At 42.2% G+C, this 69870-nt stretch overlaps 8 protein-coding genes across 10 annotated transcripts; 6 read left to right on the top strand and 2 right to left on the bottom strand.

Moving 5' to 3' along the window:
• Positions 1–958: 958 nt before the first annotated feature.
• Positions 959–2038, top strand: hoxa13b (homeobox A13b; the record flags this gene model as incomplete). Its single annotated transcript, XM_084356818.1, has 2 exons — positions 959–1592; positions 1785–2038. The coding sequence occupies 2 exons, from the start codon at positions 959–961 to the stop codon at positions 2021–2023; spliced, it is 873 nt and encodes a 290-aa protein (XP_084212944.1). The 3' UTR covers positions 2024–2038.
• A 6526-nt stretch (positions 2039–8564) lies between these two features.
• hoxa11b (homeobox A11b) lies at positions 8565–10853 on the top strand (the record flags this gene model as incomplete). The annotated part of the gene is given in 3 exon segments (XM_084356968.1): positions 8565–8577; positions 8580–9308; positions 10454–10853. Coding segments are annotated over 3 exon segments (975 nt in total). The 3' UTR covers positions 10687–10853.
• A 4086-nt stretch (positions 10854–14939) lies between these two features.
• hoxa10b (homeobox A10b) lies at positions 14940–17275 on the top strand (the record flags this gene model as incomplete). The annotated part of the gene is made up of 2 exons (XM_084357170.1): positions 14940–15717; positions 16583–17275. The coding sequence occupies 2 exons, from the start codon at positions 14940–14942 to the stop codon at positions 16855–16857; spliced, it is 1053 nt and encodes a 350-aa protein (XP_084213296.1). The 3' UTR covers positions 16858–17275.
• A 1024-nt stretch (positions 17276–18299) lies between these two features.
• Positions 18300–20412, top strand: hoxa9b (homeobox A9b). Its single transcript, XM_084357001.1, has 2 exons — positions 18300–19720; positions 20173–20412. Exons 1-2 carry the CDS (start codon positions 19198–19200, stop codon positions 20409–20411), a joined length of 762 nt encoding a protein of 253 aa, XP_084213127.1. The 5' UTR covers positions 18300–19197; the 3' UTR covers position 20412.
• A 6381-nt stretch (positions 20413–26793) lies between these two features.
• Positions 26794–28491, top strand: hoxa2b (homeobox A2b). The gene is made up of 2 exons (XM_084356975.1): positions 26794–27199; positions 27660–28491. Exons 1-2 carry the CDS (start codon positions 26797–26799, stop codon positions 28355–28357), a joined length of 1101 nt encoding a protein of 366 aa, XP_084213101.1. The 5' UTR covers positions 26794–26796; the 3' UTR covers positions 28358–28491.
• Positions 28492–32413: 3922 nt separating this feature from the next.
• skap2 (src kinase associated phosphoprotein 2) lies at positions 32414–43469 on the top strand. The gene is made up of 13 exons (XM_084356572.1): positions 32414–32583; positions 32989–33094; positions 33252–33277; positions 34150–34248; positions 35637–35717; positions 36557–36640; positions 36792–36916; positions 37267–37330; positions 37460–37570; positions 37767–37841; positions 39233–39345; positions 43030–43133; positions 43260–43469. The coding sequence occupies exons 1-12, from the start codon at positions 32544–32546 to the stop codon at positions 43120–43122; spliced, it is 1017 nt and encodes a 338-aa protein (XP_084212698.1). The 5' UTR covers positions 32414–32543; the 3' UTR covers positions 43123–43133; positions 43260–43469.
• Positions 43470–55609: 12140 nt separating this feature from the next.
• Positions 55610–57465, bottom strand: snx10b (sorting nexin 10b). Of its 2 annotated transcripts, none has more exons than XM_084357562.1 (6): positions 57411–57465; positions 57080–57166; positions 56897–56997; positions 56701–56802; positions 56315–56524; positions 55610–56087 (listed from the first exon to the last, which is right to left on the bottom strand). In XM_084357562.1, exons 1-6 carry the CDS (start codon positions 57441–57443, stop codon positions 55958–55960), a joined length of 663 nt encoding a protein of 220 aa, XP_084213688.1. In that variant the 5' UTR covers positions 57444–57465; the 3' UTR covers positions 55610–55957. The 2 variants fall into 2 exon arrangements, with proteins under 2 accessions (XP_084213688.1, XP_084213689.1); XM_084357563.1 differs by having other exon boundaries at positions 57420–57465.
• Positions 57466–57852: 387 nt separating this feature from the next.
• cbx3b (chromobox homolog 3b) lies at positions 57853–63587 on the bottom strand. 2 transcript variants are annotated; one of them, XM_084357039.1, is made up of 5 exons: positions 63357–63587; positions 62827–62967; positions 62542–62698; positions 61965–62134; positions 57853–60006 (listed from the first exon to the last, which is right to left on the bottom strand). In XM_084357039.1, the coding sequence occupies exons 1-5, from the start codon at positions 63464–63466 to the stop codon at positions 59886–59888; spliced, it is 699 nt and encodes a 232-aa protein (XP_084213165.1). In that variant the 5' UTR covers positions 63467–63587; the 3' UTR covers positions 57853–59885. The 2 variants fall into 2 exon arrangements, with proteins under 2 accessions (XP_084213165.1, XP_084213166.1); XM_084357040.1 differs by having other exon boundaries at positions 63342–63480.
• Between the last annotated feature and the right edge of the window lie 6283 nt (positions 63588–69870).

The following is a 69870-nucleotide window of genomic DNA, read 5'->3' as shown; positions in this document are numbered from 1 at the left end:
AAAAGAGTTCAAGTAACTAAAAAAAAAAAACGAGCCCAGTCTCTCGATGCCTCTTTCGGCATTCAGCGGTGTTTTCTCTTCGGGCTTCCTGGCTTGAAGTGGCTATTTGGCCAGACTGCAACTTTCAACTTGACCTTGGCCTCCAGCCGCGTCCAGCCCGTTTGAGGAAGAGTGCAGCCAAATGTGGCATGCTTTTGGTCTTTTTGTGGACACTGAAATTGTGTCTGGATTTGCACGTTGTAGCGCGAAAATGTGAGAACGACTGAATGTTATTGTTGCTATAATACGCGTTTTAAATGTTTCCATAAGACACCAGCCTGTTTCTTTTTAAATCGTCTGCTTTAAAAATCCTCATTCTGAGCCAAACAGTCAGTCAGATTATTCAGTGAAATTATTGTATATTTAGTAAAAGTCTGCACCTTTGACTGAAATCTTTAGATAAAAAGCCGAAATAATCATTTAAATCCACATATCTGAAAACAGTTTTGCTTCCTCTTACATGAGGAGCCCGTGCAGCCAAAATGGCACGCGTAATTACGCATCAAAAAAGCATAAATCATACAGTTTTCTCATGTCATGTGTTAAACAATTCATCATATACGCGTGTTGTGATGGCACAGAACTACAGACAAGCTTGCCTCACACAAAGTTTCTCTCAGCTCGGGACTCAAATATCACTTTAGTGTGGAAAAATAATCCCCCCGACGCTCCTTTAAATATCTAAAACATGGATCTACTGATGTGCAGCAGCTCGTCGCAGATATACAGCTCGATCTGCATTATCTGATGTCTAGACGTTTATCATCTCCTTTGCATATCACGTGCTTGGCCCTGGCCAATAACCTCGCGATCTTTATGTACTCAGGCGTGTTGGTATCGTTACTCTGCCCGAGTCCCTGTCTCTGCTCAGTCGAGGGGATTTTGAAAAAGAGTTGGTCGTCTCGATGTAGGGCATGCTATGACCGCTTCATTACTCCTCCACTCGCACTGGATTGACCCGGTGATGTTCCTCTACGACAACGGCTTGGATGAGAGAAGCAAGAACATGGAAGGATTTACTGGAGGCAATTTCGCTGCGAACCAGTGCAGGAATTTGTTAGCGCATCCAACCTCGCTGGCTCCCAGCACCACCTACACCGCTAGTGAGGTGCCAGTCTCTGGCATGGGGGAGCCTGGCAAACAATGCAGCCCCTGTTCTGCCACCCAAAGCTCGCCCAATGCGTCTTTGCCCTATGGATATTTTGGCAGCAGTTATTACCCATGTAGGATGTCACACGGCAGCGTCAAGGCGTGCGCGCAGCCCTCTGGTTATGGCGATAAATACATGGACTCGCCGGTGTCTGGTGAGGAGTTCTCGACCAGGGCGAAGGAATTTGCATTTTATCAGGGCTACTCTTCGGGTCCTTACCAGCCCAGCTACTTGGACGTCCCTGTCGTCCCTGCGCTCAGTGCTCCATCTGAGCCAAGGCACGAGTCTCTGCTGCCCATGGAGCCCTACCAGCCGTGGGCCATCACCAACGGGTGGAGCGGTCAAGTTTACTGCACCAAAGAGCAGCCACAGTCCAATCCTCTGTGGAAGTCCTCGTTACAAGGTATTTTATTGTTTTACTATCACAGAAATGAGCTGTTAAACTTTATGAAATATGTGCATGAAAAGGAAATTTTAAAGCGCCTGGAAGAGGAAAATTAAAAGAAAACTAGAGGAATAAATGTTGCCAAAAAAACAAAACATTTTCAGTCTGATGTCCAGCAGATTAAGATGTGATATTTCTCCCTCTCCACAGACACTATATCTGGAGGGGACAGCTCTATCCGCCGTGGGAGGAAGAAGCGTGTGCCTTACACCAAGGTGCAGCTCAAGGAACTGGAAAGGGAGTACGCCGCCAATAAATTCATCACCAAGGACAAAAGGAGGAGGATATCCGCGCAGACGAACCTGACAGAGAGACAAGTGACAATCTGGTTTCAGAACAGACGCGTGAAGGAGAAGAAAGTGGTGAATAAATTCAAGAGCTCCAGTTAGCTCCGGAGACACTGAGGCAGGGGGGACATGGATGCGCCTTCATCCAAGAAACTGTGCTATAATTTATTACGTTAGATGAGCGGGTTCTCTGTCGCCAGAGCGGCTCTGTTAGTCTGTTCTGACCTACACGTTTCCTTCCTCACGTCCTAATTGGAACCAGTCGATGCGGCCTGTTGACAGAAGATCGGAAATGGTTTGCAGCGAGTTGACCGAGGCGATTCTGTGAGAGGATGAATGATCTCCTGCAAATACTCACCAAACAATGAGACATTACCCCGAGTTATCCTGCGCTTTTATTTTATTTAATCCAGCCCAGAAATGAAGACTGAAGCCCCTGGATCATGTAGGCTGCGATGAGTGATGCAGTGGTGAACAAGCCGGTGGCTCAAGTGTCTTTTTCAGGCTGTTTATTTTATTTAATCCAGCCAAGAAAATTAAAGCTGAAAGCCACTGAGTCCTTTACAATAAGTGATGCAGTGGTGAACAGACTCACAGAGACTTTCAGGCTGCAAACAGGCACATTTAGACACATAATAATTAAATTATAGGAAAAAGAATCTCAGATAATATTCCCAGCATAATTAATTAATACATTATTAAATGCTGCAGGTTTTTTTTTTTCTCCACATCCGAAACATTTACGCTTTATTTAAAAACAATCCTCCATCTGTCAGCTGATGAGCCAGGATCTGATGAAACTAAACCTAAACGTTTCTAAACGTGTGTCCACTCTTTGTCCTTGTCACTGTCCTTTTTTTTCTTCTTTTCTTCTAAACACAGGGTTTGTTTTTTGTCGACCTATGTAATTTTCTTCCTGTCAGTCAAGAACGATTTCACAGAGGAGTCCTGAACATGTCGGCATATTTAACATGTAAATACTATCTGACTGCAACTATCTATTCTCCATTTTCTGACTGCAATAGCCAAAGTTTTTTTTTTTTTTTTGGACAATAAATGTTTGAGAGACGCTTGAGATGTGATCTTGTCATTTTCGTTCATGTTTTTCGGTCCGAGCTGGACGTGGATGTTTGACCAGCCAAGGACAGGCTTTAAAGATCCTTATGGTGAAGTTAGACAAGGCTACATAATATATAAAGAAGTGATGATGGTGTTTTTAGGCCCAAAGGCCTGTGAGAGAGGAGCCTCGTTGGGCTCAGAGCCTCTGTGGGTTTCTGCTATTAACAGTTTATGTCGCCATCTAGTGGCGAAGCTGTGTCAGCACAGCGTGTGTCCACAGGGTTGAACATCTGGCCTCTGCTCTCACAGAAATGTGTGTGTGTGTGTTTCTTTGAGAAGAATACGTTTTATTTATTTAATTAACCTTCATTTTTATTAATAACAACGTGTAATAAACCAACTTTGACAGTTGAGGTTTAACTCAAAACCTTATTTCTTAAATAATATCAACAACAACAACAACAACAACAACAACAACAACATTTCTTTTCAGGGTGTTTTAGCGCAAAAATGATCCTCATGACAGATTTAACGAAAGTAAGAGGACTATCAGAAGTCGTGGAACAGCGAGAAAAATGATGATAATGGCTTATAATTATTATTATATTATTTCTTGTATTTACACTAAGATATATTTTGGTTATGCATATTTGAACTATCTTTTTTAAATAATAAAATGTGTTTTAATTACAGTGAACATGCATTATTCCGTTTCCGTTCATGTTTCATCGGGTCTTCATTTCTTGCAAACTTTCGGCTCCTCTTGTCCTTTTTGTTCAGCGTAGTTCAGAATTGACTTTACGAAATGTGTGTTCAAATTTTGAATAACACTGTGCAGAGTGTGCTCATATTTATTGGTTAACGCTAAATCGGAAATCTAAATATATGAGGAGCGGTGGCTTTATTTGTGCAAAATCATCAGCTTTGCTCCAGGACCAGAGTTAGGGCTATATGTGTTTTTAATTTTTGTGTTGAAGTCCTAACGATGATTATGTACATCTCATTTCTGCAACAAAAAGCTCAAAGCGACACAGAAAATCATGTAAAATTCGAAGAGAAAACTTTTGATATGAAAAGTGTGTGAACTATTACGCACGAATCTTTTTCTCCAGCTGTTGGTTTTGATATCTGACCTTTTACCTGTAATGAAACACTATTTTAATTGTATTATGCTGTTTTGACATAATCCACAATATCATAATCCACTGCTGCTGGATCAGCTTCGTTCTGAGCCTAAAAAACACAATCAATGCAAAACCAAGTGCGCAAAAATCCTCCTTATGTGGGATTAAACTATTTAAAACTGAAGCCGGGTCACGACACTGACCTCCAGACTGTCCGAGCCACCATGACCGGCAGGATGCTGGTTCAATTACCCTGTCTGCTTGGATTTGTAGCTCTGTCTAGGAGCATTTGAGGCAGCAGCACCCTCGGGTGAGTGTCACCCTCTCAGCTCTGTCACACACGCACAAGCAGGGCGACTTAACTAATAGCAGGCACGTTTTGTCTTCTTGCTCAAGAGCACTTAGAGAGGCCGATGGGCCTCTTAACACAGGTAATAATCGTACAAAGGTTTCCTGTTTTCACAGATGGAGGTCATGTTGGTGTAAATATTCCTGCGCCTTGTACAGATGGAGTCCTCTTTGGAAACTTGTCCTGCAGCTCCTCTGCGTGTTTAAAGTGGCCTCCCCTCTGTTGCCCTGTGTCATTGCGCCCCCTAACAGCCACTGAGGTTAACGCACCTCACTCCAAAAAGTCCCGTATGCTGCTGTTTGAATCAGTCGCATGGACACTAACAGCCCAGGTAGCCTCTAAAGTACTGAGAGAAATCATAATCTAAGAGTGAAAACCCTGAGAGATGATTTGTGGAGTGGAACCAATTAAAAAAGTTAATTATTTACAGAGCTGATAGATGTGCGTAATGCTGAGTCTCCTTGTGTGTGTGTGTGTGTGTGTGTGTGTGTGTGTGTGTGTGTGTGTGTGTGTGTGTGTGTGTGGTGTTGGACGTTGTGCAATGAACTTCAGACAAAAACATAAAATCTTAATTTGTGAATCAAACACAGAGAAAGAAAAACTGTGAACAATTCATACAAATGGTGCCGAGTTGGCATTTCCGCACAATTACAATCAAATGTATGATGAACACATTTAACTTTTATATTCGACTGCTGAAACATTACATTTTAATTTCGCATCAAGGTGTTGCGGCCGTATTTGCGTCTTTAGAGAGACGAGGAGGATCGAAGCTGCATTTATAGATATTAAAACACAGCTGGACAACAGCAGGAAGAAAACACTATCACATGAAAGCTAAGACAGTCTCACAGGTAAAGTGTGTCTGATGTGTTCACTGACATCAAACCTGCTGTCTTCACTAATATCTTTCATTTTTCCCCACCATCACATCTGCCTGACAGCCAGCGGATATAATGCGAGGCTGAATTTGTGAATCCAGAAAGTTTTATTAGGTTTTTAAAGTTGTTGTTTTACAGCAGCTTCAGCTGTAAACCCCCCAACAGCGCACTGCTTCCGGAGAAGTACCCTCCTCCTCCCTTATATGTGTCCTCCATCTTATTCCACTCCACTTTGTCCACCTTGATCACATCAAACCTTCCATTAATGTAGATCTCTGCTGTGCGCTCAAATTGAATTACCCGTGTTGTCAAATCTTTAAGTCATTTGAATTCTGTCTTGTTTGTGTTGCGGAGCGGAAGATGACCTCGAGGATTACTTAGGTTGGCAGAAAGAAAATAGAAAATCCATGAAAAACAGTCACAAACAGTCCAGTATTAATTATACCTGGGATACTTTTCTTAATCTGATCTTGATCATGAGTTTCAGTCATTTTTGAAATAAACCTGTAATTTATTTCCGGGTCGTTTTTCATGCTAAACTCTTGTAAACAGACCGGATTTTCAGTGATAAATCAGTTTGCGTCCTTTTTATAAACACGTTTAAATCATCGTGACTATTAGAAAAGTGACGGGACTAATACATATTTTTGCTCCTCTCGAACAGTTTCCTTTGAAGGAATAATCCAAATGTAAACGCACGACTGCTCTCACTGTTTTAGTGATTTACATCTCCTTTAATTCACAATCTACATTTGAACGATGCGTAATAGCTCACTTTTTCTGTTTGCATCTGTAATACTATCAACAATTAATATGAATTAGGGATTTTTTCGATGGGTGAAGTGATATTGTTTCGCATATTGTTCAAAATCTTCAAATGTATAAATACGCGTGTATTGTTTTAGGTACGATCAGTACAGTTTGGGGCCCTGCACCCGCACATTTTACCTAAATATTTGCAAATGTCCCCTCGTGAAATGAAGTCAGGAGCCGAGTTAAAGGCAGGAGGCGCACACAGATTTTCAGGCACTCAAGTTAAACCACATTCCTCCTCAAGTGTCGAAGGAGAATTCAGACAAACCAAGAAAACTGATCTTATTTTTAAAAACCCTGTTTCAGCTGCCTCCGTCACTGACTGCTATGTATTTTCTACTTTTGCATTTTCTGCTGCACTGAATAAACCTCCTACATTTATTCTTCTGAGATCTTGAAGGCCGCAGGGTCTTTTTTATTCGCCCCCTCCAACTTTATTGCATGTGAACTCTTCAAGGCGACTCAGAAACGGAACCAGCCTTGACTTTCGTGCGATTGTCTTAAAAAAATGTGCAAAAAAGACGAAAACAAAATCAAGTTAAAGGATTTTTAAAAAGCATTTTTTATTTATGATATTAACCATTGAAGCTGAAACTATAATATTGTTATTTGTCTTTATAAATAATGTTGCACTAATAAAACAAGGTGAAAAAAATAAACTATCTTTTTATGGATATATATGTTTTGCGCATTTGTTGGTCTTCTCCGGCTGGACGTCCGGGTTCACCAGCTTTTTGTTTACACACACCTCCTTCTCTCTCGCTCATATCAGGTGGATTAATGCGCATTTACCGGCTCGGGTTGAACCGTGTAACCTAATATTGTTTGTGGTCGAAGCTGTGCTGTGAGCCGAAGAAGGAGAGGAGGTTTTAATGTGACAAACTGGGCCACTCCTGCAGCCTCGGCCTGGATGCTGACGCTGCGCACGTCTGGCGGAATAATTACCAAAATAATAACAATAATCAAAAAACAGTGAGTCTAAAGTATCATGTAAGACTAATTCTATCCCCGTTGCATGGAGCTGGATCCGCTGCGGTCCACCTGGGCAGGATGAAATATTACAGTCTCCTAATGCGTCCCTGCACATGACAAATTCACAGGCTTTGATGTATGAAAAGTGAATTTGGACTAAATTCCCAAAATGGGCTGCATAACAGGATTAGTGATATGTGACACATGTGCCCACTTACTCAGCAGCGATGACAAATGAAAATGGATTGGAGTGTGGGAAATAGCCCGTGTCCAAAGGTTTATACTGGGCGGTGCAGAGAGAGACCAGGCGATGCAAAGACTGGAGCCCCGTCAGCAAATGCCTTTTATTAGTAGTAGACAGCCTGTAAACATGTTTACATTAAACTTTAGCTGTACATGCCAGCCCTCTTATAATCACTCATTTCTGCACAAATGAATCCTCCCTCTCAACCTTAAAGAACAATATGAGCTTTTATGGTTCAGGTGGTAATTAAACATGCAGAAATGTTTAAAGAAGCAACTTTTACGCACACAAAACCAGCGTGCGATCCTTGCGCGATGGAGTCTGCAGCAGAGTCGAGCTGGCATGCTTTAATGATCCTGGTTCAAACTACACACTGCAGCCATGAGAGAGATAAGCGCTGACTATTGTGTCTCTGTCCACGGGTGCCAAACTGGACTGATGCCTGACATGAGTGCAGCATGACTCGCATTACTCCGACACTTGTGGACGAGATTGCTCTATATATAGCCGGAGGGGCTATATTAAAATGCCCATGGGGAGAGGGCGAAGTCCTGGCTGACATTAGCTCAATCATGAAATCATCTAAAATGGATTTAATTATTGCAAAAAAAATGGCTTCCAAAACAAATGACGCATGTTCCATAAAGGCCCTAATTTGCGTAAAGAAGACATAAAAGCTCTGGTTTAGGCGATTAAATGTTATTTGTTGCACAAGAATTAATCCTCACATGCATTAAAAAGCCTAAATTGTGTTTCATTGGGTACAAAACTATCATCTTCGTCTGTAAAATGTTTGAGGCGTCTCCCCAGAGGTTAAGGTGAGGGTTAAGGTGAGGGTTAGGTCTGAAAACTTAAAGGTAAAAGAAGAAACATGGCAGGTTAAGCATGCTTGGCGTGAAATTGGGTACAATTCTCAGTTTGGTTCTACCTTGTAATGTGGTAATTTAACGACGATAGTCTGCAGCCAGATAGAAGCAACCCCGCAGCAGCTCTACAATGAGAAGCAACCCGCGATTTCAAAAATGTTTGGCACTTTCCAAAAAAACAGCCCCAAATTGGTTCCTCTCAGTATTTTTCCCTCTCCCATACAGCCAGAGGTCTACTTTATAAACTCATTGACTCATACAGTATAGCCCTACACGTTGAGGCGTAGGCTATCTGTCATTTTGTGCCAGTGGTCACATGGCTTTGGCCCTCAGGAATGGATAGAGATGGATCCCCACGTCAGCTTGTACGTCTAAGGATTTCTGCTCCAGCAGTCTGCCTCAAAGTGACTGGAGCGCAGCGCCGCGGAGGAACTATGCGCGGATTATTATAGGACGTTTCCAACAGCAGAATATGGATTTTGATGAGCGCATCTCTGGCTCTAATATGTATTTACCGAGCTGCACTTACTACGTCTCCGGAGCCGACTTCTCGGGTCTCCCTCATTATTTAACCCAGGGCCAGTCCTCCTGCCCCATGACATACCCCTACCAGTCCTCAGCCCTGCCACAGGTCCCGTCCGTGAGAGATGTGGCGTTCAGAGACTATGGGATTGATACCTCCAGTAAGTGGCACCACAGCAGGGGGAGCCTATCGCACTGCTACGCCGAGGATATCGTGCACAGGGACGGCTGGACGAGCAGCCCGGGCTCCAGGGGGGCAGAGCTCCTGGTGAAAGGCGGCTCCGGCGCCGGCCACTCCGGCTCCTCCAACCCGACGCCCGGCTTCTACGGCAGCGTGGGCAGGAACGGCGTCCTGCCGCAGGCGTTCGACCAGTTCTTCGACACCGCCTACGGGAGCTCGGAGAGCAGCACAACACCCACAGCACAAGCGGCGGACGCGGACAGACACGCCGCCAAAACGAGCCCCGCTCCGGATCACCCGGGCTCGGACACGGCGGAGAGCTTCAGCCCCAAGTCGTCCTCCGGCCACAGCGAGGAGAAGCAGAGCAAAGGCAGCGGTGAGTGTGACTGAAGGAGAGAAATCTAACGCGTCGCTCTTAAAGCTTTTTATATGCTGTTTTATAAGCACGTAAGGTTTATGGAGGGCCTGCAGATTTACCCTATAACAAAACTATGTTATAAACGGCAAGATCACGTGCTTGGGATTGAAATTGGCCGTGAAGACTTTGGCTTTAAGCTTGTCTTCCATGATTTCAGACAAGATCTCCACTTCTGCCTCCATATGTGTGCTTACATACCCTCCAGTAATCAGCCTGGGAGCTTCATCTGTACGCCAAATCTTTTTTTATTATATTTTATAAAATGCTATTATAGTTTAAGTTTAGGTGCGTCTTTAAATCTTCCATTTTTGTGCACGTGTGATTATAATTCTTCATCTTAATTATTTTATTTTATTTGTGCAAAACAATACACAGTTTAAAACACTGCAGAACAAAACAAGAGAGGTGAAATGTGAATGAGACGTAAACAAAACACAACAAAACAAATAACAAATAGAAAACAAACCAACAAACAGAAAAAAAGGATCCTCCTCATGTTCCTTTTATTATTTTAGATTTATAATTAGTTTATTCCGGACTGACTGAGTGTGGTCAGCCTGGGGCCAGTTTAACTTTAAACCCTGCTCCTTATTTAAACATAAACATGTACAAATTCTCCGGATTTTCTCGGATTTAATCCAACAACACGCTCTCCACGACTTTCGCCTTCGCTAACCCTAAAACAACAGCTCTTTACGCGCAGTGAAATCAAAAGCGGACATCATACAAGCATATCAGACACATGATACTCTGCACTGTTTGGTTTAGGCCCACGCCCTCGCTCTTTAAACGCAGCCAGGATTGTTTTACAGATTTCAATAAGTTTTCACTACTTCCGACGTGCGATTCTTCATGCCCAACATGCTCCACTACCAAGTCCAGTCTTTGTTTACAGATCGGTGCTGTAGGCCTGAGAGGAGGGAAACACTTGAACTCCACAGCTCATGTTAGACCACCACTGCTGCTGCTGCTGCTGCTGCTGCTGCTGCTTCCAAGCAGGAAATACACACATGTGATAACATCTTGCTGCATTGTATGTGCTGACCTCCCCTTTTATTTATTTATGTATTTATTTATCCATGTATTCACGTTTTTTTTTCCAGGTGGCCAGAGGACGCGCAAGAAGAGATGTCCATACTCAAAGTATCAGATCAGGGAGCTGGAGAGGGAGTTCTTCTTCAGCGTTTACATCAACAAGGAGAAGCGCATGCAGCTCTCGCGGATGCTCAATCTGACAGATCGCCAGGTCAAAATCTGGTTTCAGAACAGGAGGATGAAGGAGAAGAAACTGAACAGAGACCGTTTACAGTACTACACCACAAACCCCCTGCTATAAAAAACTGAACAAAGACTGTCAGAGGCGTGCAGACTACACAACTCCATGTGATGTGGACAGGAGGACAGGAGTGGGTTTTTTTGGTTGTTTTTTTAAATGTGCCAGACTTCATAAAGAATTCTACTATTTATACACTATTTTGTCATTAAACACAGTTGGCTCCTCAATTATTATTATTATTATTATTATTATTATTATTATTATTATTATTATAGGCATGTTATTCTGCTTGCCCGACAAATAATCCACAATTTTCCAAATTTTAAATTTCTAAAGTTGCGTGTTTGTCCTACAAACACGTGCGTCTGAATTTCCTCTATGTTATTTAATAACACACATGGAGATTATTATACTGCAACTTTAAAAAAAAAAAATCTTAATTTTCCCTTGAAATATAAAACGTTTCCCCAGTTTTACGCACACACACGCAACTTTTTCAGGCCCAGACATCAGGCTGTGTTTCTCCTCTCTCTCTTTTAACTTCATTGTACAAATACAAAAAAACAAAACAAAAAAAACAAAACACTCCGCTGACTGGAAACCATCTTGTGTGTTTTGAAATCCCTATCAGACCTTATCATTTGACCCTCAACCACTTCCTAAAAAAAAATCAAGTCAATGTTAGCGCATGAGTCCAGTTATGATTCGTCCATTTCATGCGTTTTAAGTCTGATTTTCAGTGATATTCAAACATCTGCGCCTGACGCTCAGCACAAGCGCTTTGTTGAGCTCTTGGCCGTAAAGTTGGATTATTCTTGAAGGCGAACCCCGCTGATAAAAGAACCCAACCCCCCCACAAATGAAACATAATCCTGTATTTTGTTTTATCCGCCAGCACGTGGATCGTATCAGGTTCATTTGATATGTATGTCTGATGCTTTTTTTATTCCCTCATGGCTGGAAATGGGATCCGCTGCAGTTATTATCTGATATCCATTACAAAGAGTTCATTCACTTTTGTGAAGATGCGGAGAGTCTGATTTTGACCTAACATGCCTGTTAGGCTTACTGAAACAATCTTGACACTTGTTTGAATGAATTTAGATGTAACACGCGCCTCGTCGCAGACAGGGTGAATGTGTTTGTGTGATTACGCTCTTATTTTAGTGAGACAGTTTCCTTTACGCACACCTAAAAGGCGGCCTTCGTGACCCACCAGGCGGTGACACGGGGGTTAAATAAAGGTGGATGAACGCCAGATCGTCACAAGCACTATCTGGTCATTTATTTATTATTCTGTAAGATGCTGAATAAACAGGCGATGAATTTCGGATCATTTACGTCAAGCCCGCTCACATAAAAGGATGGGTTAAAAAAAAAAAAAAAAGTGGCTTCAGGTGGCTTTATATTCACCACCAGGCCCTTGAAAACAACTTGAATGGCCTGCCATAAGCTAATAAGGGCCCCGATGCCTTCCTTATTCCGTGCATCCTGTGAGGCTCCCAGGAATTCCGCTTTGATTGCTGCACATCCTCCCAGTTGCTCCAGTAACTTGGCCATAAAACGCGGATTCGTCTGGAGCATTTGGAGTGTAGTGCCATAAAGCGTCTGAGACCAAGGTTATTAACTGTGACTAAGGGGCTGAAAAACAACGGCTGGGAGCATTGAAAGCTTGTGTCCACGGAGCTTTCCGGCGTCATTTTGTTTCAGCATCTTGCCGTGGTCGGAATATTCCGCGTTTGGCGTCGTGCTGCGGTGAAGGCGCGCTGTCTTCGCCCACTGGGTGGCGCTCCTCAGATCAATGTCATTGCCGTGAATTGAGATATAAAAGAAGTTTGACTCAACGCGCTCGGCTGCTTTTAAAATATGTCACCACCTCAGGATTTCATTGTTAAGGTAGGCACAGAAATATTGCCTTGACTACAGGGGGTTTATTAACGCGATCGGAGGGAGTGGGTCTATTTTTTTTTTCCTCTCCTCTAGTTTTTCAGCTCATCTCCCTCTCTCGAAATGCTGTTTTTCATCTAAGGTGCAGATGTTATGATGTACTGAAAGCATTACAGGCTAAACTTAAGTTAATAGAGCACGGATCGATTCTCAGGTTTGCAGCTCTGCAGGCGTTACAGGCCTGGAGCGACTAATGCGCACAAAGAAATAAGATCACAAGGGCCTTTATTCCAAACAACGTGTGGCTCACTAACTTTTATAATCCCTCAAGAAAGTTTCCAACGTAAATTATACTTTGTTTGATAAATGCCAAACTTGATTTATGCTGTTTAGTCGTGATGTAAACAATGTAAACATGTGAAAATAACAACTTGGATTGTCCCAAAGATTTGTTTTCTTTGATATCAACACGCAGCTTGTTGCTACTTGTGTGTCCGTGTGTGTGTGTGTGTGTGTGTGTGTGTGTGTGTGATTGTGCGAACCATTTTTGACGCATTTTCACAAAATTCCAAGTATTTCTCTCAAGGAGTAATTGAATGAATTTTTTAAAAAACAAGTTTTATGTGAATAATAATGTGAGGAGAGCTCACCCACAGTGCGCGCTGAAACATCACAGGAAACATCTAATAGGATTAATGATTATTATCATTCATTGAGGGCCAGACTGCAGCAGGTTTGACGCCATATAAAATGGCTGTACATAAACTGTAGCTCTCATTTCTAGACTTTATGGCTCCAGACTTATAGGAACATGGAGGTGGCCGATGTTGTATTTCAGGGTAAACCCACCTTTGGAGACGTTTTTATGCTGACCTAAATCTGTAGGCCTGTGGTATAAACTCCTAACCCCATTGGCGGTCTGAGGAAACGAGGGTCGATGTGTTTTCTGACTTTTTAAATTTTTTTTATTTTATTTTACTTTACGTATTGTAGGAGTTTGACTTGTGTTTACTAGTTGTTCGCCTCATATGATGAGAATTTAAATCTTTTTTCTTTTTAAATCAGCTTGTGAGTCTGTTACGAAATGACACAAAGGCCATCAGATTGTTTTGTCTTGTTCATTTTAAATTAAGACTTTCTTTAAACAGTACACATCTGAAGTCAGGCTATTCTGTCATATGCTGCGTTACATGCTATGCAGGGAAAAAACGTATTTATTTCTCATGTTCATTGCATTTATTTTTTTGTTTTCCGGCTGCATCACGGTTACTAGTTTTGTTTTGTTTTCTCCATTACCTGCATCTCACATGCGCACATCTGTTAGCCCCCAAAATGTCATGAAAAGCACAAAGACTATAAACGCAAACACGTCAAGATCTTTAATATATCTAAAAAAAATTAAAATAAAATAAAAACAGCTTACACAGGCGCACTGGTCACTTTGTTGGTGCGTAGAGTGGATATCAGGAGATGCAATTTAAATTAAAACAATAAGGATTATGTGCACTTACTTAGGCCTTGGTATGTATGTGTGTGTGTTTTTGTACATAAACAGAGTAAAAGAAAGAGAAAAAAAGAACTCTTTCAAATCCTCAGTGTTTCTTTAAAGAGATAAAAACTATATTAAAATCTCTAATCCGTCCAGTAACGCACTACATTTCTGGCAGTCTTCTCTGTATTAAGTGACCATTAAGAAACATGTAGCTCCAGGGCATTGTTCAGCTGTGCCTGCCTGCGTGTCACCTTAATAAAAGCTCCAAACAGCCTTCAGCAGTAAAAAGGTGTCTGGACGCAATCCTGGCATTTTGCACCCACAACACTCCACACCACAGCCAGATAAGCTAATCCAGTGACTCTGCAGTGTTTTGTCCAGCAGTGTGTGCACTGCTTTGGGTGAGTCCTTGAGGAATTTAAAAAAAAAAAAAAAAAAAATAGTCCAATGATAATCATCAGAGCAGGACGAGAAGGGTTAAGAGTCCCTCGCCCAAAGGACCTTTTTGGGTATTTTGATGCACCCTGTGCTTCTCAGAGGCACCTCCAGAACCCTTCATTTTTACAGTGCTGTAAAAGTGGCCATAAAGCTATGCATTGTACATAATTGTTAGGGACAGCTTTCAACAGCTGAGTTGTCAAACAGGGCTTGTTGTTAAATCTGCATAGGCAGCTCCGTGTTTATGGGCCCTGATCGAGGCTCAAAAAATGTGAGATTCAGAAAGAGATTTAGGATTTTTACCTATAAACTCCTCTGATGCACCACTTTCCCCCCACAGTTTTCTCTTTACTTAGCCTAAAACAAAATATACGACACAGTGGAGCTGCCCGGCCGGACTGGGAGGAGTCTGTGGTCGCCTGGTGTTTTAATTGGCTGCAGGCTACAGTGAGAAGCGTGAGTATCAGTAATTATTCAGCAATGTTTTGCACAAGAAATGTCAGCCAGAAAGGGCTATCTTCATCCTCCGTCAAATTATACCACAACGATGACATGCCCCAACAACCAGACTGGAAATTCGTTTTTCGTGGACTCCTTGATCAACGTGAGAAGCGACAGTGGCTCGTATTACCAAAGTAACGGCGTGTATTTGCCACCGGCGTCGGAATATTCATATGGACTCTCCGGCGGCTCGTGTTTCCCGGGGATCGGTAAGCGCAACGAGCCGAGCACCCAGAGCGTGATCCCGTCTCCCGCTCCGTATGTTCAGGGGATGGAAACGTGGCTGGAGACGTCGAGATCCTGCCGGGTGGAGCAGCCCAGCGGCCAGCATATGGCTCAGTGTTCATTCTCACCGAGCATAAAGGAGGAGAGCGCTTATTGCCTTTACGAGTCTGACAAATGTCCTAAAGGAGCAACAGTAGATGACATTTCCTACTCGACCGCATCATGCCCGGTCACCGGCACCACCTTGCCGGTCCCGGGCTACTTCCGCCTGTCTCAGACATACACGTCCTCCAGGCTCTACCACGATGACCAGCCGAACATGAATCACTTCACCCAGCAGCGAGCCGCTCGCCTGGACAGCCAGCCAGCCTCCCAGCCACAGGCTGCCTCTGCGGAGCCGGAGCGGAGGGAGAGCCACGAGGAGGCGCCTGTCCCTGCGCCCTGCGCCCCGGCCAGGGAGGAGGACAGCCGCCTCTCCTCGGAGAGCTCGTCCTCCCCCGAGCCCGCTGAGACGTGCAGCGCCGAGTGTCCAGAAAAGCCCGTCAAAGGTGAAGAGGCGACACACAAACAGCAGCATAAAGCGCATGCACAAATCATTTTTAGGCTTCTATTGTTTGTTGAGCATGAACGCTGATTTCCGTTTACTATTAGGGAATTATTATTTTAGTTCAGCCACTCACAGGTGCGTTTATTTGATATTAATCTGGCCAATCAGAGCCGAGGATCAGAGCTATTGTGCTTTATTAGCTGTTTTTTTTAAACATCACAGATAGGCTCCTGTATATGTGCCATTACACTGCTATTCACACAGGCATGGTGGATTTATTTTAACAGGCAACTTTATGAAGTTTTGATAGTTAAAAAGCACATGAATTATTCTCGGATTTTTAAATATTATCAGGGTTTCATTTATTATTAATAACAAGGCCAATCCGGTGTAGTCCAGGCCTGGCTATAATTTCAGCAGACTGTGCAGAGTATGTTTTATGTCTTAATAAACGTGCAGTTGGCTACAGGCTGCTGTCGTTAAAGGCTGCTTAACGGGGCAAATAGCAGTTTCTGGTAAAATGCTGAATTGCAGCTATATGGCAGATACACGCAGATATGTGGCTGCGCGTAAAATGGTTGTAAAAATCAAATAGAAGACAGAAATCATGCATTTTTGGGGTATTTATGCTCCATAGTTAGGAAATAGGTGTCAGTTTAAAAAAGTGGAATTATGTACCAAAGCATTTCTGCAGTAATTTACAGTAAAAACACAGTTTTATTCATTGGGCATGTCAGGTTTTGTTTATTTTGGATTTTGAATTTTACTAGCGCATAATTTCTAATAAATATCCAGCTTTCCTTCCAGGTATGATGTTTGTTTTTCTCACACCTGTTGCCTAACATCCCGTCTCATTTTCCTCGCAGGAGATGGAAAAATTGAAAGTACAGCGAACTGGCTCACAGCGAAGAGTGGCCGAAAGAAGCGCTGCCCCTACACCAAGCACCAGACTCTGGAGCTGGAGAAGGAGTTTCTCTTCAACATGTACTTGACAAGGGAGCGTCGCCTGGAGATCAGCCGCAGTGTGCACCTCACTGACAGGCAAGTCAAAATCTGGTTCCAAAACAGGAGGATGAAACTGAAAAAAATGAGCCGGGAGAACAGGATCCGAGAGCTCTCCAGCAACTTCAGTTTCTCGTGAGACTGTCTGCGTCTTTGGCGCCCTCCTCCATCCATGGCAAGGGCGCCTGTGCAGAGCCTCCCCAACACCCACCCAACTGTGAGAATGTCCATGGAAAATAGGACCCTACTGCTTAACTTATTGTTGTTCTTTCTTGTTTTCACGTCTGTTTTGTTTTGTCGTGGATATGTATTTATAAATGGCTACATTTGTAACGTTGATCCATTGTGTTGAAACTGTTCAGAATGTGACCACAATGTTTCAGAGCTTCAGGCTTGTACATATTGTAAAGTCAACCTGAGTGAACCATTGGAATTTGCATGCTGGACTAACCCCCTTGGGAGTACTTGTGTTACAGTTACACGTAAGGCCTCCATGTGACAGCTAAAGAAACCCGAGAGGTCTGATGAATATTTGCACATTTTGCTGGTCAAATTAATAAAACCATCCCTGCAACTGCAGACTTCTTATTTCATTCAGGAGGACGGATTAGGAGCTGCGCGCTGTTTAAATCTTAAAGCTGGCTCAGGTACAGCGCATCGTGCGACTGCCTTTGTGTCTCTGGACTGGGTCCGCTCTGTGCACAGTAAATATTATTACAGTAGTAGAGGGTGATGTTCTTCATAGTTTGGGCCTGTAATAGATGTCTGGCGGCTGTGCACACTCGGTTGCTTTATGTCCTTGACACAGGACTTAAAAGTGAACCGCACTGTGACAGAGGAGCAGTGTTTATTTTCCATTTTGATCACTTAATTTTAAAATTATGAATATGTGGCTTCTTGCTGCAAAAACATACACAAACAATTGTTTTTATTTTTATGGTTAAAATGCTTAATTTTAGAAAATGTCGCAAGGCAGTTCGGGAATTGCCGCACATATCAGATCATCGTGTTTTGCGCATTTACAGATTTCTAAAAAAAGAAGTTACGCGCAGACTTTTTATGAAAGGAAAATACACAATTTCCACACGGTGGAAAAACACACTGAGAGATATTCCTGAAGAGGACAGCGGGCTGTTGAGTGGTTTAGGTAGTCTCATGTTGTTGGGCTATTATATTCCTCCCACAACACGAAACTGCCTTGATTACCTCAGTAAAACTCGTCGCATCATGAAAAGTGAATCACTATTAATTACTGGTCCGATTTATTAATCATTTTTTGGCGCAGGCTGCCTCACACACATAAAAATTATTATTCCAAAAAGTGTAATAAAGTGTTTTATTGTTGTGCGTAAAAGGAGCTCCTTATATGATTTTTCTGTTTTTTTCACCATGAAGCTAAATTCTGGCCACATTTAATCTTTCACCACGTCTGTACAATTTAATTTAAGACCACCTTTGCAAAGGGTTTTCAGCAGGAAGTAAAGACGCAGGCTGCGGGGAATGAAAAGGATTAAGGCTTGTATACGTCCAGGAGAGGAGCAAAGGACAGACAAGGCCTCGGTTATGATCATTGCAGTCTGCCAGTTGCCTCGCCGTAGGAAACGCCGGATGCGTCTGCCTGCGCCAGAGAAAGGACACAAAGGCCGAGCTTTATTGGTGATATTTAGCTTAGACAGCCAGGTTGTAACCTGAAGAAAAACAACCCAATTGCCCGTGATAAAAAGGGACTGTTATATAGCACCCAAATAACCTCACCCCACTTTCCGTTTTAGATTGCCTTCAAAGTAGACCCGCAGACACAGCAATGTGCATCTCGGAGGCGAATATGTTTTTCATTGCGTGACCTCCAGTGGTGCCTTTAAACGCATCTCTGCTTGTTTGGTCTGCTTTGAGAAGAAGTCTCGAAAATGTTTAATAAAGGAGCCACGGACGAGAAACAGAAACGTTCCCTCCCAAAGTAACAGATTTATAGACGGAGGTCATTAAATTAATATAAGTCTTTTATTCTGGAGGATAAATCATCCCATTAGGTTTTTATGAATGCACAACATTTTTTAAAGCAAAGAGCTTGTTTGGTGATTTTACAAATTGAGTCTTTAAAGTAGCACTCCGCCTGCTCCCCTCCAACACAACTCTGTTCGATTGCACCTACAAAAGATCTCTCGACAAAAATCATAACGTTTATTGCTTATAAAACGTAATATTTCCCAATAAAGGCGCGGGGATTTGCTATTAAAATATGGTGGGGGAAAATGGTGGCCATTTACTTGAGCAGCAGGCTGATTTATTATTTATTGTTCTGTCCCACGGTCACGTGTTTGGGGCGCCCTATCCAGTCTTGGGCAAGGTTCAACTTGCTGGACGCATTGAGCCCCTTTAGCTGGTGCAGGAGAGCAGCTCGTTAAATGAAATGAATCTGCTTCTTCTGAATCTATCAGGACACTAACGCGCTCATTTTTTTGGTTGTTGCATTTTTGCAATGTCGACGTTGGGGACGAGCTATTACGTCGAGTCGTCTGTTCTTCCCGAGCAGCAGGAGGATATGGCACCGAGGTACTCATCAGCTGCAGGGGTGGAGCAGGCGATGCTCACCGAATATGGCGGACACGAGTCTTTCCCCTTGCAGGCGAAATCTTCTATTTTCGGTGGATCTTGGAGTCCCATCTCGGCCCACCCTCCGAACACAGCCACCCCGACTTATATACATCACCCGTACGCAAGCGGGGACAGCGATGGCATGTTTACGCGCTCCTGGGCGTTGGATCCGGTGTCCGCGTCCCTGTGTTTGACGGGATTACCTTCGACAGCCATGCATTATGAGATCAAACCCGAGCCTCTGATTGGGAGTGCCGAATGTACAACTTTGGAGACGCACACACCTCTTTTGTCTGACATTGGAAACGAGGCGTCCCTTGCGGAGATTCCCTGCGAAGCCACATCCAGCGCGTCGAAAGCCGCCGAGGAGAGCCCGTCAGCAGAGGAAGTGAGGAAGGTGGATGCAAGTAAGCGATGCAGTGTTTTCATTTTACTCTGGTCTCTGTGTTGGACTCGTTTAGATGAGTGAAAATGGCATTAAAGGCTTGAGGGTGTGGAGGAATTGTTTAGGATGGCACAGGCTTGGTTTAGTAGAATAAAATGGGCGTAGATTTTTGTTTTGGCTGACAGAGGAACAATAATTTTGCAGCTCGGTGACATGATCTGCTGTAGAAAATTCATCAAGGTGGTTGACACACTCCACTGTGTAATTTGCAACATCTACAGAGGAATGTGGGGTGGAATTTACCATCCTCAGTCCTCAAATAGCTCAGTGAAGGGTGGAAATACACCCAAATAATTTCTTTTACAAATACACAGTCCTGCCAGCAGCAGCAGCAGCAGCAGCATGTCCTCCAGCTGACAGTACACTCTTGTTTTTAACTCTCCTGTCTCCTGGTTTTGACCCTCCTGTTTCCAGATGACCCATCATCCAACTGGCTTCACGCGAAGCCCAGCAGAAAAAAGCGTTGCCCCTATACAAAGCACCAAATCCTCGAACTGGAAAAGGAGTTTCTGTTTAACATGTACCTCCCCCGGGATCGTAGATACGAGATAGCGAGACTCCTGAGTTTGACCGAGAGACAGGTGAAAATCTGGTTTCAGAACCGCAGGATGAAGATGAAGAAAGAAAACAAAGACCGGCGGAGAGACAGTTAACTTGTTGTTTGGGACTGATGGTGGGGGAGGGAGGGAGAGGGAGAGAGGGAGAGAGGGGGGAGTCTGTCCTTAATATTCCTGACCTGTTACACATGTTGTTGTAAAGTTTGTGTCGTTATGAAACAATGCTGGATGTCCTTTTTTTTCTATGATATCCAGATTTGATGTTTGTGAGAGGACAAAGTGTCTCGTCAGAATTTAGATGTGTTGCATTTTACGCACAGAGATAGTTAACTACACTACATTTGCTGTTTGCATGAAATGATCCTTGACTACCTGAATGTCTTTCAGCTACCTATTTGAATTGTTTAAGTTATTGTTTTGTTTTCTTTCTTTTGCAATATAGATGTTTTTTATTTGAACTGTTAGGTTTGATCCATCTGTGAAAACACTGTGCACACTTCAAATACCTCGTCGTTTACTGGTTCCATACGAAATAAAGAGTAGTTTGTATAGCACACGAGAAAACTATCATGTCTCATTAATTTTGATCTTTTTTTTGTACATGATATTTAAACATACCAAACATATTCTAACAAAAACACTGAGAATGTATCAAATATGCTACTTTCGGCTGAGTTTACCTTAAAAAAAAATCCAAACTACTTCAACAAAATCAGAATTTTCACTCCTGTCACTGAACATGAATTTAACAGAAAACCTGTTTTTACATCAAGAAGAAGTGAAAAAAAAAAAAAGGTTAAAAAAACAAACTTTTACTGCGTCTTCTGGTTTGTAACCATCGAGCTTTATGGCGCAAACAACCCACAAAGGCCTCTCCAGATTTATTTTCTCTCTGAAAGACTGTTGTCAACCCTCCTGGCAAGAAGTTTCCCATAACAATATTTATATATTACAATCACATTATTGCGGAAATGAGAGGGGTGTTTATTTGATTGAAACATTTATAGTAACCGTTTTTTTTTATTTTTATTTTGAAAGACTCCAGGCGTACTGCTCAAACAATTATTAAACACAAAGATGAAAAATGACCGCAGTTACTTTAATTAAGTTGGGATATTCTTGGAGCCTTTGATTGCAAACCTTTTGGGAAATTAAATCAGCTGCACGGATTGCAAACCAGCGACGCACAGCGATGTAACAATTACAAATACGAAGTTCTGAACGAGCGAGAGCAAATTAAAGCGACACCAAAGCGCATTTGAGCATTTATAGATTCGTTAGCACTTAATTATTGTCTGAATCGCAACATGTGTGCATGCGAGACGTCGTTGGACATTTTTCGGCCTTTGAACGCCCCACAAACTAAACTAGATGCCCTCGTGCAATAAACCACAATCGCAGCCTCGGCTGTTTATAAGGTGCGAAAACAGCAGAGCATGTAGCGGCTCTGACAGCAGTGAGGCAGCATTTCTAATGAGGCTCGGGCGGACGGTCAAATATGCGATAGTGTTGTGAGATAGGAGGCCTGGAGCGCGCGCACACGCTCTCGCACACACACACACACACACACACACACACACACACACACACACACACACACAGAGGAGAGGAGATGGTATGGCAGGACTGCAGATGGGTCTGTCTAATTACTTTACGACCGTCTACCAACAATTAGACTGTCTCAGTGTCTCAGAGCAGAGACATCCGTTTGTTGTTTGGTCGCAGCTCTCGGGACGACACACACACACACACACACACACACACACACACACACACACACACACACACACACTGACATACATCCCACAACATACATCATTTTATCTAGTGAGCAAACAGAAAATAAGACAATTTAATTTTTTTTTTTTAATTTTTTTTACAAATGATGCCAAAAGAAAGACTGACAACTGAAGTGAGCACCAGTGTCCTGCTGGTGGTGTCAGTGCTCCGCGCTGTGCTCGCACCGCCAGCAGGTGGAGGCAGCGGCTCGTCTGAGGAACAATCTGGGTGATGCGTTCAGGGCACACCGAGACCACTCCCCATTTATTATCACAGAGCTGCACCAGTTTCCAGACGTTTTCGTCGTAAATCACCGAGTTCCTGCTGCGTGTTCGGTTTCGTTTTATCGTCACATGTGGCATCAACTGCTCCTTACAAATCCACGTTTAATTAAAGTGGGACTGTGCTCGGCCAGGGGTTCCTTCTCTGCTTATTGCAGCCTCAGTGCTTCAAATGACTCCATCTTGTGTTTTTAAACAGCTTAGAGAGTCTGTAGATGTTATGATCAAAGATGAATTGATTCTAATATTGATATAGAAAGCAAAACATCACTTTATATCCATGGACATGCGCACTGACCATGACTGAGGTGACAGTATGACCACACATGATTATCCACACACACATTTTCAGAAGCATGTCATTATTTTCCCAGCAGCTGGTTTGGACCTCACTGGACCCAAACTGAGCGATGAACTTGAGGTCCTACAAATAGAAAGATACCCCAACAAGTCTTACCTCTCTTCCTGGTTTCCCCTCTCCCCCCTCCCTCTCTCCCTCACCCCCAAAGGTCATCCACATGTAGCTCATTAAGTCTCTTATTTCCTTTTGGGGAAAACTGTAAAGTTATCGTAACTGATGTTCATATTATAAAAAAAAAAGAAACATGATAAGATTAGTGAACCTCCAGTCAAGTCTCTCTTCAGAACAGCGCTGTGTGCGTATAGTTGGCATTCCTGCTCCCCATGCGCGTCTGGATGGACCTCTTCCATTCGAGGAGCCGTGCTGCAGGAAAACAGAAAGTTGCTCGGATGCTGTTTGCGGTGGGACCTCTGGTGACCCCTATACATCAAACCTCGTGACACCAGCGGTGACAGAGGAGGCCGCGAGTGAATTCTGGACGAAGAAGTTCAGGGGAGTAAAGTCGTGAACACATGGGAGAGCGTTGCACCCACTTATCCTCGCTGCCATTAGTGAGTCGTTTATGTGTGGAGAGTGAGCTGACCTCATGACGTTAGACAGGCCTATTTTGTGCAGGAAACATTTTTGCAGATAAATCCTTGAGCCACGCTGATAGCCCTTCAGATTTTAGAGGAAATAGTTTGGACTTTGCTCTCTAGAGCAGTGGTTAGCAAACCTTTTCAGGTCCAGGACCCCCGAACTGACACACATTAGACCATGGACCCCATCTGAGTGTTTTATTACATAAAATGAGCAAAATAGTTCTGTTATAAACATGGAGTCACACGGAGAATGAATTAATCCCATTTCTTCTGGGGCTAACCACTGTTTGATAGCCTCTGTCATCAGCCACAGATACTACTATTATTCTACACATTTCTGCATGCTTATTGCTTCAAATCCTTCTTAAAAAAGCCGTGTTCATATTGTACATGTTTGCCTCTACCCGCAGGCCAACAGAGCCGGACCTTTGAACCACAGAAGCTGAGAGCTGACAGACTTCTTCTCTCTAAAGGTGGGTTCTGTATCTTGTCATATTCTTTCACTCCTTTGCTATATGACCCCACACTTTTCCATTAATTTGCCTTCTTAAGGGACAATGAAGGCACAAAGGCGGGACGTCAGTGTTTTCTTGTTTTATATATAGTCGTCACGATATTTCTGCACACGTCTTCGTGCACAACGGTTTGATTTGCGGCCCTTTAAGTAGTAGTATCTGTCAGATCTTTCTCATGGATCCGGGGGGCTCGATAAATAAACGCGTAATGTGAAAATCCTGTCGTGAACACTGCTTTGTTTCCAGGACACACACACACACACACACACACACACACACACACACACACACACACACACGGCACACAGCTAAATGTGTTTTCCAGAAGCACTACTCGGCTGTACTTCTTTTCTTTTCTCCCTCCACAGGCAGAATATGATGTGATGTATGATACAATGCAGCGTTAATGACGCGCTTATGAACACACCCAATCATTTCAACAAAACGCATTGCACTGTTTATAACTAAGTGCGTAATAAATGTGTAATAAATGTGTTATTGCACCTTTACATTAGTGAAGACTTCACCTTATTTTACACAATGAAAAACAGAGACAGACTTGGTAAATGTTCATTTTTTTTAATAAAAAAAAAAAAAGTCTTTACATCCAAACACACGATAGATGGAAATAATTCCACACCACAGCCCAGCATGGTAATTAAAACAGTTTTTATTAACAGGGATTCCTCGGTGCTGGCAGGTTTGGCCTGCTTGCCTCCCAGATGTCTCTTGTTGTCTCGGAACAGACGGGAAACGTGCCTCTCGTGCTCTCAGCTCATCCAGACACCGTCTCCTGTCTGCGTTCGTTCAAAAACAGGCAGCAAAACGTGACTTTATGTCCGTTCAGCTCCGAAACAGGAACAGCGGACGTAAATCAAAAAAAGAAAATGTAGCTGCGGTATAAAATGTCCAGCGGCTGTAGGGTTGTGTGGAAACACTGTCGAGGTTCATCTTTGTTCTCTTTGTATCAGTGTCCTGTTTCCACACCTGCGTAAATCCATCCTTATATCAACTATTATCTATCTAAATCCTAATAAAAATAACTAGTAAATGCATGTGTTCAGTTTGGATAATTATTTGCAGCACTAACCTTACAGTTTGACAATAAAATAAGCACAAAAAAATCACTTTAAATTCAAAATATATTCAATTAAATTCCCACAATTCAGGCTATTATCAGAGTCGATATTAGAATATTGTTCCTTTCCAACATCTGCCTTGTATTCAGAGTGCATCCTCACAAATAAGACATACATAACACTAAATCAGAGACCAGCAATACAGTTATATGGATTCAAATAAAACGTTTTTAAGCAAGTGTCATAAAGTAAATTATTCTGGAAACTAAACAGCTCACATAAAGATTTTCTTCACGGGGTATCTGAGCGAGAGAAAGGTACGAGACTGAATGGGATTTCTGCTGAATGCCAACACCCACTCACCTCAGCAGACAATTGCTCCTATGTAAAAGCTGCTCCGTTCGTTTCTAAACCACTAACCGAGTCCATCCCTGTCTTCTGTGTCAGTTTAGTCCTTTCTTGCAAACGAAAAAAAGCGACAGTTTCGTCTTTAGATGGATTTCTAGCAAAAGAAAAAACAAAACAGAGATATCTTTGTGCGTAATGGCCGCGCGTCCCATCCAAAAGAAATCCCCACATTTCTACATTTAAAAAAAAACCCTTCTCCTACAGCCTTTTTACCTACAGAGTGGCTGCCCTCTCTCCCTGGTCCATGTATGATCTCGGGGAGTGTTAGATGCTTTAAATGTGTTCTTAGGGCAGGGAGCTGTCAGACCTTTTGGCGAGAAAGATTGATCACGCTCAGGCTACCAGGGCTCTTTGTTTAGAGCCGGAGCAATAAACAGCCATCAGATCCGCACCTTTCCTCCGCTTCACACTACAGTGGCAAATCATTTCACGTTAGAGCCAATGATGCTGGAGTGTATATGGAGGATGGCTGAGGTCAACAGGAGCCCTGTAGGTGGAATAAAAGAAATGAAATGCCATGTGCGCGGTGCAGGGAGGTGTCAACTGTAAAAAATGGTGGAAAATGCCTGTTAAATGCATGCTTTTTTTTATATTGACACAAAATATTGTTTTTAGTGGATTTCATATAAACACCTCGATGATAAAATGGGTCATAATAACAGGATTTATTTGGAAGAAGAAGAAGAGGAACCAAGAATGAAAATGCGCAAAAATCTGATCGAAATCTATTAAAAACTGATTCTCCTCTATCCTTCCCTCTCTCTCCTGTGGTGTGTGTCTGTGTGTGTGTGTGTGTGTGTGTGTGTTGGGGGAGGGGTGGTCATGTTGTTGGATGTCTGGTGCAGCTTTTTCCTCTCCAAGCGAACCTTTCATGAAAATCTCATTAGATTAACGCCTCGGCGCTGATAACGAGTGCGGAAACGTCGTCGCGTTATGAGATGCGAACGTTGCCGGTGGAGCGGTGATTTGTGGAGTGCCACCGTGGACATAAACGCACACGGGGCATGCACACACACACACACCAACACACACCACGGCTCACACGCGCGTACCCGCACGGCACACTGCGTGGACGCGCAGAAGAAGGCACGGTTTGGGTGCGTTTTTGAAGGAGGGAGGGGGGGGCAGCGGTGGACAAACTGACCCAAAAAAATGTGTAAATAAAGCAACCCCTACCCCCGGAATGAGGCGTTACCCCTCCGACTTTCTCGATCAATCACAGGGGACAGTGGCTTCTTTTGATAAAAACCCCAAATTGTCATTGGGCAGATGTAATCATGTGACAAGCAGCACGGTCTAATTCCAACCATGTCCTCATGAAAGCAATAGTTTATGGCACAGAGGTCTCCATGCGACTATATCCAGTTTGCTTTATGAAAATAAACTGCTTATTAAATCTGAATCCACTCTGAGAGTAAATCAGCGAGCTATTTTTTTTTTTTTTTTTTTTTTTTTTCGGGGGACAAGAGAGGAGGAGATGAATTACGAATTTGGGCGAGAAAGTGGTTTCATCAACAGCCAGCCGTCGCTCGCTGAGTGCCTGACATCTCTCACTAACCCTGTCGGTGATGCATTTCAAAGTTCATCAATCAAGAGCCCGGCGCTTTCACAGTCGACACTGATTCCTCCTCCTTTTGAGCACACCATCCCCGGCCTGAACCCGGGCATCCACCCACGCCACAGCCGCTCCAAGCAGGCTCTGAGAGGCTGCAGCAGCCCGCTGCAGGCTGCATCCCTGCCCCCGGAGTACCCGTGGATGAAGGAGAAGAAAAGCATCAAGAGGAACAACCAGACTGCCTCTTCTTCTTCTTCTACTTCTTCTTCTGCTGCTGCTTCCGCGACTACGGCTGACTCCTCACCGCTCTACTTCTCCCCCCAAGGCAAGACATGATGATTAATAACCTCCATGTAAAAGGCTCCTCATTGTCTGAGGGTTTCCCCCTCTGCAAGGAGCTGCATCCCGGGCCTTGTGCAGCGTGGGCGTCCCTTTAAGCCTCCCCAGGATTTTTGATTTAAGCATGCTTAATCTCATCAAGTAACGCACTGACTTGTGATGCAGTGTAAGAGTGTTAATGTTTGACAGTAATGGAGAGTGATAGATTATTCTTACACGGGCCAGCAGCTGGCATGTTCATTAATCTTCACCCTCCGTCCTGTCCTGTCCACGCAGACCCATCATATTCTGCCGGGGGCCCATAAATCTTCCCAGTCTCGCTCCTTTGCTTGCCACAAGTTTCCCCCCATGGAGCTTGTTTTCCACCCCACACATACACACACACACATCTCCTGTTTTATTTTCTGTGATTAAAAAAAAACACACTCATTGCTTTATTTGTCTAGGTTCACCAGAGGTCCCAGATGCTGCCGGTGCTGGTGCCGGTGCCGGCGGTGGATCCCGGAGGCTGAGGACTGCGTACACCAACACCCAACTCCTGGAGCTGGAGAAGGAGTTTCATTTTAACAAGTACCTGTGCAGACCGAGGCGAGTGGAAATAGCCGCGTTGCTGGATTTAACGGAGAAGCAGGTGAAAGTGTGGTTTCAGAACAGGAGGATGAAGCACAAGAGGCAGACGCACTGCAAGGAGAACCGGGACAGCGAGGGGAAGTACGCCTGTGCGGACGACGGGCCGGAGGACGAGTTCGAGCCGGAGGCGGACGGCGGCGCGGCCGGGACGCTCCTGGAGAGGGAGAGGTATTTCCAGCAGAATACCTTGACTTCACAACAGTGTCACAACGGGCACAATGGGGACAGCCAGAGCCCGGCTGTCACGCCTTTGAGCAGCAATGAGAAAAATCTGAAACATTTTCCTAACGCGGCTCCCACTGTTCCCATCTGCGTGTCCACAATAGGCCCGGACAATGATCACTCCCCCGGCTTGGACGTCTCTTTGCAGGATTTCCACGTTTTCTCATCCTCCTCCTCTTTCTCACCGAGCTTGTCAGATTGCGCAGAGAGCCCTCTGCCTTTATCGGCCGAAACTTTTGACCTTTTCTCAGAAACACTCACCACCATCGATCTGCAGAACTTGAGCTATTGAAATACATGTGTGGTACTCGTGTTCAGTGTAGACACTCAGTTGTAGCCTCTCAAGGTAAGTTAAAGCGAAAACTAAACAATTCAGCCTGCATGGGCAGTTTACACGGTTTATTTTTTATATGGATTTCGACTATAACTGAGCAGAGTATTTTTCTTGAAATAAAACTTTGCATTGATTGGAATCAGCAGCGCCATTTTGTCTTATTTCCCCATCAGAAAGTTTGGAGAGCGTATTGATTTTAGGGCTCATTAAAACAATAATGTATTTCAGAGTTTTGGCCGTAAGAGGAATGAATTTTGTTCATGCATAATTCATAGTGCTGAATAGTTTCTCACAGTAGTCACAGAAGGAGAATATAAACGGTTTAATTTAAAAGCCACAGGGTATTTTCGCTGAATTACGGTCTTGCAGGATAAAGACACCATTGATTTTATCATCTCAAACTTCCACAAAACAAACTGCTCCAGTGAACACGGAACAAGAGAGACAAACATTTGAATTAATACGGATGCGTCACGTTTTTATTTACTTTCGCAGGTCGAGTTGAGACATTTTCTTAAACGTGCCCGTGGCTCTGCTGTGATTTATCGAAACAAAACGGGAGATTGATTGTCTCCGCATGTTTTAAACCCAGAAAAAGCCGAATGTGCAGCGAGAACTGCCTGCAAGGAGTCCCAGGCCAAAAGCTATGACTTTTCTTGGCTCTCTAATTAAATGTTATTGCCTATAAAACTCACAGCACTGAGGGTGCTTGTTTATAGCCTGATCCGCAATGTAACGCAATCTTTTTGAATTAGGAATCCCGCCTGAAGCAATTGTGGATTTCCCCACCCCAAAAAAACTTTTAATGATTTTAAATGTATTTACGCATAATTGAAAACAGCCGAGATGAGATTTTTATTTTTTCCAAATTGTTGTAAATTATAATTAAACAGGGTTTTGTTTAAAATGGGCCCTGCACGGTCAGATATCAGTCAAACAGAAGAATTTATATTTATTTAATTCATTTATTATAAATTACTACAACGTTACATTTATGTTAATCGGACAGATTTTCTTTTTATTTACTACTAAAGGAATTTTTCACACCGACCAGTTGAACCTCGGCGCGATGTGAGTGTCTGTCACAGTGAAGCAGCCGTGGTGCCTTTTATTATTATTATTATTATTATTATTATTATTATTATGATAACATGCTGTTATTACATGTTTAGGGAAATGTTTGCTGGAAAGCTGAATCACAAGATTAACAATAGCACTCACCTAAGTCTGCAGGCATCAGGATTCATTTATAAACTGTGTGTGTGTGTGTGTGTGTGTGTGTCTAACCATCGTAGCAATAATAAAAAAAATGGTAATGTGAGGGTGTGTACTGCTTTTCCTACTGAGCTGCATATCACCTGATGGCTAATTGTGATCATTTTGAAAACAGGGACTAACTAGGAAAATGACTGAAAGCCCAGGAGGCAGCCAGGCAGTCAGATTTGATTTGGTGCAGAAGCCACTGAACTCACTTTGAATACTGAGACCGCACTGTGTCAGCATGTCAGTGTCTACAGACTCTGCTACACTGCAACCACAAATACCCTCTCTCATGTTGTGCTCATTATTTATAAGAGCTCAGACCACTTATTCCTCAGAATAATCAGCTTATTTATTTTCACGAGAACAAAATAGAACATTTTTTTCCTACATTTACAGGTTTAACCGTGACAACTTTAATCATAAAGACATGACATAATCAGATACATGCATTTGATTTATTGTGGGTTACATGAAGGAGCTCGGTGGACATGCACTGAGTGGATTAAAAACATGTCTGGAGTGATCAAAGGCGAAGGAGTCGATTATAAGGAGGAGTTTGTGAGATGAGGGGATGAAGCTTTATGGGAAACTAGATACAACACACACACACACACACAGTCTACACACAGACACACATGGAAACACACACAGGTCAAAGGTCAAGCTGGCTCTCCTCTCCTCTCCAAACTGGGAGGAACTACTGCCGGGTCAGGAGGGGGTCAGGTTTTGAATGACCGCACAGGATTTCAGGCTCATAAAGAATTTATTGTCTGTACTCAGATAATGTTGAACAGGAAGTGACGTCAGAAAATGAATAGTAGGAGATGATCTGAGGTTTCATTTTGCAATACAAAGCGATGAAAGTGATCACTTATCACATGACAACCAATCAAAAGATCTGAAGGTCTGGTGGCTCCTTTTCTTGGTATCACACTGACTACAAATCCATAAATAAATCATAAATATGTAAAGCAGATATAGACAAATACATCAATGCAGGGTGTATATATTCTCAACTATCCCAACACATCTTTTCCTTTGTGCTCAGACAAATAAAAAAGACCAGAACAGACTGTGATCATTGTGTGGGTATTAGTCTTCTCAAAGCTTCTGGACTGAAACCGAAGTAAGTCTGAGTGTCAGGCAGCTCTGACAAACACCGTCCACCACCTGCAGCTACAGCACAAGCTGAGGCTCTTCACACAGCCCCTCCAGAGCTGCACTGACATTTCTGTCTCATTTCTCAACAACAACAGGCGATACAGTTCAAAGGCTCGGCCTTTTCAACCTGGATTGGCTGATACAGCCTGTCAAAAGATGACTAATGAATGACTGACACCTTTATAAACAATATGACACTGAATACACCGGGAGGCTTCACTTGATGTAAGAAGTGAAGGTTTGTTGTGTAACTCTTGCCAGCAGTGGTTCATTGAATGCATCAGATATGATGGAAATGTGTGTTTCTTCTTGACTGAGCGACACAAACTGATAAAAATGGTTTTAGAGAGAAGATGCAAATGATGCTGCAGTTATCTAAAATACAATTTAAGATTAAAGCTGCAACATGTACGAATTGGCCACCTGTCAAATTCATACCTAAAACAAAGAGGAGGCAGAGTATCACTGGAGTAATCGCTAACTGCTGCTAACTGTAGCTGTCGTTAGCTAGTAAGCTCAGTTAGCCGTGCAGCTAGCAGTCCAGACTGGGAGCTCAGGGACCAGGGATGTGTTACACTGCTAGCAGGACTGTTTGGACCGGGACAGGCCGCTCTGGAGCCATGCTAACTTCATGCGAACATGTAGATATCCCTGTAATAAGATATATAGACATCATAACGTCATAACTGTAATTTCTTCACGGTCTTTTGATAGTTTTGGTTAACTGAAATTCTTACATATTGCACCTTTAAACTCAAGACACCTTGTTTTTTTTATGGTTATACTATTCCATTAAAAAAGGACATTTTGTTAACATTTCCACATATTTGGTAAGTTTGGGGTCTTGAGTGGAGTTTTCATCCAATGACGGAGCCGGCAGAGTTTAAAAGGTTAATTAAAGGTGCAATATGTGAGATTTTGTTGTTTAACATGAACTAAAATGATCAACAGAGTGTGAAAAAATAACAGTTTTGAGGTTTTAATGTCTATATAGTGTATTACAGTGATATCTACTTAAGTTAGCATGCTTACCAGCTAGCCTTGGCCACTCTAGTCCTATGCTAGCGGTGTCAAACCCCCTGTTCCCCAAGCTCCCTGTCCGACCACTAGCTGCACGGCTAACTAAGCTTATAGCTAACACTTAGTTTTATTCATACAAAGAAAAATTAAAGATGAAATCAAACCTGAAGCAGCACAGGCTCCTTGAAACCCCTCTGTGGCTCAAAGACGAATAAACCTGGCACAGGAGCCCTCCTCCACAACAGTTTTATATAATTGCCTTTTCAACTATTAATGATCCCTGTTTGGATTTACAATGTTGACATATTCATAAACTCTAAAGTGCTCGCATCACATCACTGTAAAAAATAAAAATAAAGACAGCCCCCAATGTGTCCAGTGAGTCAGTCAGACTTTTAAGTGCCAGAGAAATATTATCTGGAATCAATCAAAAATAATGTGGACTTTAATAGTCTGTAAAGACCCGAGGCTCCATTAAAGCATCAGCTGCCCGTCATCAGGAGCAGTCAAAAATATATACACACACATATAAACGTCAGGGTGGGTGTTGAACAACACAAGTGTGTGGTCAGTCATAATTAGCACATCAACTTCCGTGTATCGAGCCGCCACCGCTGCTGCTGCTGCTGCTGCTTCCGCGTCTCATGAAGCTTCAGCCCGCCGGACGGTCCAGAGCTGCCCGCGACAAACACCCGCCACGATGCCTCCCATCCCCGAGGAGCTGACGACGCTCATCGCAGGTGAAACATACATTAATTCACGCCTGTTGTTGTCTCCCGCGCTCTTTCATGCCTTGTTGCACAAAGTCCAGTTTTTCAGAGAGCGTTTAGTCAAAAGAGGAAGCGCACACTCAACATGGACGACTCAAGTTTCAGACTTCTCATCGCTGCTTTTTCCATTCGTGCTATCAATCAATCAATACGCAGGTTGACGTCAAAGCTGCTAACTGCTGGGGTGTGTGTGTGTGTGTGTGTGTGTGTGTGTGTGGGTGGGTGCGCGCGCCTGTGCGTGTATGTTATTGTGCTTGGAAAGGTAAGATGATCCCCCAGCAGTAAAGGCTGGGCCACATGCCTGCCAAATAAAACGGCACAATCAGTAAGTGATCTCAGATTGAGTGAATGTTTCACCTGCTGTTTGTTGTTTAGATCTAGAGAGTTTCCTTTGTGATGGATTAAAAGGGGAAAGTCTGAGCAAGAAGGCAAAAGAGAAGAAGGAGGCCTTCGTCAAGCGGATTAAAGAGGTCAAACTGAGGTTTGTTTGTTTGTTTGTTTCCTGTTTTGGAGGCACTGAAGTCAGTGGTTCTCAAACTTCTTCATGTCAGAAGTTAGACCTTGGTCCACCATCTGATTTAAAGACTCTGAACCAAAATGCGAACATATTTAACATCTATTTACGGTCTCCCCAACAGTTTCCCACAAGATTTCAAGGACAAAAGTGAGTGTTTTATTTACTTCTATTAATATTCTTGAGATTTATGTTTAAATAAGTGGCACCAGTGGTTCCCAACCTGCAGGTCAGGACTCCACATCGGTCAAATTACATCAGGATAAACCCCCTTGAGATCTATGTATCATCAAGAGGGTACCAAAAGTGATGATAAGATAAGAAACCTTTTTTTTTTTCACTATCTATGGCGTTTTTCTGGTAAAATGCTGTATAATTTTATCTCTTAGGCATCCAAAACATTTAAAACTCTTCAAATGAACTGTTCACACCTTATAGTTATGCACCCAAGGCTGGGAACCACTGTGTTACACGGTGTTATAAAAAGTAACCGACAGTCATACTTGAGTAAGAGTAAAGATATGGTGTTGAAATATGAATTAATTAAAGGTGAAAGTCATCTATATGCATAGTAATTTAGTAAAAGACTTAAAGTATCTGATATTAAATGTACTTAAGTATCAAAAGTACAAGTAAAAGTAAATTATACACATATTTACATGAATGCAGATAACGTATGCTATGGGTTGACTGTTTATTGTATCTGATATTCAACATTTTTTTAAATGATTGGAATCAGTGTTTGTTTTTTCTTCACCTGATTGGCAATAAAATAAATTAATTTAAGAATATGGTACTTTGGCTCTGATGCAGCAGGTAATCTGCAGAGTAACTAGAAACTAAAGCTAGCCAAAAAAAAGTAGAGGAGTAAAAAGGACAAGACTGAAGTAAAATTCAGAAAATGGAAATACTCAAGTAAAGTACCTCAAAATTGTACTGAGCAAATGTACTTAGTGACGTTCTGTCACTGGTGTCACACAATAACATGCATCATCACCACACCGACATTTTTCCCCTTGTAGGTGGAGATGACTCAGAAGAGGAGGAGGAATTTGACAGCAACAACGAAGGAGGCTCGCTGCAGTCTGAGCGCACAGACAAGGATGAAGAGGCCTGCGAAGGTTAGCCACAAGCCACTTAGCAGACGTCCGGAGCTGACTTGCTAACTGCTAACAAGCTGCAGATTAAATTGTCGAAAATTGCATCTTGGCGTTAAAATATACAAATCTTGGGGTCTGCTGCCGGAGAAAGTGACTTTGAGTGGCACAATGAGGGAGACATTCCAACTGTAACTTGGCAACATACTTGGGAAGCAATTTAGGGGCACACATGCTACTCCCACCGCCTCCTTTCACTCCACCCCTCTGACAGCTAGAGCACGCTTTATTGCTCTCAGCCGCGGTCTGGGGACTGAAAATTACTGCCGTGGCTGTAGTTTGAGAAAAAACATTCCTCCATATACAGTAGCTTTAACCTCGTACGCTCTATCGTGGCAATCTATGTAAGATTTTGTATTTATGTTTTTCAATAGTGGAGTATCAGGGAAAGCCTTGTGAAATGGTGATTAGGGGTCTGGGGTTTATGGGCTGTAAGCAGCTGCCAGCTTTATGGCTGCTCTTTCACACAAAGCAACTTTGACACAGCAGTTGAACATTTGCATTGAAGTTGCACACTGCGAGGGGCATCTCCTCCAGAGACATGCAAAACATTGCTGAGTGGAGCCTCCGTGGCTTTCGCTGCTTGTTTTTTAACATCAGCCAAACAAATACAGGATAGCTTGAGTCTTCTGTCTGTTTATGGTTAAAGCTGCCACAAGGAGCTTTGACTTTTTGTTGATCCTGGCGGCCCCTGTGGACAAAAGTGGTATGAGCACTAAGATCTTGATCCAGCAGCTTTTTTGCTCAGGCTGTGAGACTCCTCAATGCATCCTCAGCTACGCCATAAAATATAGTTATGAGTAAAATAGTTATAATTTTATGACTTATTCGACCTGGTGACGCTCATTAAGAATAACGATAATAACTATATAGACATAGACAATCTTCTCACTGGTGGTCTTGTTCAGGTAAATCATATAGAGGCATCAATATCAAGTTGAATTGTTTGAACTCTCACTTTTACATGATATAGGGGCTCTGTGGATCTTCTGTGCTAGCCACCTTTGCTCTCTGTTAGCGGAGCAGAGAGAGGCACTGAGACGAGGCTCTCAAGGAAGTGCATTAACTCACATCCTATGGACTTCACAAAAAACTCCACGGTCCAGCAGCATTAGACAACTTAAACAAATCATCCACAGGCTTGTGTTGAAGGCAACCGAGAGACAGGGGAAGGTCTCATTTTTCATGTCACATTACAATTTGCTCACATATGGCCAATAATGATAAATACATGTAAATTGCTACAAATGACATTACATTATATAGAGCCCCTGTAAACGCACTTTGAATGGATGATTTGTTCAGAGAGGACACTGAACCCTCTTTGTTGGGTTTCCTCAACTCTGTTCCAGGTGTCCAGCAGTTACCACCTGTGGCGGCTCAGGACCTGACGTCTGTCTTCAAAGCAGGATACCTTGAGAAGCGCAGAAAGGGTGGGTGCTCTGCTAAGAACATACATACATGACTGTTTTTTGGTGAGGCTATCAGAAAACAGCATCAACGAAGAAAGGCAATGTCTGCACACTTGGACCTTCGTCAGTTCAAAATGTTTTGAAAATTGGAAACCACACACAACAATATTGTATTCAGTTGGAGGATTAAAAGAAAAATCTTAAATTCATGTACAGAAATTGGGTCTTATTGTAACACCCTTCTATAAAAAGTTAGCTGGATCAAATTGCAAAAAGGAAAAAGAGACAACATTTGCTTTTGTAACATTTAACTATTTTTCCTTTAAAATAAATAAGAAATCTAAAATTGCACTCAATACGAGAAGTGAAGTTCATAAAAAACAAATACTTTTATGAACTTCACAGAGAGGACATGCATAATTTTTTGTGAAAAAATAAACAATAAAAAAATCTAAAATAAGTCGTCATATATCATGAGGTTATACAATATGAGAGCCATGCCTTCAGCCATGGTGACGGGCTTAGGCAATTCAAAATAAATCGTGAAACCAGTACAAGACTGTACATCAGTGAGCTCGACAACTTTTCAAGTCAGTCACATGAGGATATTCAAATTCATCTTGATTCACGATTATCCTGATATTAGACATATTTTTATCGCAATCCATGTTAAACTCTTAGCGTCCCATCCCACCATTCTGATTTGATATTATTAAGTGTGCAGAGATTACCGTTTTTCTACGATTTTTTTTTGTCATTTTCATGTTTTTTTGCACACACGGCTCTAACTTATCCTCATAAACAAACCTGAAAATGATCCATCTCTTCCATGCTGAGATTATTCAGTTTTCCCTCCACAGATCACAGCTTTTTTGGCACCGAGTGGCAGAAGAGATGGTGCGCTCTCAGCCATAATATCTTCTACTATTATGGCAGTGAGAAAGGTACTACTTTGGCTTTCCAGTCGATTATGAATCAGATACTGTTTGAGTTAACTTGAGTGGATGGAGATTCTGCTTGTTTCCTCAGAGTTGACAGTGACATTACCTTTGTTGTATCTGAACCATTAATAATGTTTTAATTTCCTGTAACCAGACAAGCAGCAGAAGGGGGAGTTCAATATCGACGGGTACACTGTCAAGATGAACACCACCTTACGCAAAGACTCAAAGAAGGACTGCTGCTTTGAGATTTCGGCTCCAGACAAGCGAGTCTATCAGGTACGCTTGTCTGTTGGTGACGCTTTGAGTTAGTGCGTCCCAAATTGGAAAAACAGAAGTGGGCTTGAGATGTGCCATGTTTAAGACTTGGAAAGGCATGTGTGTACATGCACTTCATTAAATCTTTATTTTTAAAACCCATTCATTCATTTGACACTGCTGCCTTTGCCGTGGCTCAACCTGACACGCATATTTAAAAAGTCTAAATGAGTCTTTCTAACATTCAGGCTCTTCCTTGTGGAACATTTTACTATGCATAAATGCAGTATTATTTGTTTATGTTAATTAATATATGTAGACTTGCATATTGCACTGACTGCAGTCTTCATTTCTGTCCTCTTTCATCACAGTTTTGTGCGTCATCGACCAAAGAGGCGGAGGAATGGGTGAAACAGATAGACTTTGTTTTGAAAGGTTTGGACTGTTTCAATCATAAAAAAATCAAAAACTTTAGTTCCTCCATGAATGAAAACCCAAAAATTGAACAATATTCTCTAAAAAATGTATCATAAAGTCAAACATACTACGTTCCTCTGTTTGTAGATATGACAGGCATCATCCCAGAAGATGAAGACGAGTTGGAGCAGGAAGTGTACGATGATGTTGGGGCGATCGAAGAGCCGATCGATGACGACATCTATGAAGAGCTCCCTGGTACGAACACACATTTTATCACTGTGACAATCTGTATTATGTACATGTTGCCCTATAGAACATGAAGACATTGAATGCATCTCTTTGGTATTGGTTTTTTTCTGGCATTGCATATTTCCCTGTCCACTTATTAGACAGAGTTTCATAACCTTTTCACTGCACACTCATCCATCACCATCTCCGCTTGTTTCTCCAGAGGAAGAGATGCCTACTCCAGCAAAGCCTCCTCCAAAGGTGGAGCCAGTGAGCAAACCTGCTCCGCCCGCTGCAGGTACAGCACAGAAACATGTCTGACTGTTGGTATATTTAGTTTGTGGGGTAGAGTGTAGTAACTTTCACTAGAGGCTAGAAGCGAACTGAACAAATTGCCGTTCTGTCAAATAAATCTATTTGTGCTGTGAGCAGCTCAACCTTCACCCACAGTTCAGAGAAATGACACTTAAAGAGGAAGTTTCTGTGAACATGTGCAACTGAAAGTTAACACAATGCTGGAAATAACTCTGAGGCCAACTTCCTTGTACAATAAGTGACGTATTAATGTTCTGCAAGTGTAAAAACACTGTGCTATCTCTCTATCTGCTGTAACTATGGAAACATTCCAGTGACATTAACCAACAGAATCACCACCAAAGAGGAAATGACACTGACACTTTGGCTCAATAAATAGGATCAGTGGTTGAAACTAGAGATTAGAGATACACAACCTTCTTTGAAGCCAAAACTGATATTAGGGAGTAAAAAATCGTCTCGTATTTAGGCCAATATACACATTTTTTTTTTGCAATGATCTCTCAAATGTGTTCATCAAACATTCAAGACAAATATAACGAAGGCAGGATATTTTACAGTTTAACGATATACTTTATTGTCTAAAATGACATAAGAGCACTTAAAGCTCATTGGTAAGATAGTTGATTTTTGAGTCTCATTGCCAACTTGTGTAGCAGTACATAAGTAATACATCTATATGATTTCAAATGGAGCTAGTTTGTTCTTTTCATTAGCTACCGTCTTTTCCATGTTCAAATAATAACACATTTCTATTTTCCAGTGTAGTAGTGTAGGGTGGTACGTGGATTTTTCCAGTATTTGATTAGCAGTTTCTTTAATACGATAGATAAAAAAACAGACTAATCCAACCAGCAATCAGAATTTCCCTGAGTCCACAGTGATGTCCTCAAATATCTTGAGTCTGAAACCCAAAAAGATTCAGTTTAAAACAACAAAGAAAAGCAGAAAATCCTCACAATTAAATGAAATACTTAAACAATGAATCGATTACCATTGCAGGTTAATTTTCTGTCAATCCAATAGTTGACTACTTTACCATGACGCTGCAAAATAAATTGAAAGTCACAGCAACAATGGTAACATTGCTGTTTCGCCATCCATCAACATTGTTATTGTGTTCCAGCTATGAGCTGCGACTCCATCTCTTTTCTGCACTGCATTGCAGTCTATCACTTTCCCAGTGTGAACATACTCCAAACCTGCTTAGTTAGTATGTAATATGAACTTGGCTCACAGCCTCCTTTTCTGTTTTAGGCTCTCCACTGCCTCCTGTTGGTTTTGCTGCACACAAACAACCACTGCTGCTTGATGTGATTACTCTCAGTAGGAATTAAATAAGCCGTTATCATCTCCTTTCCTTTTTCCATCCAGTTGATAAGAGCACAGACTACCCTAACTTCTACCAGGGCTTATGGGACTGTGCAGGGGACTTCCCAGACGAGCTGTCCTTCAAACGTGGAGATGCCATCTACATCCTGAGCAAGGTATGCCAGGGGAACCCAGCTGCTTGTCCCTGAATGAGTGTTTTCTTGAGGTATGGTAAATCCAGGATTAGCTGAAACTCAACTGTAATGCAGAAGTTGTGAGATGAGGTTTGTAGTCAGAGTGGTTCTGCTGGCCTCAGACCACCTAAAGTGAGTTATTCCTAGGCCCTCAGAGGAACTGTCTGTTCATATCCTTTACTGGCAGCATCTGGCCCACCGCCTGGAGGTGGACGGCTGATGGTAAGAGGCAGACTGGGCTCGGCTCTCTCTCTGGCACTGTGATGGGGATTAGTTGTGTCACAACGGAAACTGTTTTAGTGCTGCTGGCGGACGCTGGGCTTAGCTGGCACACGGTGCCATTCCATCACTTCCATCTGGACTGTTTCAGCGCGCTGCCATGCCGGGCGACGAGCAGCCCGCAGCCCACACACCTCTCAGACGTCTCCCTCACCTCGCCAAATAGGAATGTGTGTTCTCAGGAAACCCAGGCTCAGTCCGCCACTCTATTCAGAGCAGGTGAGGACGTGTAGTGGACGCACAATTTCCGAGGCTTGTCGACTAGGTGTGGGTGCCAGGTATTGAGAACTGAGGGGCCGTTCTTTACCTTTATTATGTAACCAAACAGGAGCCCTTTTGTGCTCAACTGGCTCATGTGAACGCAGAATTTGGAATTTGTTGCGATGCATTTAAATAGCTTGTTTTTGAACATCGCGCTGCAAATTGGTCGAGGAATTTTATGCTTTTACAGATGCATGTGGACCCTGTGGTTTGTGTAAAAAAAGAAAAAAAGAAAAGAAACAAAACCGTGTGAAATGTGCACCATCTAGACTGGCTCTATTTCCTGTCTGGTTTCTATGGAGTCAAGTGAGGCACAGTGATGTCAACTGGCCAGGCTCGTTTCCAAATTCAAGTCTGCCATCTAGTGGCACCTTAGAGCCATGAAGAGTCAAAACATGATGAGCTCCAAACATTATTTATTTATAAAAACCTGAATTATAATTTGGACTAATCATTTAATTTCTTCTTCAGTCAGGAGTATAGATGTAGGCGGCATCTACTAGTTATTTTCATTCATAATTACTCTGTTTAGTTTTCTGATTCATAGAATAAATGCTTAGTCTAAAAAATGTTGGAAAATTTGAAATATTTGCCAGAGCCAGAGGTGACATCTTGGATTTTTCTGGTCTGGCCAGAAGCACAAAATCAAAATAGAAGGCATCGAGTTTTCACACTTAGGAAGCATTTGTGTTTAATAACTGACTTAGAAAAAAAACGGATTATCAAAATTGGTAATTTTCCGTCCCCCAGCTAATTGATCAATTGATTCTGCACTAACGGAAGGAAACAAATGCACAAAGCAGACGGACTCGTCAATGCTCAATGGCCAAATGCCCGTTTATGACTCCCTCTTCGTGTGTGGAAAAGGACCAAGAATCAAGTTGCCCTTTCACTCAGACTGGGAGTGCCATTAGCTGAAACCTTGGTGTTGGGGGTTGTGGCCCGCTGCGAGGGCAATGACCATAAAACCTGTCTGGACTGCAGCAGCCAGCTGCAGCTTGAGGGACAGTCGACTCCCTCCTCCCTCATTCTCCTTTCTCTCTCTCCTCCCCTGCGTCCCTCCCCCATTCCACCGGCCAGGAATAGCTGTAGTGTTACAGCTGCGAGACCCCCCAGTCAGGACCTGGGTGTTGATTATAGGGTGAGTGAGGGAGAGAGTGTGGTGTCCGGATATATGCTGCACCACCCCCTTCATCCGAGCAACAGCACATAAAACTAATAGAAAGATGTAATATCTCACTTAACTTAATGGTTTGATAAAACGTAAACGCAATCCCAACATGTTGCTGTCGTCATCGTGCCTGCAGAGATGTTGTGTGCATCAGCTCTGGAGCGTTTTGTCCAGCGAGCGAGCAGTTCAGTAATATTGTCCAGTTTGAGGTATTTGTGTTAATGTGTGTGTTGTCACAGTGTGTGGTGTCATTAGTCTTCCACAGCTCTGTGTATGTGCTCTCATGTTGTGTCCCGCGCTCGCTCAAGCACGACTTATTTGTGAGCCAGAACTACACAATGAGGTGTTGCTGCTTTCAAAGGCTGGCTGCAGGAAGTCATAATGTGCGCACACACACTCGTTCTCGCACTCTCTTACACACACCTCACGCCAATCTGCCCTATTATCCCTCAGGGGCTTGTCAAATGTGATTTTAATCACGTGACACATTCATGAAATTTTGTTTTTTCTTCTTCTCCTGATGTTGATTTTTTTTTTGTTTATGAAGTTGTGACACGGACAGTAAATCAAGCACCTTTTTATCTGACATGATGAATGGCCCATCACCACACAACTGCCGACGCGAGACATCACTTATTGTGAATGTAATCTCCCTGAGTCTAATGCTACCATATGATCACTTACATCCATTAATCTCCCCTGGGAATAACCGGACACAGATGTGGTCCCTCCCCGTCCCTGAGTTTTGGCATCGATTTGAAACATTGTGCAGGTTTCTCTTCCTTCAGCCTTGTCAGGACGTGATCTCCAGAGTTGATTCATGTCAGGGGAAGACTTTGATGTGAGGTCAGGCTCTTGGCCAAAGAGAGAGAGAGAGAGAGAGAGAGAGAGTGGGAGAGAGAGGGGTATTCTCCCCTTGTCTCAGATCTCCCCTCACAGTGTCCTCCTCACATCTCAGCATGCTGACAGCCATTTGGAGCTATTACTTGTCATGCCGTGACAGATTTATGTGTGATGTGCTCTGCGCTCACTGAGGTTTTTTTGTGTGGAGTGGAGGGAGGTGTGTGCAGTCCCAAGGCAGGCCAGAGAGCAGGGAGTACAAATTTGTTGATGGGATGTTGGTGTTGTTGTCGAGGTGGGAATGAACAATAACCAAGAACAGCATTTTATACTTAACTTAAGGAAATAAGCACAGAGAGAGATATGGGGAATGACAAAGTTCCCCAATCTGACACCAACCAAGGATCCTAAAAAGGAAGGAAGGGTCATTTTGTCACTTCGCCAGAAAAATAAAGAACACACTTCAGAGTAGGTTAGGGATGGACTTCTTTATTGACACCTTGTTCGTCCCTCAATTTGTTTGGGGAAAGACTGTTCGCAGTGTAGTTACAGACTCATCAGCAATGTTTGGTCGATCTGTCCTGTCAATCATGGGGGAAAAAGTCTGTCCCTAACCCATTCTCTGAAGTTTGTTCATTCATTTTCTGGAGGCATTTCTTCATAAGAAGTCCTACGACGTAGATATGTTTGGTTTTAGTGTGTTTCTTCATGCATCTGCCAATACAGCCAGCACCACAATATGGCAACAAAGCAAGATTCACTGACGTAATGATCCTTCCTTCTTTTTTAGGTTCCTTGACACAAACCAGGATGTTGTGGTTCTTTGGTTTGCATCCTAAAAATATGCCACCAGGGAGTCATACCCTTGCTAATTCTGAGTTTCTGTGTCATGTACTCCAGAACAAGAGTGTTTTTCAAAGTAATATCACTGCTTTCTGTACTTATGTACATTTCCCATCAAGGCGGAGTCTGATTTTAAGATTAACTTCAACTTTGCAGTGTAATGAATAATAGTTATATTTACTTCAATAAAAGTTCAGTGTTTTCTTCATGTGTTAAATGTTGAGGAAATGCATTTCCTAAACACACTCTATCTGCCCTCCACTTTGTCCCAGGAGTACCAGAACTTTGGCTGGTGGATCGGAGAGAAGAATGGAAGTGTAGGAATCGTCCCCAGAGACTACCTGACAGAGCTTTATGCTCTATAAATACATTACTTGTAAGTTTGTCAGACCTCATGGCTCCAATGAGCATGTTTACTTTGTCAGTACAAAACTAAAGGCTCAAAATATGTAACTGGAATTATTCCACTTTGTTTTAAGTGGTGCATTTGTGTCATTTTCAGGATCATTCCCCTCCCATTTCCACTGTAAGAGACTGATGGCGACCGGATGAGAAGATTTTCATATGACTGAAATGCATGAGTATTTTTCTACAGTATCTACACTTTGCACTGCTTTTTTGTATTTATTTTCTTTCCCCAACAACATTTCATGCTGTGCTTTTGGCCAATTTTGTATTTGCAAATGTCAAAATGAATAAAAATGTAAACATGTGTTGTATCAGAGCAGTTTTTAACCTGCTAGTTGAGCCACAAGGTGGCAATAGAGTCTCTTCAAAGGTCAGAGATTACCTCTGTGACAGAGATGCTCAAGGACGGAATACCACTTCTTTCTTTCTTTCTTTCTTTTGATGCCTCAGGAGACAAATTTTGAAATGATGTTCACAAATTTTACAAAACAATTGTTACATATAATTTACAAGAGACAGGAAGAAGAAGGTCTAGCAGTAATTAATTTAAAATAAATTAACTGCAAAACTATCGTCAAGGAGGTTTGTTGGAAAGAAAAAGTTAACAAGCTTGAACATGAGGACTAGTTGCATTTATCATTAATATTTTAGCCTATCGGTCCCTTTATATGCCTTCTGTAATGCTGTGCTGCTAACATCAGGCCACCGTCAATATACAATCCTTTGTGCACACCAAGATATACACAAAACCTCCCAGATAAATGAAAAAATAATCTATTTTTTAAAATGACTTTATTCATCTGGTCAGCACTTTTGTTCCAAGCTTCAAAGGGACACTGGGCTTTTTTTTTATGACACCTGAGAGACTTTGCTGGGCAGAGGATCACAGCGTGGCAGATGGTTGGCTGTGCTGCGTGCCTGAGGTGCACTAATAAGACAGCCACCCACACAGATAGCAGGGATGCTTATCACCCTCTGAGGGGCTGTTTGACAGCAGGCGGGGTGGCGTTAGCTGGGCATATTCCACCGAGGTTACATACATACTGTACATATCTTTTTACAGCCTCCTCACTGAAATACCAAACTTGTACAAGAATTTTATCTATTAGGGTAAAACGCTACTTTTTTTGGTTTGCTGCAGACAAAAGGGGCCTTGTCAAGGTTTCCTCAAGGTTGCGAGAAAATGGGAAGGAAAATGTGGTCATTAACCAATAACTCACTGTATCTTTTTCCTCCCTCTTCCCTCTATTTTTTTCCTCGCTCCTGTCTCTCTGTTTTGTTCCTGTTGAGTGATGAGCTCGTCCTCTGTCCTCTGGGTGACATTCAAAGCCAACATAAATCCTCCTCTTTACGGTATAGTGCAGCGATAAAGCCTCTCTGCTAATTGGAGGTGTAATGAATTACCATAATTAGTTATTGAATATACTACATTGGATATAGAGAGGAAATGCATTGTTTTAGAGCAGGAGTGAAACAATATGACATATTCAGTCAGTGAGCATTACTGACACTGAGTGTGTGTACTTCCATCATAAAGGCTGATTATAAAAGACTTTAAACACATTTTGAGCTTGAATTTTGGATTTAAAACATAAACACAACTATTTCTTTACTTCTGACTGAGCTTGGTATTCCCCCTAATAGTCCTCCCTGTGATATTAGGCTGTGGGTTAGGTTGCCAAAGGCAAGTAAGGCTAAATATTGCCTCTCATTTTTATGTGCCAATAAAGGATTTCCTTAATGGATGTCAACTACACCCCCATCCCCCCACGTTACATTTGGACAGCCATATCCTCAGAATATACAGGTTCTTTTATTGCAATTTAACATCAAGATATAATGTTTCATAGATAAATGCCAGGGGGCCATTAATCTAGCGAGCACTAAATTACACTAATGATACCAGAATATCACTAATTAATACTTGCGACCATAAAGATACACTTTTACCGGCCAAATATATATAGATTGAGCTGCTGAGTAATAATAAATAAAGTTGGATTTGCTGAGAAAGATGATGGAAATATAAAACACATTTCCATTCAGGACAGGACACATTCACAGTCATTTTATGCTGACAATCAGGCACTCAGGTATGTTAATTCGTACACAGCTCAACAATTATAACTTGTCCATCCTCTGCTAATGCACAGCTTCCTCTCAGGACAATATCTTCACACTAATATCGCACAGACAGCTGCTCGTCTTTGTTGAGTATCATCATGTACCATCACCATTTCATACCGTCACCCCTGGGGTTGGTGAGAAGGCTAAAGACTTGATCTATACCACTTTAGAGAGGTGATCTTGATCAAGCTGTCAGCTGTTTCTGCTGCTCTTTAACCGGGTCACTCGGCTGTAGATCACAGCACAGCTTCATAGAGAGTTTCTGTCAGGAATAACACTGCTTTATTTATGTGGTATCCCCTGGCATTTTGCAGGAAATGTATTACCTCTCCAACTGGCCCTCTGTCAGCATTCCATTAAAGCCTCTCCCCCCGTGGTCTAAATCTTAAAATCCGAAATAGACACTTTTTAAATGCAAGTCACTCTTAATTGAGGTCAGTTTCTGTTAACGTAACTCACGGCAGCTGACAAATTAAGGTTTCCTCAGCTGGCTTATGACATTGTGAGAAGACAGGATGCATTTAAAGTGAAGGCTAACGAAGATCATGACAGGCTGCTCTGGAAATTCATATTTTTTGGAATTTGAGGCTAAAATCTCACTCCTTTCAATGATTTTTCAGTATCTTATGTGTAATATTGCGAGTGGAAGACCAGAGTTAGTGGCAGGCCAGTAAATGTGGGTGTAGATGGGTCATTTATCACAAGCGCCACACCCACCTCTTTCATGTTACCAAAGTCTGCACTTTTTTTCTTGTTCATTTCCTTCTGCGAGCTGCAGAGAGTCACAAGAGGAAACCGCGTTATCCCACTAAAAAAGAATCTGCTTTCAGCTAATCTGCCTTAAATTAAAGCAGTACATGGAAGTAAAACAGTTAAAGATATAAGATTTCTGCATTCAAATGTCTAAAAACAACTACACCATTGTTGTATTTTGTTCAGGTCATTGTCCCAAATGTTTCCAGAGATGTTCCAACCCAGAGAGATCTGTGATTTTACTCAAGGTAACGGTGCATTTCATTTGGTGGCGGCTGCTTTAACTTCTTAGAGAGAGTGAGAAAGTTGGAAAGAAACTTATAAACTTTACCTTGTCAGTTAACACATCTGCCAGTCACATAGATGGATGTTCATTGTTTACAACTCCCATGATCCCACGCTCCTCATGTCTTTTGTTTTGTTTTGATTGACAGACCCCTAGTGGTAGACATTACATACTGTGTATGTAACAACATGTGATATAAGCCATCAAATATGTCAGCAATAGTTTGGATACCTTCATCATTAAATGTCTGTCGTTGTTGCTGCTAAACTGCCGGTTACTTGACCTGAATTAGTGTTACTGTTGTCCTGTTGCTCATGTCTGTCTGCTTATGTCTGTTTTTGCTCAGTTGTTAACTAATTTGTGCGTCATGTCCGTCCTTACTTGCGTTTGTTTGTTGTTGTGTTGCTTGTTTTTGCTTTTTGCTCTGCTTTTACTGCTGCCCATGTCTGCATTCTGCTTCCCCTGTAATCGACATGCATTACATCAGTGTTTTTCCATCCTGTTCCTGGTGGCCCCCTGCCCTGTGTGTTTTATGTTTCCCTGATTCAAATGATCCGCTCATCATCAAGCTCTGATAACCCATTCATTAGAATCAGGTATGTTGGAAACTTCCACCACATGCAGGGCAGGATTAAAAATCACCGCCTTACATCATCATTGTTGTTTTGAACTTGGTACTCTGGTTTTAGGCTGACTCTAGGTTGCCAACTTCACACCTGGCCGGGGACTGCAGATGAAAAACTAGCCCATTGGCTAATTCTGGCGTATTTACCGCAATGCTTGTTAATATGCATTGTCCCTGAGAAATAAACTGAACAATTTAAAAAAGATTACCTGAAGACCTGTATGTCCCAAGAGCTGGAGAGGAAACACAAGTGGCTCCACTTTCTGAAAGTCCCGTTTCTGGCCTTGAAATCATCACCATCAGCCCCCCTACAAAAGCTAACTCGATGTCTCAGCTGAGTTTTTTTACACTGATGTGGTTCATCATATCCAGTGTTGTTTAAAGTACCCAAAAGGCATACTAAAATACTAAAATGTAAGTAAATATTTAAAGTAGAAATAAAATATTACTTTATAATATTGTATTATTATAAAGTAAGCAGTACGGATAGTGCTTGAGTTGAAGTCTTGAAGTATCTCATATAAAATTGTACTTAAATATCAAAAGTAAAAGTAAATTAGACATTTACATGTCTAGATTGTGTCCCTGTTTTCTTACTGAGTCTTTTATATCTACAGAGGGAGCCATGTTTCTACAGTAGCCCAGAATGGACAAACGCTGGCTCCAAAGGGGGCCTTTCACGTTTCATGCTTTTTAAGCAGCCACCAATAGGTGATATGAGAGGAGTCAAGTTTGCAATCTGCAAACACACTGCATGATGCCACAAAATCCTAGTGCACACCGCACCTTTGAGTACAGCACTTGCATAAATGTACTCAGTTACATTCCCTCACTGGTCATATCTTTTACTTCCTGTACGCATCACTGTTACAAACAGGTCTCATGTTCCAGGGTGTGGAGTTGACGCCCTGGCTGTCAGGCAGGGCAAAGCTATGTGCTGACATGTCATTCAGGATAAATCAGGCTTATCAAAGTGACAGGTGTTTGTCCACCTGCTATAAACATCTCCCACGCCGCGCTCCTGCTCCATCTCCTCGCACATTATTTATAAGGATCCAGCCTCCGTACTCTGGCCCTGTTTACTCTGTGGCTGCGGCTCTAATATCAGGTCAGCGCTCCGCCACTGATTTACTCTACTAGTTAGTGAGGTGAGTAATGACCCTGGATGGTCTGGGAGGATAGTTTGTAATCAGGGGAGGTCAGCGATGCCACGGATGCTCTAACTGTAATTACAACCCTTTCTCCACACTGTACCTCTCACACCTCACTGCAGTTGACTGACTGCCCATCCAAACTGATCTCTCCCCTTCTCTGTATCTCTTTACCCCCCACAGAGTTAAATGTCCATGGTTCTATGACCACATAGGTTGAGGTGCCATCTCAATGTCAGGCCTTAATATAGCAGCTATTTTTTGTAAGACAGCCCCCTGACAGAGGAAGTAAAGGTGTGAGGGTTGAGTTACAGGAGCTAGCTGAGTGAACTGTGACACTGGATATAGCATACTGCTGCCATGGCAGCTTTGGTATGTATCCAAGCTCAGGTCCTGCCAAGCTAACCTGAGCTAATTTAGTGCCCAGAGTACATGTGCTGGTCAGCGCGGAGTGACCATGAACAAGTGGTGGGGAGACTAACATAGCTTCAGTGTCCTAATGTAATTTGACAATTTGGTTTTCATACTTCTCCTCAAATGTTATGTTAAGAGGGCTTTTCAAAAGCAGATTTCAACACGTGAGTTAACAAACAAATTGCGGGAAAAGACAATCCTACATTTTTCTTGTAATCCTGACCACTGCACACATCATGACAAAAGAGTTAAACTTGGTGCAAATCATCGCTGTTTTGGTTGTGGTTTTGATTGCTAACCAGCTAATTACAGTATTATATATCATATCTATATTTCCTTTTTCCTGCTGGTCACTCTCTGCTGTTCCCTTTTGTCAGTGCAACTTGTGGCTGATAATGTCACGACTGTTTCTTTTCACTTACTGTAAATCTTTTTGGACTAATGCACTTATGTCACAGATGAATTGGCTTTCTTGGCCTGCTGGATATTCTCTCATGTTACTTAAAGGCCTCACTGTAAGAGTTGATAGCCATGTAATGTTGCTGACAGTTGCTGTTGACTCTCTTCCACATCACATAAATAAATATGACCAACATTTGTAGCATCTCTATCTCTCCTGTGCTGTGATGATGTGATGCATGATGACACTGACTCATGACTAAACTATGGTGAAATCCTTTGAGTCCAGGTTGTTTCCGTGTGTACAAATGTTTTATACTTAGATATCACCTACCATTGTGACTCAGTGTTGCTGCCATTCTTGGCCAGGTCTCCCTTAAAAAAGAAATCCTTGATCTTGATTGGACTAACCAGGTTTAATAATGATGATTTAGATACACGCTATTAAAGGGAGTACATTCTTAGGGTTAGGGTAGGGTTAGTAGGTAGGGTTTCTATCTTAACTCAATTTAGATCACATTGCAGAGATCTGTTTCCACTTTGATATTAAAGAATCTTTTTCTGTAGATCAGTGCCAAAAAAGTCACAATAAATCTTCTCTGATTCAGCGCTGTAAAGCAATAAAATATGGACACTTCCAAGAGAACTGAATAGTTTTTATTAGCACTGTAAGTAAGATGGCCTTACTTTATTGGTGTTAAATGGTGAGAAAAACAACATAAAGCTCAAAGATACACTCACCACCTTTTCATGATTTCAACTTTAGAACTGGCACAATATGGTAACATGATGACACCTAAACCTGTTCATGCCAGAAAAAGACCATATGGAGCTCCAAAAGCTATTAAGCAGAGTTTAAAGTTCAAATTGTTTTTGGTTATATACTGTACTCTGTTCTCAAAGGTCAAGAATGAACTTCCATTCTTGAACGATGAAAAAATGTTGAATAGCTGAAGTTTAAATAAGTTGTTAAACTTCAGTCCAGGACTTCATGTGTGTTAAACCACATGTGCAGAACTTGAGACATCTCGGCTTGTCGGTCCATGTCATTTTACGTGCATATTAATGAATTTGACATGGGCCTATTAACATACCATGAGTGATAATCATGTGAATTTAGGATACTCATTACATATGTATTACATGAATAGCAGGTGGGGTAATTTGAGTAATTTGTGGCTGTATGCAGACACTGGGATGATGGACGGTGTCTGGAGAAGACAAGCTGAGCCGGCCAGTGGATCTACTGCAGAGTAAGGAGAATTTAGGCTCATCATAAAAGATTTCTCCTTGCCTCTTATTTCACTCGGACATTTTTATGTTTTTTTTATTTTCTACCTCATTGCAGCCGTGAGCTGCCTGCTGATTTACACACACTGGCAGCGAAGCACAGAGGCCTCAAGAGACGGTGCCCTCTACCCCTCCATTTTTCCCCCCTTGTTGCTCCATCCACCATCGTCCTCTCACTGCCACCGCCGGGCTCTCCATTCACCGGACTGACCGAAGGGCTCCCTCTCTACCTGTTCCTCATCTCTAACAAGACATTAATCTGGAGGCGTTATTATTCACACATGATCTTGTGACACACAGAGGGGCTGCTCCCATGTGCCAAGACACACATTCATGTAAGGATGAGCAAAAGGCATCACAGACATTAAAAAGGTATCTTGCAACACTCATGTTTCATTTTAGAGTCCTCACAGTCCTGTCTGAGCTCATTTGTATCCTGTTTGAACAAAATGCATATGAAGAAATGTGTTTTAGCATGTATTAAAGGAATATTTTAATAAGTTAGTGTCCAGGCTCCCTCAAAATTTTAAGTTGACTGAATTTAAGAGGAGAGGTTGAGGTCATTTTATCATGATTCAAAACAAATAAACTTATATAAACTTCTTGGTCATATAAATAACTTGATATTAATTCAGTTGTACTTAAAGGACCTATTTGTTAGAAAAAAAACGCAGGTTTTCCCATTCATCTTAATGAGGATAGTCCATTTTGGCTGCGGTGGTGCTGGCTGCAGGGGGTTCCACAAAAAACCCCACAGCAGACTGCGGTGCAAGAGTTAAAACCGACTCAACTTTCGGAGAAGCGCAGCCCCACGTCACATTGCGAAGGCCGGTAGCGGGGCATGTTATTTAGCATGGCAAAATTCTACAGAGGGACACAACGGACATTTCTCTGTTTCACTTGTGATCACTCGGTTGGGATTTGTGCTCCAGTTTAAAACACTGCAGTAATGATCTGCCTCGCATCCCGGCTGTTTGCTGTTATTTTTAATCCATCGATGAGGACAAGCGATCACTAGTAGGACCAGCATGCCAGTAGCATAACAACATAGCAGCTTCAGCTTTTGGCAAACTGATCAGTTTAACACACACACACACACACACACACACACAACCGTGGAGTGACACTCCCACATCACCAGATTTGGTCTGAATGTACTCTAACCCTTAAAATAACCTGCTCAGGAGGCTCTTGGAGATCAGCTTGCCCTGGGTACCAGTAAGACTATCAGCAGCCCTGGATTAGCTTCTTCTATCACAGCATTGATAGTGAATGAAAAATGAATACATGTGAGGGGATAATGGTTACCAGTGTTTTCATTATTGTCATTATGACGTATCTCAAAAAGATGAGTAGATACCATATAGATTCCTTTGGGTACACTATGGGCAGACCTGTTGTCTCACCACAAGGCCCTTCCTTCTCCATCTGTTTTCAGCTGTGTGCTCTAAAGGAAAACACATCTGATATTATTTCAGGAAATGATGAAGCAGTGTTGAATCAGTTTCCCTTTTCCCCCTCAGGCCCATGTGTTCAAAGCAGAGGAGCTGCTTTCACGCTGATCAGCCCTGATTCCAGGAGACGAGAAGCTGTTGCTCGCCTTGCTACAGTGATCACGGCCGTTCCCAGTAATTGCTACATCCACGCACCATGAGGCGACAGCATGTGGTGAGGAAATAGCAGGTAGAAGCCATGCAGAACCGCAGCGAGGAACTGGGGCTGTTGGGTTTGATGAATGATGGATAGCTCACAAGTCAGCTCATTTCCATCTGGGACAATTGAGTGGCAAGGAAAAATGTTTCAGCCTTGAGAAAAAGAAAGTATTTTTCCACCAGATAGAGTCAGGTGTCAGGACATTGCACTCACACAAAGGCAGAGACACACACATCCACAAGGACAGATGTTAACGTCTGAAAATCCTTTTTTGGCTGTCAGATTGTGCAAGTTTTGTGACCTTCAGTAAATCATCGCTCAGTATTGGCATGAAATGTGGGAGACCTTGAAAAATGTTCAGAGCCGAGGCGTATGTTATTAGCAATTCAATTAACCCCGGACGTCCAGATCATTTACCTTGCTCCTTCATCTGCCCCTGCTGAATATGATTGTCTTGCTATATAACAAGCCGCACATCAGCATCTCCAGGCTTTATCATATGACTGCTGTTGGTGTATCATTCCTTTAGGTCTCTTCTCTTCCCCTATCTATCGGCAGTGCAGCTGGTCTTCTCTGATATTGACTCATCCTGGTTCCACAGAGTTGCAGGCAAAGAGATTTAATATCTCGAGTGGTGCTGAAGTCCTATTGCTACTAATGGATTCTGTATAATGTGGCACTTAAAATGCATGAGCAGCCTCTGATTTATCTGTAATTTGCCTCCACTGGAGCATATCTCCCTCAATACTTTCATTTGTTTTTGGCTCTGTGCAGCGTGCTCAGTAAACAAACCCTGATTGGGATTTCATATTGTTACATTCGAGTATGACAATTTGGCTCTTTGCAACACGTAAAATGGATTTTTTTGTGCCTTTTTGTGACTCTGTTTTAATTACACGACTGGTATTTGTGAGTCAAGCATGAGATCACAGACATGAGGTGGGGTTTTTTCGAGCTGTCGCTGCAGAAAGACATGCTGACTTGGTCTGAGGCAGATGGGCATCTCCCTCAGGGGCCATTTTCCTTTATCTTATCTTCTACTGTTTTATGTGTCAAACAATAAGCATACTAATTAGATTAAACTGAGCAGAAGCATTTGTGGAAATCGTGAAAATGCGATTTTATCTTGCGCTGTTATATCCAACCTGAATACAGAGTGATTTTACTCCCTCTGTTTTCTCTGCATTTGACCTCCTCGGGGTCACGCAACATGGAGCAGGGAGCTGTTAGCCAATCGATCTGATGGGCTTAAACGTGTCAGTGTTGTCATGGCAGCAGAGCCGCGCTGACAGGCTAGGCTACAGTGGCTCAAGGTTAACAGCCACTGGACCAGAGTCAGACCATTAAAAGAGGAGTCAATACTTAGACAGGTCGAACTAAAACCAGCGATGTAAACGTTTCAATCCTCCACAAGCAACAAACAAAGGGGTTACTGTTAAAGAGACTTGTTTGCAAACATGTGTGTGTGATTTATCAATCTACAGCGGTTCAAAACCCAACAGAATCCCTTCCTGAAAGTAGTGTGACTAACTACACATTTGCAGCATGTTTAACAGCCTCTTACATTCGCTGCCCCAGGGTTGTAATGTTGCCAAGATCTTAAAAATACTGAGGTCACAAGCCCTGCCAACACAGCTCCAACCACTCTCATAAAGTGTGGTCCAGAAACCAAAATTAACGTCTCTAAAATGTTTTAATTAATTTGTAAATTTGTATTTATTCAGTTAATTGCTCATTTTTGTAAAAATGTATCTCCCATCATAAAGGTCTGAAGGATGAGGGAGTGGTGAGCTGCTGGAGCTTTATTTACTTATTTATTTGGCCAGAAATTGCCACATTTAAACACATTTAGTATAAAACCACTGGAATTGACTCATAAAATACCCACCATGTCTAGGTTTTTTATTGTCCAATTTAAGTCCTTCAAAATTGAATTGAGACTCTTGTGGACGCCCTATGCCACTAAATTGGGTTAATAGGTCTAATCAAGTCAAAATTGCCATGTGACAACACACTGAAGGTGACAGTACCATTTTCAGTCGGAGTGACTGCAGACAGTGGAACAGCTAGTGCGGTATTTCCAATGCTTGTCACTGGGAAATGCCTGATTAGTGACACACTATAATTTAAGAATGTTTAAATTAGAAGAGCCTGTTAGAACATTGACTGTATAGTAGGACAGGTATATGGGTTTCCAGGTCCACACATCTTTGGAGCCCAAGTGTTAAACGGCTTGGCCGATATTTGTCTATTATATATCGTTATTGGCATATGTGTTGCACTGATGTCATTTTGGACAATAAAGTTTACTGTTAAACTGTAAAATATCCTGCCTTCATTACACATATATCTTTGTCACAAGTGTTTGATAACCATTTGAGGGACCATTGCAAACAATGTTTACCAATCGGCAGGGTTGGGTATCGAAATTCAAGTTGATCAGTCGATAATATTGAATATAGAAAAGTGTCATTCAATACCAAAGTTCAATATCTAAGGAGTTCATCTCGTCAGTGTCAGTGTGCCAATAAGCATGAGCATGCTTGTTGTGCCAAGATCCAATAGTGCTGGTGATTGGCTGTCTCAAGCCATGCAGGAAAAAGACTGCACGGGGCTCGCCACTTATATGTGTACTGTCATCTTCTGTTAAAACATATTTCATAAAATTGGTCGTTCAGGAACTGGTGTCGAAGTCAAAGTATCGGTACAGAATTGTTTTTAATGATACCCAGCCCTAAAGATTGGCTCTAAAGATCCCAAATATCTGCATCAGCATTGGCGATCGATCGGGCTCTACGGATTTTTGTAAAAATGCTGTCATTTCCACATCCCTAGGTGTGTTTTCTGGATGTATAAGAGGCCTAAACCTCTTTTGAATATCCAGCTGAAGCAAAGCAAGCAGCACTTGCAGCCTGAGTGAATGTGTTGGAAGGTTCAGGGTAATGTTGCCCCACACTGTTAAGCACTGACAAAGAAGACACATGCATATACTGCATTAGCATATGTGGATGCGCATGACCACACATATACACCTACACATCCTAAGGGAAGACGTCCCACCCCCCAATTTGAGTTTGTGGGCTTTCCCGCTGTCACAAAGTGTTCTGCTGCTCAGAGCAGAGCAGGTCTGAGGTGACGTCACCTCTCTGTTCTCCCTGTTCTCCACAACACGAGCCTTTTGTCTGCTCTGAATTCATAATGAATATCACAGCCGCTGCAGAGACAAAGCTAATCTAATTAGCTGTGCAGATATGTCAGCCTGCCTTCTCTCTGTTTAGTGGTCATTACCTCTGCATAAGCACGGTGCTGCTCACTGTGGGAGTATGTATTCAGCACACACACATGCAGAGATATGTGACTGTAGTGAACGGGCTCGTACAAACACAAAGCGAGAGAGACAGGTAGAAAAGGTGGCTTGTCAGTGCAGCTGGCATTTTGTTCAGCAGGGAGCAATGTCGCCTGTCTACCTGCTAGCCTCCTCAGACAGGAGCGAGTCCATTGGGATCCCACAGGACCTCCTACCAGCCACACAACCTGACAGGGGGGCTGTGTGAAAACTCTGCAGAGACCCTATTACCCATCATACTGCTAAGCACTGCAGTGGCCACAAGATGACAAGCTTCCCACACCTTACTCTTTATTAGGAGAGGGGAGTTCAGCCACAGAGAGACATTAGGCTGTCGCTGCTTTAAGATACTGCATTGTTATCTGCACATATGTGGCAAAAAACACACTGTCAATGAGCATAAGTCACAATGCCTCTGTTTATAAAGTAAGTAGGGACAGTTACAGCATATGTTCATGGATTAAGTGAATATACAAACAGATGGATGAAACAACACTGCCATCTTCAGGCACATTTTTGCTACAACTGTACAACTGCTACAGAATACTCATCATATAGGTACATTTTTATTACTATAAACTGTGCATGTTTCTAACTAAGATGCCTGAATTACAACATAATACCTCATTACTTTTTTATGAGTAGTAATAAGGAGAAACCACATGGCTAAAAGTGCTGTATGACAGAGTAACAGGCGGATTTCTTCCTCTCAGGTCCAAACATTCCTGCCAGTGAGCTGACGATGAGTTCATGTAGAACCAGATGAGGAGCAGAGGGTTTCCTCCTGGCTGCTTACCATGAGATCAAGCAAACCTGCGCTCTGTGATTTGATTATCGTCAAATCTTTAATCCGAGGTTCTGGATCTCTACACTCCGAGCTGGAATGACAAAAGGCAAAAACAGGGGATGGGAAGTGAATCAAATTGTTTTCGTATTATCTCTCCTGGAAAATACATCAGTGAGTTTATATTTAAAAGCACATTTTTTGTCTCACTGTTGACAAAGCAAATGCAAACAGAACTCTATCCTAAGAGGTAATAGACTTTCAGCTCTACTGACGGGTTTTTAAGGAAAAAAGATGAATCTTTGGACTCCATTATGATACCTGTCTGAGTCAGAGTCACAGGACATGCTGAGGTCCTTCTGCAGATCCTCTTCTGAGTGGAATCGCCTCAAGCCACCACCGTTGACCGCCTGTGCCACAGAGTAGCGGGTCCTTCCAGCAGCACAGGCCTGCATCTTGGACACGCTGAGCTGTGACTGCAGGAACAGATGCAGGCAGCTGTCGGACAACAGCAGAGGGTTCTGGACGATGCTGGAGATCACAGGACAGAACAATGTAGATTGTTGTTTACAGCATATTGTATTGCTTCCTTGAAAGCAGCAGTCATGTGGCTCGGTGTTCGTGGAAACTCTGATTCACCAGTTTTGCTATGCTTGTGTTGCACTATGTCAAAGTCCACGTTTATTGATCTGTGAAGTCACTCTTACTTTTCCAAAAACTTCTGGAGCCCTTTCATGCGCTCAGTGATCTGTTGGCCGTTGTTCAGGCTGAAGAAGGGGTTCTTTGGAGGCAGCACTGGAAGCTGTACCCTGCAAAAGACACACATACACACTAAAAACGACAGGAACCAAAGCAGATGACTTATAACATGAAAACTGGAAGTGCTCAAGATACTGTACTTACATTAGCAGAGAATTTGCTTGTAGCTTCTGCCTCAGCCATACAAACTCACTGTACCTCCTTCTCACACACGAGATCTTCTTGGTGAAGCACACGCTGTCGGTCTGAAACAGGTGACACATATATTGCAGCGAACTCCGTTTGATTGTGGAGATAAAAACAACTTCCTTTTATCGATTTACTTACATGTAAACAGATTTCATAGTCTATGTAGGCATGCCAGAAGTCATTCTTTCGTATCCGCGGGTCCCGCACCCAGACGCTGACGATCTGCTGCATGGAGGAAGCAGGAGAGACGCTGAACTGAGTGCAGTGTATTATGAAAAAGGGAAGTTTTTATTGGCAGATAGAGGAAGTGTGATGAGCAACACAAGAATCAGGATAGGAAAATCCTCTAAATGTCCTTCATTGCTCAGGATAGAATAAGAAGTTGCTTTTTAAGGCTGTACCACAAATTAAAGCTTCTGTACTTTGATTTTAAAAAACAAATCTCATTAGAATTAACTTTCAGACCTACCTGGCTCACAGCATTGTCACTTTCTTCTCTCATAATCCAAGTGCTCTTGTTTGGGTCCCTGTAAGGTAGTCAGCCAGATAATACTGTGCTTAGCACTATAGTGCCTTTTATTTCCACTTTTTATTGTCCAGGAGCAAAGGTTTCAAAAATAAAGTCACAAGACTGAGATAAGCTCCTCCCCGCCACTCAGCCAAACTCCCTGTTGATCACTGAACAGAGCTGGCATGACACGTGCCAACATGCCTACATGATTTTAGTGCTGCTTATCGCTTTATTGTTTATTGAAGGTCATTTAGAGTCAGTCAAAACACACCCAGCCCCTTACAGGAGCTACTGTTTTGAAGTCAGATCAGAACTGATCATTTGTTTCATACCTCAAGATTTAGCATCTGACAAATGAAGTAAAAACAAAACAAAAAAAACAGACTTTTTAGAGAAAAGCTTCACAAAAGGTTTCTTTTATTCACAGAGACTTCACAGATCCATGGTCAACAGTTACAGTAATTCAGTAGCAGGAGTGTTTGAGGAGGTTTAAGGTTCAGCTGAGTGTCCCATTAACAGTCATGGGAGATATGTCGAGTCAGGACAGTGCCATCGGGACACAGGTGTCATGTGCACGGACCTGTGTGATTACTGGAAGACAATGCCCTGCATAATTGGACTGTCTTGTATCTAAAGTGCTACATTGAACAATCTCATTAGTCATCACAGGTGCACAAAAGTTATTTTCAATGTATGTAAATTGAAATAGTTTCACTTTAGAAATACTCGGCCCAGTGGCTAGAATAAAATGTTGGCAATGTATGTTTCTTCAAAACCTGGATACTGTAAATGCGTACGCATCATGTTCACACTTTAACAACATGTATCATATTACGTTCAGATGCATGTATATGAGCCGACTTTCCCCTGGGTAAGAGGAGTTGCTGGTTGACGTGACATCTAAGCCAGAGACTACGCTTCACTTCCTGTTTTTAACCAACAAAACTTATTTTAGCAACCGTCAGGATATTTTTTGTGTTGCAACCTGCCACACCTTCAGCAGAGTGTTGTCGCAACATAAAATTAAAAACTGAACTGTAAAGACAAGTAAAGTTGAAATATGCAGAGACGTAAAGAAACCGTAAAGTCTATGACCTGACAAAATTGTTTGGAAAAGGGCAGGCACATTTAAAAAATACTTGGCAGGTGATTGGATGAACCATCTGTATTTCACCGTCTACCATGGGCTTAACTTCCAACCAATCAGACTAACAGCAGGAGAGTGTTAACAGTGTAGCCTGTTGAAAACACCTTTTCCATTGAGAAAAGCTTTCATTGCTGTTCTTTGCTCTTCTTTCTTCTCTACAGTTCTACAAACAGATGCTATAGGAACATCTTGAGGAGCCTCCACTGTTGTTTTCAAACACGTCGCTTCTCTCGCTGGCTGTTGAATCTAAGCCACGTTTGTAGCTGCCAGAAGTTCCTTAAAGAACACCGTGTGTTCAGCGTACCTTGAGGCCTTGCAAGATGATCACACGAATCCAGCTGCCTCGCATAGGTGGTAAAGTTTCAACATATCCCAAGGTTGGAGTCACGCACAATGCCAACATTTATTCTGGCGTTGCAAAACTACAAACCTTTCGAGTATTTCTGCCAGGACTTTACTCTGTAAGCACCACATAATGTTTTAAAAACTCAATATTCTTGTTATAATTCAATACAGACGGGGAGAGAACGTTTGGTACTTAGCAGCTGATTGGAAATTTGGGGAAATTTCTGGTGGGCAACATTTTTTAAATGCTTCACATAAACCACAAGGGTCATACAGAGACACAGTAAGACACAGTAGAGGCTGTGGCTATAAACACCTCACACAACACGTGTTCAGACAACCAAAACGTTCGAAACAACAGGGCTACAATCTTCAGCTACATGGACTGGAGGTACAGTTAGTTCACTCTGCCTACATAGTGTCGAGCACATACTAAACAACCAAGATCCTTGGAGCTAAAACAGGACTATAAATACTCAATAACTATAGAACAATAAAAACAAAACACATGTCCACAGTGATTGTGTCTGCTTACACAAGACTAAAGCTGCTACAGGTTAGTCCGACCTCACATCGGCTGCTACACACAAAGGTTAGTTTTAGTCTCCATCGCGGCCTCCACAAAGGCACAGAGCTGTCGTTGAGCACCACAGGACAGAGAGCACTTCAGACCCATCCCTGCCGAGGATCTCACACCTGCCAGAATCTGAGAGTCTACCTGCAGCGGGACGTAATTTCACACAGCGTGCCTCTAATGTCAGCTGAAGGAGGACACTTGATGGAGGTTAAACTAAGCTTCAGGCGAGAGCACAGCTGTTTATCAGTTCTGTACACACACACTCACACACACACACACACACACACACTCACACACGCACACACACTCACACACACACACACACACACACACACACACACACACACACACAGACACACACACTTCACTGCTCCTCGTCTCCGCAGTGCCACATCAGCTTCTGCTCGTAGAAGTCGATAACCATCTGGGGACACCTGGCGCTGGCTTCACGGGCCGCCAGCAGGGCCACATCGTCAGAGTTCTTCCTGTGGGGAACATGCGGGAGAAGGAAACCATTAAGATGGCCGCCTCTCAGTTTTAATATATGTAAAATGTTTCAGCAGCAACACACATCTGCCAGTTCAGAAAAGGGCAGTGGAGGGGAGGCTTCTGAGAACAGTTCATCTCTCATTAATGTAGTTTTGAAATATCTGATGACAGATTTCTTTTACTTAAAATGAGTAATACAGCTATTAAGTAGTGTACTTGTGTAATGTTGACTTTTATCTAATTTCATTGTTATAAATGTTGTTCTAATGTCTTTCTTCACCTGATGTAAAGCACTTTGAATTGCCTCTGTGTTTGAAAGATGCTAATAAATGAACAAATGAATAGACCTGCCGTGCTTTACATGGACCCAACTAATCCAGAATGCTAGTTCGTCCACTTCCCATTCACGTTGTCAAAAGCAAATAACACTTGTTATAAATTATATAATACCCGCATTTGATATTATCCAAAGTACCGAAGCTATTAAAAAAACCCACAGATCTACAATCAATTTTTCAACCCAAGGCTGCACAGACGCTAACTTTATTCAAACTGTGTTGGGATGTCTTCAGTGACTTTTTCCTGTACAAGCAATGTGTTGTTAATTAATTTTATTTTAAAACATAATCTTCTCTTTCGTGCACCAAGGACTTTGTTTTCTTTTTGCCGTGGAGTCAAAAGACGTATTGAATGTAATTTTTTTATACAAGTATTGTGACTAAGTTCAAAATTGTGGTCTTGTGACAACCTGACTTCTCAAAATGCAACTAAAAGCTTCTTCTCCTCAGTGGGAGTTCAGACCAAAAACAATCCAGGAAGTTCAGTTTGAGTAACAGATTCATGATCTTGAAGGCTCATCAGACTGAAAACCACTAAACTGTTTAAGAAGTGAGAAAAGATTTCACAACTCTGGAAATTTACCATAGAGGCAACCATTTTATCTTTCATTGTCACAAGTGGGAATGGTAACTTTTGTGTTGTCGTCTCTGTATTCATGCTTTGTATCACTTTAAGTGACATGTAATATTACTGGTGCTCGGGAGTCAATACAGAAATAAAATCACATTTTCTGTTTGATATTATTGTTATTTTGTTGTTGTTACTGTATATATTTTTAAATTTTTAGTCTACCATATTCAATTATGTATTCATAATTCATTCATTCATTCTTAATTTGTTATCCTTGTTATTTGTATTTCTTCTTTTAAATTGTGCAAATTGAAACTAAAAACGGGTGGACATACTTTTTTATTACAAAGTTATCTACCAGGAATGTGTGTGTTCAGGTATGTGATTGGCCAACGCAGCTGCTTGCTGGGTGACTTTGTGTTGCAGGGAAAGTTGAGCCAGGTTAAACGTTTTTGCCAGACGCCCTGGTGTTTCCACATTTATAGTAAGTACCCACATCTCCTCACACCTGCTGTTTGTTTTTTTAAAAACAAGCGTTCCCTCAAAAATCCTTTCGTCTCCAAAGACAAGCTAGGAGTCATTTCCTCAAACCTCACAAGGCTCCTTCAGAGCCACACAAGACATTATTCAAGGGTAATCACAGAACTTCCCGTGACTAATAAACTGACATTCATTTTTTTCTAATCGGTTCCTCTTTAAAACTACACAGCACATTCACTGCCGTCAGAGATGCTCTCCCTGATCACTTACTCATCTGATTAATGTTTTGTCAGGTGTTCAATGTTGACGTCATCTAACTTTGTGTCTTAGTAAATGATACGTTCACATTATATAGTTGGTAGTTGACAGATGATACACTCAAAAAACAAGATGAAACAACCTCATAAACCTGACACTAACTGCTGCATCATCTCCGCTGGACGTTAAACCTGTAGGCTGCAGCTTTAAAATATGAACTGTGACTTTTACCATTGTGCAAACATTTACCCAACCTCTGGCATTCATTCAAGGATGGAGTAAAGAAACAGGGAAGCGGCAGAGTTACCATTTGACTAGGAACATGAGCTCTCCCTGTCTGTCTGTGGAGCCGATGATGCATTCAGGCTCGAGGTAAGTGCTGAGGTTAGTGGGGGCGTCTGAGTGCTCATCATCTGGCTGGAGGACGTCGCTGTTGCTCTGCATGGTGCGAGCCTGCTGCTGAGACTGCATACAGGACTGCGGGGAGGATGACAAGGACAAACATGCAGTGCTTAGAGAACACAAAGACACAAATCTGTGTAAGAAAGTAGCCCGGTTGTGACTTGTGACTTTTTATTTTCACTGTACGTGCAGATTGTGAAAGAAAGGGAAATTGAACAGCTTTCACTTTCAGGGGAATTGCGAAACCAACCACCTTCACGCACCATTTAGTTTCATATTCAGCCACAAAACTGCCAAAAAAGTAGGAACAGAATCTGCCAGCATCGAGGGATTATATGAACCGACTCCGGGAGAAAAAACTTCCCGAATTTTCTGAGCATAAAGCAACAAAAGCACCGTATAAAAAGGGCTCTAATAATATGATTTCCAAGTGAGGAAGTCCTGTAAATAAACATGGAAAACACAGACATTCAAACACTCACAATTTCCGTCTCCTGCTCCGTCATTTCTTCTTTGGGAATGAACCCTAGTTCGCTTTGCTCTTCCTCAATCTGCTCAGTGTAGTGGCTGTTTCTCAGGAACTCTTCGATGAGCTCGGGACAGTCCAGATTGTCCTCAGGTTCCCATGTGTTGTCTGCACTGTAGATGTGTAAATAAAGGCAGGAGAGAGCACACTTTAAAACCATGCATGCACACACACCCAACAGAGATGACACCACACAGAGTATGAGCAGGAAAACTGCTGATTGTCGCAACCTCTCACTCACTCGGTGAAGCCTTTCCACTTCAGGAAGTACTCCACTCTTCCATTAAATATTCTGCGGCGTATTATTTTCTCCACCACAAACTCCTGGACTACTGTAGTCTCCTCTGTCTTCCTCTGTTTGGCAGTCTGCTTCTTTCTCATCCTGCCATAATGAATGACAAACATCAAAACATTTAAAGTGTATTTAGTTTTTTTTTTTGCTTCAACTCAACAACAACACACTTTCATTTCCCTGTTCCCGGCATGTTTGCACAACAACAGCAACATTGCAGTGCGAGTGCTCTGCCGTGCCCTTCACACAATGATCCGTGCACTTATCGCAGCGCTCCACCTGCTGTTTCTTTCGGGAGCTCAACGCACCACACACACTTTCGGTCCCAAAAACGCAACACGTTAGTCTCCACACACGTGTATAGTTCATTACAGTTTGTGTAAGAGATTACAGAGCAAACAGCAGCCTGAGAGCAGCGGAGGAGACGTGCCCCCGCGTGATGCACGGGAACAATATGCACGTACGCTTTCGCTGTTTACTTAATCTCGGCGGACGGACAGCCTGCTGCGGTGCTGCTCGGCTCGGCACGGCACGGTTCGGCTCGGCTCTGTTTGGGGAGCTTCCTCGCTGGGAAAAGAAGCAACCACATGCAACACAGCGCCGTCGGTGCAGCTTCGTGCGCAAACGTGTCGGTCGGCGCGTGTTTACATGAGCGAGACAACTTTTCATGAATGAGTTAAAATTAAAGATGGCCGTGGATGCTCGGAGGAAGTGGTTGCCAAGGGAAAAGGTCATGCCAGGAAAACCGGGAGGAGACGACGGGGACGCGCACCGAGCCGACCAATCAGAGAGCAGTCCGCTCGTCCGTCCCCCCCCCCCGTCCAGTGGTCCGGAACAGCCCTGCCACCCATGGGCGTCAGCTGGGTATGGCAAGGACTGGGTGCACTTGGCGCGTCTCACTGGGATTAAAGGTTTATGATTGTTTGATCTTTTTGATCACTGTTATTTACAAACTACTAAGATATACTATCACAATATTAGAGCTCCACCATTTATATCACATCATATTATTTATTATACTAAAGAGTGAGTATTTCCATGTTATGCTACTTTATACTAAACATTATTCTTCTATGACTTTTTACTCCACTACCTTTATTTTAACCGCTTGCATCTAAAGATTTTATAATAAAAACGTGATGGTTATCATCATAAAATATGATATATTGTCAAAGATTAAATTATCCAACAGTATACATGTAGTTAAATTTGAATGAAACTTAGTTAATTAATAATAACAGCCCAAAAATACATGTTAGATATAAACTAGTCAAAATTATTTAGGGATATTGGGATGTGCGTGGATATGGATATGCATATTCACAAAATACTAAATAAAAATTCAGATATGTCAGAGTAATCAAGTGAAACACCAAAATATTCCAATATCCTTAATTAATTTTGAGTTGTGTATGTAGAAAATATATAATGCAGAATGGTAAATTTCTTCATATTTTATCAATAACTTTAACCTTAATTATTTATTTATGACAGATCTCAACTTCTGTAAGCATAGCGGGTTTGTACGGAGGGGATCTGTACTCCTCGACCTCCTAAACTACACTGAGGAGATCACAGAAAATCCCCCTCTGGAGGATTTGATTGACAGCTCCCTTTCAGCCAATGGGAGACACCAAAGCTGCTGATTGGCCAAGTAAGCACCACTAACAGGCCTTCCTTCTTGACCAGGTTGAGTTTTTTCTCACCAGTTATCCCACACACTTTTCTAACACACCACTAGGGGACGCTGTCTGCTTGTATTGGCCTGCCAGGTTCAGCAGGCCGAGAGCTCAGTGCTCCTGCACCCCAGTGAACTAATGAGAATGGATTTATGCTGGAAAGCTCACAGCAAAAGGCAGCAGAAGAAGAGGATTCACACTGGAGCTGCCTCTGATGCACTGTTGTTCCTGATACCATGTCATCCCCAAGGCAGGCTTATGTAACACTGGGTGCATTTGTTCATGAAATGTACTTATGCATGCACTGTAAGAGCACCACTGTAACACAGATACAGGCGTGCCTACAGTGAAACGCTGCACATGGTGATGTGTTACAGTCCTGAGAAGTGATACCTCAGTTTCATTTTCAATGAGAAAACACAGGGGAGGCCCTGGGGACGTGATTAAAAGTGGCTTCTGTGGAAAAAGCTGGCAGGGAAGATGAATGTGGTGTGTGTCATATCCACAGAAGGAGCTCATTGATCACATTCTCAGAGGGGACAGGACACAGGTCTTATGCAGGTTGCAAATCAATGTATGCATATGCACCATTCAACTCCCACTGCAGTGGAAGCTTAGTTGGTTAGGTCATCAGGAACTGCAAGGAACTGTTATTTTATTTATTTATTTTTATTAATCATTTACTCTGTGTTGAAGATGTTAACAACTAAACACCATCTACTTCCTTTTCCCTCAGCAGCTGTCACTTCAGATGAGCTTTCTTCACCAAGTTATTAGAGAAACTTTCTCTCCTTGTCTTATAAAGTGTGATGAGCCTCCACAGTTTCTGCTGAACTAGAAAACATTTTCTCAGTTGCATTCTACAATTAACATTTCTAGAATTTTGAGACGGTGCCAGAACTATAAATTTGGTAATAAGGAACCTTTTAAAAAGGGTTCATTTATTATCTACTGACAAGTACATAACTTAAATAATAATGTTAATTATCAAGTAGACTTAGTAAACTTAATGAGCACATGATTAATGTACAAAAAGTATTATTTTTGATGCACTAACAATGTACATAATATATTAATGATATATCATTAGTGCAACTAAAGACATACTGAAATACACTAAAGTGTACTAAACTGTTTTATTTTGAGACATCATTAAGATGCACTTGAATATACGTATGTATAAGTACATCTTTTTGTACTAATGCTGTACTTTGTAAAAAAAACTTTTTATCTTGTATATTTCAATCCATTTTTAGATAACTATGATCACATTTATATATGAAATATAGTTATTATATTTAAAAGAAAGGTGTGAAAAAGACATTTTAAGTATAATTTACTAATTAAATTACTTTGAAACACACTTTAAAAAGAAAAAAATAAAATTAAAAAAACATTCCAGTTCAGTGTTTTAAAAAAAGATAGTGCAGCATTAGTAAAAACAAAAGTTGTGCTTAAGTTTATGTAAGGCCATCTAAATGGTAGTCAAGTACACTTAATTGTGTTTTAATGTCTTTAATAGCAATAATGTTATACCATTAGCATATTAAGTACATTGTGAGTATATAGAAATAGCACACTTTAAGCACATTACTAATAAGCATATTAAGTATACTTATATTACGTCTATTTAGTTAAAGTTAAATTAACTTAATTTAAGTGACATTAAATTAACTCTTCTTCCCAAAGAAGCGATATTTGGGTTGCCAGGTTGTCAAAAAAAGCCTTTGCTGGCACTTATCTTTAAAAGGCCACCAAGTCTGCAGTTAAAAATATTAGTAAGTCATTAAAAAGTGTTTATACCACACAGTACATGAAGTCTGCGGGTGTAAATGTTAAGACACTTTTAGTAAATGGATTGTGTTTCAGAAATACTGCAGGTAAGTAGCTGAATGGTGCATTGAAGAGGCCTCTCTGCCGAATTGATGAGCTAAAAAGCCAAATAAGTGTCAGCAGGAGGAGGACAACAACCAGACAGAGAGATTTCTTTTACACTTTGAAACCCAAACATTGTTCTTATTAAAAAAAACTTACAGCTGATCTAAGCATTAGTAAATTATTAAATGATCATTACTAAAAGCATTAGTGGCAACCTATAAAGCCTGTGTAAAGAGTTAAAAAGTGGCACATTTTTATAGTTTTCACAACAGAATCACATCAACCATACATTACAACTTTATCTCCAGTGGGTCACAGGGTGCTTTGCCCATGAGCAGATCCAGAACCCAAAGCAAGACATGTGTTGGGTATCTGCCGTATGACCTGCTGTCGCCCTCTGACCCCTTCCCGTCGGCTCTTTTGGGGTTTTAGTACCAGTTTCCATAGTAACGGAGCAGCTAATAGGGTAGAGCTGTCGCTGCAGGCGCGAGAATGGCAGTAATGCATGCAGTGAGGTCCTGTCTGGATTTAGTGCTCTGCTACAGTATGGATCACCTTGAGGTTATCATAACCAAACCCTGACCGGAGAGTTGGTAGGTTATTTCAGCTTTGTAACACACAACAAAGGACAGAACTTTTTACAGAGGTTTTTTTGCTTTTTTACCTTTAAGGGATAGAATTAAAGTGAAGATATAGACAGGAAATATCAGGAGAGGGGCCTGTGAGATGCAACAAACATTATATGTGATAGGTCTTAACCTCTAGGCCATCAGAAGAAAATTCCATATAATCATCTGTTCAGCTATCACAGAAAACGATAAAACAACAGCCTAGATTTGTAAGAGTTAGAGTTTGAGGGATATGAGACATGTTTTATGAAACATTATTCATGTTTTGCATGTGTTTGTAGCTTAAATGACTCAACATCAGGCAATAATGAAATGATTTGAGGCCTATTTCCATGCCCGAACCCAAACATTGACCAGGCCACTAAAAATGAAATACAGATGTTGATGAAATGACATGTTCCAGAGTACAGGGCAAAAAGATATATCGCGTTGTGCCGTCATCCTTTAAATCTGCTCGGCTCCCTTGCAGACAAGCACATTCCTGGGGCCCACTGTGAATGTAGCCCTCATACAGATGGGCCTTGAGAGCCACCCTGTCAGAGCAGAAATGAGTCCAGATGGCTGGATCCTGCTGTGAAGAGCTGTGGATGGAGTGAGTAGTGGTCTGTATGGCTCAGGCCGAGCCTGACTGGACCCTTTTCACACGGAGGGCCCCATGGCGTTCCCTCGGTACCACCTCCAGGCTCTCGGGTTACAGCTGGGGCGAGGACATTCACATCAGTCCTGTTATTCTTACCGAGCGTTAATCTGGTTGTACAAAGAGCAGTGTTCAGCGAAACTGTAACATTGATGGCTGGTCTGGGGGGAAAGTGATTTACATGAGCTCATTACTGACTGATTGATTGATTGATCGACTGCATGTTTACGTTCTTTCTCAGAGATTATCCCCACATTTCATGCACACACACGCACACAACAGAACATCTGCAGTAACGCAGCAGTGTGAGAGCTGAGATGCTTTACTGTCACCAACTCTGCCGCCGCTGCAGGAGCCCTCAGCGCCTTCATCAGCTCCACACGCTGTCCTCAGATCACATTCAGAGTCACACACTGAATCAATCCTGGTCTGGGGCGACAGGCTCCGGTGCAGTTTATGTCCTCTGTATGAATGCAGCAGTGACAGAGGGAAAAGTGGCTTTTCATGAGTATCAGAGGACGTGGGACAGCAGACCACCTGGATTCGCTTGCGGAAATGTGTCTCCTGTTTCAGAACACTTATAGTGCCCCCAGATACTTTCTTCTGTGTTATTCTATACCGTGTTCTTGCATAGAGGGCTTGAGGGGGGTTGAATTACGGTGCTTTGTGTCTATATGTTACTGGGAATGAATACAGCAGGAATGTATCTTCAGAGTATTTGTTTCACGTAAGGTTTTGATTAGAAGATTTGAAAGATTTTCACACCATGAATGTCTGTGTATAGATGACTAAAACAACATATTTTCTAAGATCTCAAGTTGAGGTTGTCATTGTTGTCCATGATTTCCAAGGTCAAGAGTGAACATTCATGCCTCACTTTTTACACCGTCAGGAAGTCCTATCCTGTTAGTGCTCTGGATGAAATATTAACGGATACTGAGCTCACATGTCAACAGATCCAACTGAACAAACTCCATCAACTCCAGGGTTGAAAGCTCTTGAAAAAAGCCAGAAAGAGGACTTTGAGTTGGGAAAGATCTAATCACAATTTAAAAAACTCCACATCAAATATGTTGTTTCTACAATGGATGATAACAATTAGTCAGATTCCCACGAGTTTATATGAGGTGCATAATGAAAGTAGAAAGTAATTCCCCCACTATCAGAGAGTATGATAGTCAGCTGGGTCAGAGAAGAGAAAGTCTCTGAAGACGTTAGAAAGCGAAGGTGGTTCGTTTGCGAGCATAAACAGGTGGTGACTTCATCCCATGTGCCTCTTGGCTGGGGGGTTTCCGCTCCCCAACACGGAGCCCATCGGATCCTGTAACACTCTGATTGACACGTGAATGGCACCAATGACAAGCAACTCCCGTTACCCCAGGGGCAAATGTGGCACAAAGTGAATGGATAAGAGTGGAGGGGAGACAGATCGCCTTTGAACCTAAAAAGACTGTTTCACCCCTTCGTCTACTTCGTCTCTCTGGGAGCCATTCTCCTCACTTTTCTTTCTTTTCTCAGCTCAGAGTGTTTTGTTCTTCTGAGTTTGGAGCTGATTGACTTGTGAAAAATGTGAGTAAAGTTAAATTAACTCTTTTCAGGGGGACGTGGAGGAATGTGTCAGTTAGCTTGCAGGCCTGATTTTGTCAGGGGGGACATGTAAGTACACACTCGTTTGGATATATCGTTCAGCTTAACTCAAATTTGGTGACTTTATTATTAAGAGACTCAGAAACATTAGTCTTAAAATTCCCTTTATGTCATCAAATGTCAGAAAAACTATTTTAAAAAGAGGCTGCTTTCCACTTTACTCTGGATCTGATTGATTGGTAGCATTTTTTTGATAGAGAATGATTATAATCCTTGATTTTTGTGATGTAATATGAGACAAGTACTCTCTGACGTTTGATGGATTGCTCTCCGCTGGCTGCTCACAAAGCAATGACTGCTGCTGTCTACAAGGAGATTGTTTGCTTTCTTGTGGCCTGCCTTTGTCACACATCCTCTTCCATCTCAGTTTCACCCGATGTTAAGTGTTCCCTTTCACGGCTGCCCGTCACCATCATGTGAACTCAAACAAGGAACGCTGCCTTAACTTGGTTTTCTCTTATAATAGGCAGAAGAGAGGGAAAGGGATTGGCTCAACTTGATAGCAGGGGTGAAGTCAACGCTT

The sequence above is a fragment of the Pagrus pagrus genome, assembly GCF_965226575.1.
Source record: "Pagrus pagrus genome assembly, chromosome: 7".
Classification (NCBI taxonomy): domain Eukaryota; kingdom Metazoa; phylum Chordata; class Actinopteri; order Spariformes; family Sparidae; genus Pagrus; species Pagrus pagrus.
Note: the sequence above shows the minus strand (reverse complement) of the source record. Positions and strands in the feature narration are given on the sequence as shown.

What these genes read in the sequence shown, in the direction of transcription:
- hoxa9b (XM_084357001.1), top strand. Translation starts at nt 19,198, where the DNA reads ATGTCGACGTTGGGGACGAGCTATTACGTCGAGTCGTCTGTTCTTCCC. An exon ending in AGTGAGGAAGGTGGATGCAA is followed by an intron (nt 19,721 to 20,172) that starts GTAAGCGATGCA and finishes TCCTGTTTCCAG; the next exon opens with ATGACCCATCATCCAACTGG.
- hoxa2b (XM_084356975.1), top strand. Translation starts at nt 26,797, where the DNA reads ATGAATTACGAATTTGGGCGAGAAAGTGGTTTCATCAACAGCCAGCCG. An exon ending in GCTCTACTTCTCCCCCCAAG is followed by an intron (nt 27,200 to 27,659) that starts GCAAGACATGAT and finishes TTATTTGTCTAG; the next exon opens with GTTCACCAGAGGTCCCAGAT.
- skap2 (XM_084356572.1), top strand. Translation starts at nt 32,544, where the DNA reads ATGCCTCCCATCCCCGAGGAGCTGACGACGCTCATCGCAG. An exon ending in GGATGAAGAGGCCTGCGAAG is followed by an intron (nt 34,249 to 35,636) that starts GTTAGCCACAAG and finishes ACTCTGTTCCAG; the next exon opens with GTGTCCAGCAGTTACCACCT. An exon ending in CCATCTACATCCTGAGCAAG is followed by an intron (nt 39,346 to 43,029) that starts GTATGCCAGGGG and finishes ACTTTGTCCCAG; the next exon opens with GAGTACCAGAACTTTGGCTG.
- snx10b (XM_084357562.1), bottom strand. Translation starts at nt 57,443, where the DNA reads ATGAGAGAAGAAAGTGACAATGCTGTGAGCCAG. An exon ending in ACTATGAAATCTGTTTACAT is followed by an intron (nt 56,998 to 57,079) that starts GTAAGTAAATCG and finishes CACCTGTTTCAG; the next exon opens with ACCGACAGCGTGTGCTTCAC. An exon ending in CTCCAGAAGTTTTTGGAAAA is followed by an intron (nt 56,525 to 56,700) that starts GTAAGAGTGACT and finishes TGTGATCTCCAG; the next exon opens with CATCGTCCAGAACCCTCTGC.
- cbx3b (XM_084357039.1), bottom strand. Translation starts at nt 63,466, where the DNA reads ATGTGGTTGCTTCTTTTCCCAGCGAGGAAGCTCCCCAAACAGAGCCGA. An exon ending in AAGTGGAAAGGCTTCACCGA is followed by an intron (nt 62,699 to 62,826) that starts GTGAGTGAGAGG and finishes ACACATCTACAG; the next exon opens with TGCAGACAACACATGGGAAC. An exon ending in CGGAGCAGGAGACGGAAATT is followed by an intron (nt 62,135 to 62,541) that starts GTGAGTGTTTGA and finishes TCCTCCCCGCAG; the next exon opens with TCCTGTATGCAGTCTCAGCA.